This window comes from Oncorhynchus masou, chromosome 31 (genome assembly GCF_036934945.1).
Source record: "Oncorhynchus masou masou isolate Uvic2021 chromosome 31, UVic_Omas_1.1, whole genome shotgun sequence".
NCBI lineage: Eukaryota > Metazoa > Chordata > Actinopteri > Salmoniformes > Salmonidae > Oncorhynchus > Oncorhynchus masou.
The window spans coordinates 86163765-86232561 of record NC_088242.1 but is presented as its reverse complement, the minus strand read 5'-3'; the positions used below and the strand labels follow the sequence as shown (position 1 = coordinate 86232561).

Sequence of the window (68797 nt, the reverse complement as noted above, 5' to 3'; positions counted from 1 at the left end):
ACCGATGTCACAGGAAGGCCAAAAATATCAAGGACATCAACCAACCGAGCCACGGCCTGTTGACCCCACTATCATTCAGAAGGCGAGGTCAGTACAGGTGCATCAAAACTGGGACCGAGAGACTGAAAAACAGCTTCTATCTTAAGGCCATCAGACTGTTAAATAGCCATCATTAGCCGGCTACTCAAGCCTGCACCTTGGAGGCTGCAACCCTATATACGTAGAATTGTTAGATAGTACTGCAGTGTTGGAGCCAGAAAAACAAGCATTTCGCTACACCCGCTAAATATGTGTATGCGACCAACAAAATATGATTCGATTTGTAAAGCGCACCGCCATTGGACTCTGGAACAGTGGAAATCTTAACGCTACAGCATACAATAACAATATAGATGACTGTGTGCTCCCAACTTTTCCTGTTCCATCATGACAATGCCCCCATGCACAAAGCGAGGTAAATAAAGAAATGGTTTGTCAAAATCGGTGTGGAAGTGCCTGACCTCACTAATGCTCATGGCTGAATGGAAGCAAGTCCCCACAGCAATGTTCCAACATCTAGCAGAAAGCCTTCCCAGAGTGGAGGCTGTTATAGCAGCAAAAAAAGGGTGGGGACCAACTCCATATTAATGCCATGATTGTAGAATGAAACGAGCAGGTGCCCATATTCTTTTGGGCATGTAGTGTAGGAGACAAATTAAGATATGTTCAGCAAGCAACCGTGGGGACACACTGGTTGAATCAACGTTGTTTCCACATAACATTTTATTGAAATTGTCTATTCCACGTTGGTTTAACATCTGTGCCCAGTGGGAAGGTTCTCTTTTCTATTTGTCCTTCAAGATAGATGACCGCATGTCAGAGATCACTATTCCTTGACCGAAAACACAAAAATCTGTTTCAGAGTTTTTATTAGAAAAGGGAATTACAAAAACTTTGGCAAGTTCTGTGAATCAACAGCGGCGTTTGTATAAAATACATTCAATTTCAGGTGTGTGCTGCACTGCGCATGACACGTAAGCTGCATTGCTGACCTGAAGTCAGTTCTTTAGTACACTTCAAAGTGACATCTCCAACTTAAGGCTTAATGTAACGCTGAACAAACTTTCTGCGTTTACAGACGGTTGGAAAACAAGGCATCTGGATTGAATCAAACACATAAAACCACATGGCTCTGATATTTCCTCCTTAGCCGTTTCTAAAGCTAATCATTTGAGCTTGCAGCAACTACAAACACACTTTTCTTCCTCGTGTCACTGTTTCTAAATCAGTCCTGGACTATTTTCTGAGAAAACGTTATGCCCAGGTTTGTGCTATAGCACGATCTTTTACACAACACTAACTTTTCTCTTGAATTCTTCCACATGCAAAAAACTCAACCGTTTAGTTTTCATCCATTAGTGTCAAATTAAGATCCCCATACAGAGGACAGCTGCTATATCAGAATCTCTCATGGAATCATTTCAGTACATTTTCAGATACTACAGGATTCAAGTTCCCTTTTGCATAGTATTACCCGGCTAAATGCCGAAACCTGCCGACTCAACTCCTCCTCACCAAACAGTCTCAGATAAGTGCTTACTTGAATAACAGTAGAATTATTCATCATGATTGAGTCATACTACATGTTACCAGGCAAGGAGGAGTTGGGTATTAAAAGATGAGTTACAGTTGCCTCTTAACACCAGCTGATCATTTGCAGATGTTAACTGAAGACATACCAGTGCATTCTTTGAGACCTAGTTATCATCTGCAACTCCAACTCTCCCTCACAAAAATCAAGTGATCCTCCCCCAATATTTCCCCAAACACAAAACATTTATTGTGTGGGGGTTCATTGATTGGCAGGAGTGGTGACTCGATTTCGTCATCCTGAGTCAGAATCACTTGGGAGGACAGGAACGATGGGAGAAGTTATTTCCTTTTCTTGTTGAACTTAACATGTCCCCCTTTCTTTTTTTTAAAAGGACTTCATCCACAAGCAGGTCCTGTCGCCTCCATCTTCTTTTCCAGCCTCTCAGTGGTACTCTAAGTCCCTTCCAACAACAGAAGCCACATCTTTGGACTGAGTCACCAGTTTCGGAGAGTAATCCAGGGGAAGACAAATCTCTTCGCTTCGTTTAATTAAATAGGGTCATCGTGTGACGCTCAAGTGGCGCTTATGGTTCAACACGTCATGCAGCGACGTCTCATGTTGAGGGGCTGAGGATTTGGGTCGATCTGCAGGAGCAAAACACAAAGGTTTAAGATTCAATAAGTAGCCTAGCGGTTAAGGGCCAGTAACCGAAAGGTCGCTGATTCAAATCCCCAAGCTGACAAGGGGGATTTTTTTTTTAATGTATCTGTCGATGTGTCCTTGAGCAAGGCTAACTGCTTCTGTATGTCACTCTGGATAAGAGCGCTTGATAAATGACTAAAATGTAAATTGAGTGACAGAAGTGTGGAGAGTTCAGTTAATCAAAGAAGTGCATCCCTATTTTCACGAGAGTATTCCAAGGGGTGCTAGCTCACCTCGCAGTACACCGGAGGAGGTCGGAAGCGGAACTCCTGGACAAAGGCCCTGAGAGGGTGCTCCATAATCCCACTGAGGTCCTCCTCAGGATGGGGGGCCATAATGTTCAGCTCAGCCTCCTCGTCCGTCACCACAGAGCTGTAGTCAGGAGGAGCTGTGTGGGGAGGGAAAGAGGGTACAGATGAGTGAACCATTTTTTCTAAGGTAGGAGATTTTCAGGGGGACCTGGCATTGACACCGCTAAGTCTTGTATTACAATGAGACAGACACTTACGCTCAGGCTGCTCGGGGATGGCCATGCGGAGCCATTCCAGGTTAACACTGTACTGGCTGCTGACGCTGGAGGTGCGGCTACCAAAGGGATGGAGGGGGATGGTGCCCATGACCAGGGGCAGCTCTAGGCACAGCTTGGAGGTCCCAGGAACATCCACACACACCTAGGTGGTGGAGAGGGGAGAAAGCTTTTAGAACTACAGTAACCGACACATCAGTAGGGGTAAAACTACTACTGACTGATCTCTAATTAGCTTTTCATTATCAATCGGAGGCATATCCTCAACAAGGAAAATCAAATGAATGTGAATGATGTACTTTTAATTCTATCTATGGCTTGAACTCACCCTGAGCATGTATTCCACTTTGATGATGCGGCACTGCAGGATGGAGGGCCCGACAGGAGGGATCTTGATGGCGCGACCATGCCAGGTCTCCCTGCGCTGGGCGCCCACCACATCACCACTAAGCGTGGCCACCACCGCTTGCTTCTGCTTCATGGTGCCCCGGGCGATGAACGTCTGCGTCTGTGTGATGTAGGCCTTAGGCACCACAGAGCGTGAGGTGGCATTGTCAAACTCAGCAAATACAGGAATCACCTCACCTGGAAGATGAAGAATAGAGACTGTGAGGTGAGATTTGGTTCAGTTAAAATGAGTTATTTGCCTTAATGTTCAGTTTTCAGGGCCACTAGGATTAAAAGGTATGATTGGTTCTTACCTGGTGTGTAACCTTTACGATCGATCTTAGCGGTTATTGACACCTGTCCAAAATTGCGGTACCACACCCGTGCCATCTTGTCTTTAGTGCCAGCTTGGGGAGCCAATAAGGCTGGTGTGTTAATGTCAATGGGCTCGATGACTGTGAACTCCTTCTTGATCTTCCGCACTGTAGCCCAGGGCCTATGCAGCTTCACTTTCACCCAGTAGCGGATGCTGCCATGCTTGCCTTCGAAGGATGTCACCAGTGTCCTGTTGAAGCAACAAACAAAAAAAGAGTTTAAATAAACACCGATTGATTAGATATCAGTTGTTCTTTAATAACATGCAAGGATTTCATAGGTCCAAATCAAATGCAAATTAACATTTGCCTCCAGTGCATTACTGTATAATAATTCCAAAACCATTAATTCCAGAAAGGGATACTTACTCTTCAGGCAACTGGAAACTAAATGGGAATTCATGTCTTCCAGCAGAGAGGAGGGTGTGCTCGCCATTATCTGAAGAAAAATGAATAAAATAAGCATTCATTATTTGAAACCACTTCTGATCCACATTGATTACTGAATGAGGGCCTTTTGCTTTCCAAAGCAATGTACTAACTAAAATACATACAGGAGAAATCACTGAGTTTCTTTATTACAATGAACTGCAAATGCAGTTTTCCCTTTTCTCCTTAAACACAAAAGCACCATCACATGCCCTCTATACTGCTGGGTGCTCTTGAATGGGTATTTGCAGTCCCTTGTTTTTCTATATATTATAAAATTTAGGGCTGCATTCAGACAGAGTAAATTCTTAGAGTGAATCCAAACTCAATCTAATATGCATAATACTTTCAAATCCTTTGACAGGGTCAAGTGCATTCAGTGGGGTTAAGTACTTTTACTTAAGCAGCTGTTTTTGGGTTGTTTTTTTTTACTTCACTACATTCCTAAAAAATATGTACTTTTTACTCATTACATTTTTTCTGACACACAAAAGTACTAGTTACATTTTGAATGCTTAGCAGGGCAGGAAAACGGTCCAATTCACACGCTTATTAAGAGAACATCCCTGGTCATCCCTACTGCCTTTGATTTGGCAGATTCACTAAATACAAATGCTTTGACAGTAAATGATGTCTGAGTGTTTAGTGACCATGGCTATCCGTAAATATTTTTGAAATGTAAAAAATATATATATATAAAATTGTGCAGTCTGGTTTGCTTAATATAAGGATCTTTTAAATGATTCGTACTTTTACTTTTGATACTTAAAAATATTTAAAACCAAATACTTCAAGACTGTTACTCAAGTAGTATTTTACTGGGTGACTGTTACTGGAGTCATTTTCTATTAAAAGGTATCTTTACTTCCACTCAAGTATGAGCATTTTGTGCTTTTTCCACCACTGAGTGCTTAATTTTAATGAAAACATTTTTTTTCTTCCATGCTGCAAATTTAAACGTTAAAAATAAAACGTGTATATTTCACCTTTAACCAGGTAGGCCATTTGAGAATTTACCATTGAGAACACCCGAAAATGAAAATTATTACAGAATAACTAAGAAATAACAAAATACCTTCCCATGAGAGAAACCCTACACAAAACCCAGTTATGTACAATGAAAATACGTTTCTCGGGTAAAATTTGCCCAAGTGGTTTTGCCCAATGAGTTGCATAGTATGGAACACTTCATTGCTTTCATTCACCGATAGAGTGAATGACTAACCTGCTTGCAGAAGAACTTCTCTCCTGTTGAGATACTCCACTTCGTCGCTGTAATTTTGAGTATAGGCAGTACTGGACCCAGCCGAACGAGATTCGGTCCAATGCACTTTCGCAAAACCTTCTGCGTGCAACTTCAACGACTGCACTTTACTTTCTCCTGAAAGGTTCAAAACAACTTTTCCAGACACCACGTCCCCACTGCTGAAAACTGGAGGGGAATCGATTTCTGGAGAGTCGAAGACGATGTACAACCTTTTCAATTTGTCGAAAATCATCGTGAGGGTTGTTGATTCAAAACAGTATACTTATGTTAAAATGTTATTGTTCAAGTTGTCAAATAACGTTTCGGTACTATCTTAATATTATTGTCGCTACACTTGCAAAACAAAACTGATTAAGTAGTCGCGGCCACAGCTCCCTTTTGCACGATGTGGGCTGTCCTAATATATTATGTAAGGCCGCATAGAGGGTAACGGGCTAATAAACATCTTTCCTTGGTGTGGAGCGCTCGAGCAAACGGGGAAAACCGTGCCTGGTGATTGATGGTTACAGGTTCTTAGACGAAAACAGGCTTACTGAGCATGCCCGAAGGCTGCAAAGATCCTCCCTTTTGACGAAATAGTTTCACATTGCATAATAGTAAAAAGGGTATTTCAGCTTTTGCTCATGCCCATTTTTTGGTATTCTGTACATGTGGTCTATGCATTAATTTCTAGAAAGCGAACATGCCAATTATACATTTTTAAAGGCTGTAAATTCCTATAATGAATTATATTTGCATTGTTATTATTCATTAATGCACTGCATTGTTAGGGTGCAGCAAAATGCACACAAGCATTTTGCTGCACCTTTTATACCCATGGTAAACTTGGTATGTGGCGAAAACATTTGATTTGGTCATAACATTGATTTTTTTTTGCCAATTCATATAGGATACCACTTCAAGAAACCGTAAGAATAAGGGGAAAGTGCATGAAGATGAAAAGTACATTTTAAACTAATATTTTATACACATACACAGAACATATATTGAAGAACAATTAGTTACATGATCTCTAGATTGCAAAATCGGGTAACATCTTGTCCCCCCAAAAAACAGTTGTTTACCTTTGTTTCCTGAAAGCATGCAGGGTTATATACTGCCACCTTGTGGTGTGAACATGACACATGAAACAGCAGGGTTTCCCAAACTCGGTCCTGGGGTCCCCCTGGGTGCACGTTTTGGTTCTTGCCCTAGCATTACACAGCTGATTCAAATAATCAAAACTTGATGGTGAGATGGTTATTAGAATCAGATGTGTAATGCTAGGGCAAAAAACAAAATGTGCACTCAGAACCTGTACAGTACAACTTTATGATACCCTCTGCCTCCTGGTGGCTATATGAGTTTTTTATTTTAAGTGTCAGTCACGTAGGCCTCACCGTCTCTAATCAACTTTAGTCAGCTCTGATCATAGACTTCCTGTAGTGGCTGGGCAGATGAGATAAAAACACATACACAAGCATGATTTTGGATTTATACAGCCACATAGTATCAAATAATCAATGGTATGCAGACAAACTAACAAGTTAATGCAGTGCAAATATTTGTTTTAAATTGTACAGAAGGCCATAGCTACATGTTCAACAGTCTGGCTTGAATTTCTAAATATATGAAGGTGCACAAACAGCAGAACTTAATGTTTAGCAAATTAAGCCAGAGTTTATTCAAGCTAAACAAATAAAAAGTGTATTGCTGTGAACACAGTATCCTTATCAATCAGACAACCAAAGACAGTTGTAGTATCAGTACCACTATGAAGTTTCTCTAAACCGGATCAACCAGACTAAGGCATTGATCAACGCTTCATGTCTTGACGGGAGCAAAACTATTTTGCAAATCCATCTGACCACGGGAAAAAAGGGTAAGTTTATATTATGTATGAAATAATACAGTATGTCCACAGAATGTTTGCCCTGGAAAGTTTTAGTCCTTTGAAGGTTATAAAATGGCCTAACCATAAAATAATAAAAAAATCCTAATGAAATATCACTTCATAAGCTATTATACCAATAGATTTAGCATGATTAAAGTTTACTTTTATACATGTCTGAACACTGAAGTCCAACTACAGTGCATTTGGAAAGTATTCAGACCCCTTGACCTTTTCCACTTCGTTACATTACAGCATTGTTCTTAAATGGATTAAAATGCCCCCCCATAAATCTACACACAATACCCCATAATAACAAAGCAAAAAAACAGATTTGGAAATTTTAGCAAATTTATTTAAAAATTACCTGAAATATCAGATTGACATAAGTATTCAGACCCTTTACTCAGTACTTTGTTGAAGCACCTTCGGCAGCGATTACAGCCTCGAGACACCTGAATTTGAGGAGTTTCTCCCATTATTGTCTGCAGATCCTCACAAGCTCTGTCAGGTTGGATGGGGAGCGTCGCTGCACAGCTATTTTCAGGTCTCTCCAGAGATGTTCGAGCAGGTACAAATTCAGGCTCTGGCTGGGCCACTCAAGGACATTCAGAAACTCATCCCGAAGCCACTCCTGTGTTGTCTTGTCTGTATGCTTAGGGTCTTTGCCCTGTTGGAAGGTGAACCACCTTCCCAGTCGAGGTCCTGAGCGCTATGGTGCAGGTTTTCATCAAGGATCTCCAGATCTGTGCCTCGACACAATCCTTTGTTGGAACTCTACAGACTATTCCTTAAAATCTAATGTTATTTGTCACATGCCCTGAATACTTTACCGTGAAATGCTTACTTACAAGCCCTTAACCAACACGCAATTAAGAAAATATTTACTAAATAAACTACATTAAAAAAAATTAACCAATAAAATAACAATAAGGCTATACAGGGGGTACTGGTACCGAGTCAATGTGCGGGGGGTACAGGTTAGTTGAGGTAATTTGTACATGTAGGTAGGGGTAAAGTGACTATACATAGATAATAAACAGCAAGTAGTGGCAGTGTAAAATCAAAAGGGGAGGGGGGGTCAATGCAAATAGTCTGGGTGGCCATTAATTGTTCAGAGGTCTTATGGCTTGGAGGGGTAAAAGCTGTTAAGGAGCCTTTTGGTCCTAGACTTGGCGCTCCGGTACCACTTGTCGTGCGGTACCCGAGAGAACAGTCTATGACTTGGGTGACTGGAGTCTGACAATTTTTGGGGCCTTTCTCTGACACTACCTAGTATATAGGTCCTGGACCTCATGGCATGGTTTTTGTTCTAACATGCACTGTCAACTGTGGGACCTTATATAGACAAGTGTGTGCCTTTCCAAATCATATCCAATCAATTGAATTTACCACAGTTGTAGAAACATCAAGGATGATCAATGGAAACAGGCTGCACCGGAGCTCAATTTCGAGTCTCATAGCAAAGGGTCTGAATACCTACGTAAATAAGGTATCTGGTTTTTTTATACATTTAAAAACATTTCTAAAAACCTGTTTTCACTTTGTCATTGAGGTGTTGTGTGTAGATTTAGAAGGATTCTTTATTTAATCCATTTTAGCATAAGGCTGACAAAATGTGGAAAAGGGGAAGGGGTCTGAATACATTCCAAATGCACTGTATTAGTCGGGTAAAGGATTTTTAGGGGGTGTATTTCAACAGATTTCTGTAGAGGCTGTTTACCTAGCTGGGACTCCAGATACAATCTATCAGTTAATTGTTTTTCGATTCATGGAGATCTTCTTGATTTGAAATAACAAACAAAGCCTAATCAAAGTCAGTAATAATATAACTTACCTACACATTAAATCTTGAGTACTTTTGGAGGTTCTCTGGAATAACAAAAACCTTGCTTGACAAGTTTGCATGTAAAGAAATGAGGACTTAATTAATGTGCAGTATAGTGAAGATGAAGGGTTGGGGGGGTGTCCTGTCCCTCAAGCTCCCACGTGTTGTTTTCCCTGTTGCCAGACAGAGGCACTATTTTTTTTTAACCCCCAGCCCTTTTCAGACAAGCAACTGCCTCTGCTTGGGCGTCTCCACTCGCACTTCCTTTTACAGAAGTTTATTCTATCCAAAAGCACTATTCACAGTTGTCTATCAGTCATAATGAAAGAACATATAAAACCCATAAATCAAGACTGTAAATTGCCATGACTTCCCAGTAACAGGACTGCTCTATTTATTTACCTTGCCGTCTGATGTCCTACACTCAGAGAAAAAAGGGGGGGAAAGTGCTATATATATAACCTACAAGGGTTTTTCAGCTGTCCCCATAGGATAACCCTTTGAAGTACCCTTTTTGGTTCCAGGTAGAACCCTTTCCACAGAGGGTTCTACCTGAAATCAAAAAGGGTTCCACTATGGAGACAGCCGAAGAACCCTTTTGGAACCCTTTTTTCTAAGAGTAAATCCAATTCCTATAAGCATGTTGGTGCTACACGTGAGCTTCATTCACACACAACCAAATGTAAAATATTACCTTCATGCTGTAAAATATTCTCCAGAGTTTCGTGCCTCTAAGAATGTAATTTTCTAATAGGTGTGCATTTTTTCCCCCATGGCCATAAGTAGGGCATGTGTCTTTACTGTGTCCTACAGTAGGCTTGGTGAAATCCAAGATGCACTAGGCTACTTTTAGAGATAGCTTTTTAAAACAGGCAAACAATTAGTCCCATTCATTGGCTCAAAATTAAAAGGAAATCACTATATGCTACACCTTAGAAATAGTTTAACATTGTTGAGAAATAACAAAACAGTTGAACAATGACCAGAGTGCTTTTTCCATGAGAAGACTACTTACCTCGGATGAGATGTTGCCTCTTCCTGAAGTAACTGATCTTGGAAGTGTAGTCGTTGTAAACGGCATTCATGCCTCCACTGCGATTCTCAAGCCAGTGGGCAGTGGCAACCCCTCTTCCAAGGGCCTTCATGGAGTCCACTTTCGTATCCCTGTTGAGCTCCAAAACGACCTTTCCGGACAGTATCTCGCTGCTGGCATACACAGCATCGCCCGGTCCGTCGAACTCCAGCTTAAAACTTTTGATAGTATTGAACGTCATTCCTTGGAGGGGAAAATAAAGATTTTTTACCACAAGAAAATATAGCCTGAGACATAAATAACTGAAGGAGCCGAGAATCGTCAATCACACGATTCTAAAACTGAATATATATACACTAAATTAAATTACACTGTTTTTAAATCAAATCTTTCACACCAGCTGATCAAAAGTCTGTCAAAGAACGCAAACCAAACCTACCTTGAAAAACAATGGGAGATGGTGAATTCGAGGTGTCAGGCTGTCTTCGCTGACTGTTATATTTATATTGTACAATGTTTCTACCACATAATTTCGACGCACAGATAGGGCAGGTTCCGTTTACACGCCAATTAGAATAAAGCACATTTGAGTCACGTCGCCCACTCTTGGAGACGAGCGTGGACAGAAAGCGACAACTGCAGAGATATTAGAGAAAGGATGAGATAGGAATCCCATTGGCAATGGATGGAAAAACGAAAAATTCCTCATCAGCAGACAGTCAACCAATCGCGTTCACGTTGTCATGTTGCGTCACGCAGTTGATAAATTAATCGTCACGCAAACCCTTTCTCAAAGTCAGGGTATGAGTCGAGAAACATGCCTATTTTCGTCAAAAGTACGTAATATCACGATTCCAATGCTATACGATATTAGAGAACAAGTTAATTATCTCACATCTTGGATGTTCAATGGTGTACTTATTGTGTACGAAATTCATGCTAATGTTGTTGTTTTTGAGCTCGGGCCAAATTGACTTCCATTCAATCCATGAAGGAGAGCTCTTCTTGTCCCACAAATGCACCGTGCGCCCCATTGACAAAGCACGGGCAACGTACACAATGAGAGGGGCAACGTACACAATGAGAGGTACAACAATTCAAATTGAGTTTCCTATCTCCTCAAAAGTATCTGACTACTTTTTTCAGTACGTGCTTGAAATGTAATTGGTTTACGAGATGATTCGCTCATAGATTGCTGTCCAATCCTTCCCTCCCTCATACATGAGTGCACAAATGTATGTGCAATACGCATCAACCGTATAAGAAAATAGATAATGCATTGGATGCATAAGATATCAATGCATGGAATAAATCAAATCAAATATTCATATGTAATAGGTTTAGGTATTAATTTATGAAAATATAGATTAAAATAGAAGAATATTCTCCCATATTTCACATCGGCCACACTCTTCCCCTTTTGATCTCTTCCTTTTTCCGCAGCAACCAGTGATCCTGGTCAACAGCATCAATCAAACAGTATAGCTTCCGTCTCTCTCCTCGCCCCAATCTGGGCTCGAACCAAGGACCCTCTTGCACACATCAACCACAGTCACTCACGAAGCAGAGCAAGGGGAAAAACTACTTCTAGGTCTCAGAGCGGGTGACGCCACCGACTGAAACACTATTAGCGCGCACCACCGCTAACCAGCTAGCCATTTTACATCGGCCACATATATACCTGTTACTTGTAGATTTTTCTGACTAGTGCAAAAAAGTTGCTATATGAATGTCCACCTTAAAAAATACATGTAAATTGATAACATCTGATATGTGTTGATGAATGAATGAACTTGGCTATGTTTCCCTTCATGATAACTGGGTCATTGTCCTTTCAGGTGTGTGAAATCAGGTTTGACATAATTAAGTCTAACCACCCACTCACGTTTTTGCTCAACAAAGCAGCTCCCAAACATGGCAATCAGCAGCTTGGGTTCAAGGTTATGTTGCTGTTTCGTCATTCTCCTATTTGTTTTTACACGTATCATACTTAGTCAGGTGTAAAAAAAGGGGGGGGGGGGTAAATCCAAGAACTAAACCTGTCATTGCCCAAACAGACACTAACCTTAGCAACACACTTATTGAATACCACATCATGTCTCATAATACCCATAAAACCTAGCGGTAAAACTCAGAAATGGTTCCAATCCTTTTTTCCACCATACATTTTTCTGTAGGGGATTTTAGAACTACAGTGGGGCAAAAAAGTATCTAGTCAGCCACCAATTGTGCCTGTATAATTTTCATCATAGGTACACTTCAACTATGACAGACAAAATGAGAGAAAAAAAATCCAGAAAATCACATTGTAGGTTTTTTTAATGAATTTATTAGCAAGTTATGGTGGAAAATAAGTATTTGGTCACCTACAAAAGTTTCTCAATACTTTGTTACATACCCTTTGTTGGCAATGACAGAAATCAAACATTTTCTGTAAGTCTTCACAAGGTTTTCACACACTGTTGCTGGTATTTTGGCCCATTCCTCCATGCAGATCTCCTCTAGAGCAGTGATGTTTTGGGGCTGTTGCTGGGCAACACAGACTTTCAACTCCCTCCAAAGATTTTCTATGGGGTTGAGATCTGGAGACTGGCTAGGACCTTGAAATGCTTCTTACGAAGCCACTCCTTCGTTGCCCGGGCGGTGTGTTTCGGATCATTGTCATGCTGAAAGACCCAGCCACGTTTCATCTTCAATGCCCTTGCTGATGGAAGGAGGTTTTGCATCTTCATAATAAAGCATTACATGTATAATCGCATTTGCTATCACTTTCAAGAACAGTTTTTTCCCGCTAATTGATTGCATTTTGGAACATTCGCACTTACAGACTACTGCTGTGTGCGCATTGCTGCGCTTATAAAGTGAAAGCATTGCCTAATAGTTTATCAAAATGTAAGCTTAACGATCAGCCTCATTGCTTTAAAAAAAGTTGGGAGTGGTTGTATTTATTTGGAATCTAATCGCATCCCACAACTGTCCCAGAGTATGTTTGGAATATTTATTTATTGCACAGACGGACAAATTGGCCAATAGAATAGGTCAAAAATATATATACTATGGGGATAGTTGTTTGACATAGGCTAGTGCTTTTGCTATTCGCTACGCCTACTCATTTTTTGGGCTGACTAACTCATCTTGTTGGCTGATGAAAAGCAGGCTAAATGCAGTGGTGGAAAAAGTACCCAATTGCCATACTTGAGTAAAAGTAAAGATACTTTTTATTAAGGTGACTCAAGTAAAAGTGAAAGTCACTCAGTAAAATACTACTTGAGTAAGTCTAAAAGTATTTGGTTTAAATATACTTAAGTATCAAAAGTAAAAATATTAATAATTTCAAATTACCAAACTGCACAATTTTTTTTAAATGTAAGGATAGCCAGGGTCACACTACAACATGCAGACAATTTACAAGCAAAGCTTTTATGTTTAGTGGGTCTGCCAGATCAGAGGCAGTAGGGATGACCAGGGATGTTCTCTTGATAAATGTGTGTATCATGACACAAGGCGAGGCCCAGATTCAGACACAGGAGGCAGATGGTTGGAGTTTAAGATGTTTAATAATCCAAAAGGAGTAGGCAAGAGAATGGTCGTGGACAGGCCAAAGGTAAAAACCAGTTCAGAGTCCAGGAGGTACAGAGTGGCAGACAGGCTTCAGGTTAAGGCAGGCAGGTACAGAGTCCAGAAACAGGCAAGGGTCAAAACCGGGAGGAATAGAAAAAGGAGAATGGCAAAGGCAGGCGAACGGGAAAAGCCACTGGTTGACTTGGGAACATACAAGACGGACTGGCACAGAGAGACAGGAAACACAGGGATAAATATACTGGGGAAAACAAGCGACACCTGGACACCTGGAGGGGTGGAGACAATAATAAGTGAAACAGATCAGGGTGTGACAGTGCCCCCCCTCCCCCTAGGAGCACCACCTGGCGTCCTACCTGGCTGACCGGGGTGTCGGCAGTGGGGGAAAAAAAGGCTGAAGCACTAGCCTATGTCCAAGATGTCTTTAGCAGGGACCCAGCACCTCTCCTCCGGGCCATAACCCTCCCAATCAACCAGGTACTGGAAACCCCTGCCCCGTGGTCGAACCCTCAGGAGGTTTCTCACTGTATATGCTGTCTGGCCATCAAAGACCCGGGGGAGGAAGAGATGGGCCTGGAAACAGAAGACAAAAGGACTGTGAGACACAGGCTTAATCTTAGACACATGGAAGGTAGGGTGAATACGAAGGGTACGGGGTAACACAAGACGGACAGCAGTGGAACTCAGTACTCTGGAGTTGGGAAATGAAACAGGGAGACAGCTTTCGGGACTCTATCGGAAGGGGCAGATCCCAAGTGGAAAGCCATACCCTCTGCACAATACGGTAGCTGGGAGCTGGGGTCCGGTGATGGTCCACCTGTCGACAATACCTGGAGTTGCTCTTGAGAATAGCCGCCCTGGCTCTTCTCCAGGTACGTCAACAATGGAGGACAAACATCTGGGCCGAGGGTACGCCGGACTGAGTTAGGGACAAACATCCAGTTAGCCAGGCCCTCTTCAGGTCCAGGCTGGGAGCGTTGCGCCTTGCGAACCAGGGTCACAATACCCCAATCCACAGTGACTGCTAGGCATGAGTTAGGGAAAAGGTTCTCCGTGACCGAGGGTGTGGCAAAGGAACTGTATAGGCGAGAGAGTGAGTCAGGCTTCACATTTTTGGACCCTGGGCGGTAGGAAATGGTGAAGTGGAATCTTGTAAGCAGAGCACCCTGGGCCTGCCTGGCTGTACAGAGATATTCCAGATTTTTATGGTCGGTCCAGACCAGGAATGGCTGTTCTGCTCCTTCCAGCCAGTGCCTCCACTCTTCCAACGCTATCTTGACCGCCAGGAGGTCTCGGTTGCTTACGTCGTAGTTCCTCTCTCCAGAATTGAGACGATTTTGGTCCTGGGATGAAGCTTTTGGTCCTGGGCAGATCGCTGGGACAGGATGGCCCCCACTCCAACATCAGATGCATCCACCTCAACCACAAATTGATGCAATGTGTCCGAATGGATGAGGATGGGTGCTGTTGTGAACCAATGCTTCAGGTCCACAAAGGCTTTGACAGCAGGAGACCATTTGAATGGTACTTTGTAGAAAGTGAGTGCCGAGAGGGGGGCTGCCAGGGTGCTGTAACCCCAAATGAAATGGCGGTAGACGTCTGCAAATCCTAGGAAACATTGCAACTGCACCCTGGACATAGGTTGAGGCCAATCCACCACTGCTTTCACCTTTCCAGGATCCATCTGGATATTACCCTCAGCAATGACATATCCCAGGAAAGCGATAGTAGAGCTGTGGCTTTCACGATCAGTTGGTTCTCCCGGAGGCGCTGAAGGACCTGCCTGATGCGAAGAACATGTTCTTGGGCAGACTGGGGGGAAAAACAGGATGTCATCAAGGTAGACGAACACAAAACAGTTGAGCATGTCCTGAAAGACAGCGGGGGCGTTGGTGAGTCAAAATGGCATGACCTGATACTCATAATGTCCGCTGGCTGTGTTGAAGGCTGTCTTCCACTCATCCCCTTCGCATACTCGAACCAGGTGGTAGGCATTCCGAAGGTCCAACTTGGAAAAAATGGTGGCCCCCTGGAGAGGTTCAAAAGCCGAAGAGAGGAGTGGTAGTGGGTAACAATTTTTGTGCAGGTGATAGGAATTAGGGAACTCCCAGTCTGTCTCACTGAAGTACTTATACCCACCAGAGACAACAGTTTCCTAACAGGGCAGGTAGCTATGGAATGCCCTGCCCCTCCACAGAACAGACAACAGTTGGAATTCAGCCTTCCTTGAGCAATCCCCAACTAACAACCTAGCTCTTCGTAATTGCAAAGGCTCAGGAGAATCCAATTCACCAGTCGTAGATAATTCACGTGGGTGCTCGGGTGGCTTTGGATCCTCTCGGGAAAACTGCCTTCGGGAACGTCCGGATTCTTTCAAGGGTGAGCGAGCCATAGAGGGTGAACGAGTGTGCCCAAAGCCAGACCTCCTCTCACTCCTGCGTTCCCTTAAGCGTCCATCAATTTTAATGGTAAAGTGATGAGGGAGTCGAGATCCACCGGCAATTCCCGAGCAGCTAGCTCATCCTTCACCACCTCGGATAATCTGTGAAGGAAGGTATCGAAGAGAGATTCCGGATTCCAGGCACTCTCGGTGGCCAATGTGCAAAGATTAGCCGCATAGTCTGCCGCACTATGGGAGTTTTGACATAAATCAAGAAGTTTCCTGGCCGCCTCTCTCCCGGATACCAGAGACTCGAATACCTTCCTCACCTCCGCCAATAATTCCTCCAGATGACAACGAAGGGTGGATTGTTTCTCCCGAACAGCAATGGCCCAGGAGAGCGCCATTCCCGACATAAGCATAATAATATACGCCATCTTCGATCGGTCTGAAGGGAACGAAGATGGCTGTAGCTCAAAAATAAGCGAGCACTGAGAAAGAAAATCCTGACAGGTACCAGGATCTCCAGAATATCGCTCCGGAGGTGGTAAGCGGGGTTCTCGGGGAACGGGGTTAGGCTGTACCAACTCACCAAAAGGAAAAACAAATTGAGAGGTTGGGGTCTCTCAGGGATGGCATACAGTCTGAGTTAACTCCTTAAAAAACTCCATAGTAGCCTTAAACCATTGGTTGCAGCACTCTGTCAGAGAACAAAGCACTTCCAGAAGGTCCTGTAACACCTCCTCATGTCTCCCAATGGTGGCTCCCTGCAGGGAGACAGTATGGCGAAGCTGGTCCAAGTCTGCTGGGTCTGTCATGGCTAGTTCGTACTATCATGACACAAGGCGAGACCTATACGCAGACACAGGAGGCAGATGGTTGGAGTTTAAGATGTTTAATAATCCAAAAGGAGTAGGCAAGAGAATGGTCGTGGACAGGCAAAAGGCCAAAACCAGTTCAGAGTCCAGGAGGTACAGAGTGGCAGACAGGCTCGAGGTCAAGGCAGGCAGAATGGTCAGGCAGGCAAGTACAGAGTCCAGAAACAGGCAATGGTCAAAACCGGGAGGACTAGAAAAAGGAGAATAGCAAAGGCAGGCGAATGGGAAAAGCCACTGGTTGACTTGGGAACATACAAGACGAACTGGCACAGAGAGACAAGAAACACAGGGATAAATATACTGGGGGAAACAAGCGACATCTGGAGGGGGTGGATACAATAACAAGAACAGGTGAACAGATCAGGGTGTGACAGCGTGAATTGGACCATTTTCCTGTCCTACTAAGCATTCAAAATGTTCAAAGTACCTTTGGGTGTCAGGGAAAATGTATGGAGTAAAAAGTACATCATTTTATTTAGGAATGTAGTGAAGTAAAAGTAAACGTTGTCAAAAATATGAATAGTAAAGTACAGTTTCCCCAAAAAACTATTTAAGTTGTACTTTAAAGTATTTTTACTTACGTATTTTACACCACTGGCTAAATGTGGACAGTTCTAACATCTTCAATATGCGCCTCTGAATTCGATAAGAGAGATGCATGCAGTTCCGTTCCCAATGTGCCTGTCTTCATTCACTTAGCCTACTTCTTAGCTGAAATGTCTGTGAGATGGACCTGATCACGTGAAAGGCATTGGCTACATCTGAGAGAGCCATGCGAGTGAGAAGTGCTTCAGAGCTCTGCAGCCGGGAGAAGGGAATTATAATTCACCTTGTTATATTCAGCCCAAGAGCACAACGGCCACTTTGGCCACAAAAGGCATGGATTTTTAGGGGGCATTATGGCCACACAAGGGGGATGCCGCCAGGAAATTTGATGCCTGGTGAGAATATTACCAAGTGCTTGTCAAATTTGTGAATGAGAGACCAATGAAGTGTGTGCAGCTTGTGACCTTTTTCAAATCATCATTAGAGGAGACTTTTATCTCCCTCACCAACTTCAAACATCTGCTATCTGAGAAGCTAACCGATCGCCCAATTTTACCTACCTCGTCCCCATACTGTTTATATTTATTATTTTAGAATGTATTAAACATCAAAACATATAGCCCAATGATGTTTGTATCACAACTAAGTTGCATAAATAACTAACGTTAGTGAGCTAGCTAAAGTTAGCCACCTAGCTACAATTTGTAACATATCATGCGTTTTTCAAATTCGTAACATAAATACGAATTCTAATCCGTAACATATCATAAGAAATGGGTGATGGACATTCACAAATTAAAACACAGTGTAACGACCCTGGGTTTATAAGCGCGGAAATCGACTCTGCCGTTTGAGCATGCTTTTGCAGCACAGTCGATAGCCGTGCCTGGCCTCGGGCTCAAAGGTCTAGTGTTTGAGACCTGCTCCCTGCTGTTTCATTACACTGGTATCAGAAGTGGGGTCCGGCATGCCAATCAACCTGCTATCTGCCTAATACATAACACAGACCTGTCTGTGCGGGTCGCTACAATACCATATGAAACTTACAATATCCTACTAAATAGGGTGTCTTGAATTGATGTAGATACATAATAGAAAGTGCTCAGATACCAGGTTGTTTAGGGGGCAGGTACTCAAAATTATTGGATACTGTGTTGATAGGTCACGATGTTCGAATGAGATTTACATGGTTATCAAAACGTCACGCTAGGGTAAATCTACACGAAACACAGCCCTTATTTTAAGTGTTTCTAAAATCCCCTATGGGAAAAATGAATGGTGGAAAACTATTGGAACCATTTCCCTGTTTGACCACTAGATTTTATGACTATTATGACACCTCCACTGTGGGGTTCTATAGGGCAGACTGGGAAAAAAGACACAACTGGTCTCGCAAGGTCCGTACATGGAAGATCACAGGCGCAACCAATGCAAGGGGTGTGGGGTAGCGAAGTTTGTGAAATTGACGAAGACATGCAGCCAGTGGGATCCGAACAACAATGACAAAAGATGTATACAAAAAAAACAATTGGGGGGGGGGAATTTATACCACCACCCAAAAGGGCACTTTGGAGACTGTTAGTGGAAAGGGGCATGTGCTCTGCACAGGTAGATCCCTGTCTGTGCACGTGTCTGTCGAAGCAGTATGTCAGACTAACTTTCGCATATAGGTGGTTAAACACAAACCAGGGCCTCTGTATAAGGCATCTGGATAATTTAAGCCAGCTACAGATTGCTGCGAGTAAATTAAAAAATATATATCGTTACCTTTATTTCCTGCTCACGCTAATAGGTCTACTCACGCTAATAGGCCTACTCACTCTAATAGGCCTACTCACCTTAATAGGCCTATTCGCCTTAATAGGCCTACTCACTCTAATAGGCCTACTCACCTTAATAGGCCTACTAACCTTAATAGGCCTACTCACGCTAATAGGTCTACTCACCTTAATAGGCCTACTCACGCTAATAGGTCTACTCACCTTAATAGGCCTACTCACCTTAATAGGTCTACTCACCTTAATAGGTCTACTCACCTTAATAGGTCTACTCACCTTAATAGGCCTACTCACCTTAATAGGCCTACTCACCTTAATAGGCCTACTCACCTTAATAGGACTACTCACCTTAATAGGACTACTCACACTAATTATTCTAATTCCATGTAATGTTAATCACAATTCTACTTTGTCTACATTGGAAACTGTGGCTGTTGGTAAGGGTAAATGTATAAAACATTGCAAGACTGAGCATGTCATGACCCCCTTATAACTGTAGTATAATCCGTCACAGTGGGTCATAATACCCATAAATGTAGGTAAAACACACATAAAACTAGGGATCAAACACAGAAATGGTTGTAATCGCTTTTTCACATTGTGAATTTTACAAACACCAAGCAAATTACTGCTGGTCTCATAGTAGTTGACCCGGTAATTAGCATAAACGGGTTAAGCATGTTCTGGCTTCCATGCATAGCCTACAAGCCACTGATGCAAACCTTTTGGAACATCAACATTTGAAAAGGTCTAATAAATCAATCTAATATTGCCTACACCATCACAATAAATCCATGATCTATTTTAGACATTGTCTAAAGAAACATGATATGAAGAAAATGTAGTCTTTTTCAGAAGAACAGAATAGCATAATCTATTATTTTAGGCCTGATATGGCTATGCCATAAGGTTGTGGGCTACACTAGTTCATTTAGTAGACCAGATTTGCTTAGAATTGTGTGGCATTATTTCATAGTATGAAAAAATCAATTGAACATAGCTTAATAAAATAGAAAGGATATTTACTCCAAATGATTTGAAAGGAAGTGTGCACATGCAGCAATTCTGTGTTGAGCGGTTAACAAAGAAACTGGCCCTCCTATATGCCTAATTATAGCTAGGCTAGGGGTTAGGGTTAAGGTTAGGGTTAGATGAAGGGTTAGCTAAAATGGTTAGGGGAAGGGGAAGGGTTAGCTTACCAACATAGGAGCCAAGCTGACTCCAGAGGAGGAGGAGGTGATCAACAAGAAGAGGTTGAAGAAGATTCAGAATTTGCTAAGTAGTTGCAAAGTAGCTAAAACGTAGGAAGTAGTTGCTAATTAGCTAAAATGCCAAAGTTGTCCATGATGGGATTTGAACACACACCCCTTGGATGGCTAGATATTCACATTATACACCCACCTATCCACCCTGACCAACCAAACTCCTTTAATTTTCCCCTTAAGTAACCATCTGTCTTATGTAACCATACCAAAAGTAACATATCATAATGAATAGAGTGTCTCGGATTTACACAAAGAATAATATGAAATGCTCTGAGACCAGATTTCCCTGAAAGGACTGTGGAAGGCCCTGTGCTTTGATGTTTCACATTGGACCTGAGTGGGTCAATGTCTTTATCTTATTGTGTCAGTGATATGATCAGGCTTCTTGCACACTTCCTCTTGAGACATGCAAGTCACTTTAGGTGACATCACAGCCAACACACCAAAAGATTAGCCCGGTCCCGTTATACAAGAGGAGTAGGTCCCAGGTATAAGTACTGTGTACAGCCAACTCCTATTGTTGCTGTCATGCCTAAGACTTGTATGGTATGACAGACCTGGGAACAAGTTACCAAAAGTGACCCATGGGCTTTTATTTCCACATTTATTGGATCATGTGTAGGCAGTCAAATGTACATGTTTAGTCAATAGAGGTAAGCAGTTGCTCCATATCACCTGGCCATTTGCTCAATAAACAAACAGAGCATTGAATAAAGCATACATTTCAGAGGAGTAGGCCTATCTCTTAAAAAAAAGTTAGCAATTGTTTTGCACCAGAGCTTTTCCCTTGCATATCCCCAAAATGTCCCTTAAATATATAGAGTAAATGTTTTATTTGTGAAAGCATGTTTTGATAAGGCAGCTCTTTGGTCTCTTTAGAAAGGCATGTGGCTAATGTGTTGTCTAGGTGGGTTGTCCGGGCAGCTCCTGGAGAGAGGCTTGGGCCCAAAAGCTTCCTTATGGGTCGTGGTGAAGTGTTGCTCATTGTAGGGAGCGGTGATGTGGCTGAATTTAATCTACAGACAGACAGTGAGAGAGAGAGAGAGAGAGAGAGAGATAGAGAGAGAGAGAGACAGAGATACACAGAGTGATAGAAAGGGAAAGAGAAGATTAAAAGACACTGGGATAGAACAACTTGCTGATTGGTGCAAACAAAAGGGGCAAAGAGCTTGTGTGTGTACATGAACCAGTTTCTTGGTAAAAACCGGTTCTCTGAGGACGTATTAGGTATTCTGACATATTTGTATTGTTTGAGCACTGATAGCGGCAACAAATCTCCAGGAAGATTGTAAAAAAGCTGACACATTAGACATTATGCCATGTGTGTCTAGGGAACATAAAGTGAAATCTGAACATAATAAGCCTGAAGTAAGGTCAGTTTGACCCTCAAAACTTGTTGGAAAAATTAATTAAATGTACATGTACATAATTAACAATACTGCCCTCTAGCGTTCATTTGTACAAACCTAATTGACTAGAAAGTTAGCTGTTGTGATACAGCATGGAAACTAACCAGGGTCTGTACTGACGCCTCCAGCACTGAGATGCTGTGTCTTAGACCATTGTGCCACTCGGCAGCTGACTGTTACTTAAGTTATTTAACTACCTGTTGAAGTTGTTTTGGGCTAAGTTCCTGTCTCCTGGAGTTTAGTGGGAGGTAGTCCCTTTGAACAGTAGTCGAGGCTGTTCCAGGCTCTGGGGAGTATACCATAAATCTCATTGACAAAAAAACTCAATTAATATGGAATGGAACCCAACTGACTGGGACATCTGAGAATGTTTTGGTTTCTCTCTCACCTTGGCCAGTCAGCACATGGCCAGAGGGATGAGTATGCGGCCTAGCTCGATTTATGTCCCTCTTGGGGTAGTCTTCCTGGGCTGCGGTGCTGTAGAACAGGCCTCCCAGAATGGGTCTGCCGAACTCCACATTGCTCCTGGTCCTCACGTTGGCTCCACTGAAATGCACTGGCCGCTCTCTGTGGTTCTGCTGCGGAGGGGAGGGAAATCCAACCAGGCCGATTAGGAAGACAGTAGCCAGAAATGCAAGTTGAAATAAAGGTTATGTTGGAGTAATGAGGCTGCCCAATGTTGCAGGCCACTCCCATGCAAATAAAAATTATTAATGTGGGAACACCGACAAAATATGAATGTTGGTTCAGCCTACTATCTTTTGCCCAAGAGTACATTTTACATCCAAGGTATGAAGTGGGAGAACGCAAGGAATGGAAAAGACATGGGAAATGCAAACATGTACCGCAGGACAACAAGGCCGACATGTAATTACACAATAATCACACCTACCATCAACTTATGTTTTAATTCTCGTAAAACCTGTGCTCTTTTGCAACATAACGTTCCTGCATGGCAAGGTGCTACACGAATGTCCTCGATCCATTTAAAAGCCTGGAAGCCAGTGATACACTTTGCTCAAATCCGGCCTGTGGATGGGCAATTTGGAGAATTTGGGTTTCACCTCAGAGAAGAAAAAGCTGTTGGTTGTGGCCATCATCCTCAGTCGGTTGCGCCCAGGATCAGTGTCCCCTCTGGGGACTGAGCTGAGAGTCTTGTTCATTTGCATCAGTAGAACAGGGTCTGGGAAACAGACCCAATACAGGGAGTTAGCTAAGCAGGAGAATCAAAACACTGATTTCATAGGCTATTTCATAAGCTTAGAAATACATTTTTATGTCTGTGGGCTCTTTTAATAGTAATTGCAATCTAAAAGAAAAAATCCAATCCCGCAATTTGTTTTGCAATAGAATATATGAATACATTATTATATCAACAATAGTTAGCTGTTTGGAAGCAATTCAGTCAGAAAGATAGAAGTAAAAATAGATAATCAATCAAATCCATAGGGTTAACAGTGCAGTATGTTATATCATTGATGAACAGAGTATTAATTAATAACCTTGGCTTACACACCTGACTTGGCCTCGCGAAACGCGTCAGCCATTGTAGATGTCCACTTGTTTTCAGAGAAATCGCCAAGATTGACCTTCAAACGTTCCTTCACATTGACTGGACTGGGTCAGTAAAAGGTTAATATATTAGACAAATCCTAAAAACATTGATTATTAGGATTTGGACAGGCATTTGCTTTTATAACAGGAAAACGTGACACGTTTTCTAACTACAAGATGACAGAGGTGATGTGAATTTTGGCATGCATACCAGTAAATCACATACCTAGGATTGCCAGGGTGTCTAAAGGACACATCCTGGGTGGTTTTAGTTTCCAGAATCTTCTGTCGGTCTCCCATTGCCACTGATGAATGGATTTGCTGAACCAGAGAAGGAAAAGTATAGTACACCCTCAGAAAAGTCAAGTACACCCTCAGCAAAATTTCATTAACATCTTATCAAGGGCCTTCTCAAAGACATGGTGTGGGTTTGTTGTGGCTTTGTAATCCGCAGGGAGCAAAGAATAGTAAGTAAGATAATTATCAAAGGCCAGTTTAGCACTCATAGCTAGTTTATTTAATGACCATTCATAGAAAATATTCACATGATTCCATTTTTCACATACAGCTATTGTACAGAAAACACAGAATTTCCCAGTAGACTAACTATTCCAGGATATCAATGGCAATTGATACCTTCTCCACAGGTTGAGGTGGGCTTTGCCATTGTCCCTGGAATACATCGTTGTGGTGGGAGTCAAAATGTTGGCCATCTCTGTCCCATTTAAAGGTGGGTTCTCGCCCTGAATCACAAAGGCATTGACAATGTCAAAATCTGACTCAAGGTTACACATTTACAAAAACAGAGCTACTCTTTTAAACATACAGTCAGTGTAATGGTTTACTGAAGCACCACACCCGGCATAAAGGTTCATCCAAAACAAGTGTGTGCCCCCGTTCTGCAAAGCTTTATGCCAGGCTTCCATATGCCAGGCAGTGAATGACAAATATTGTAGATAGCCTACATAGGCATACATAGGCCTTACCTATTTCACTAATCCAAACAGAGAATGACATCACAGATATAGTATACATGCATCTACTTTTAGACAATAACCTAGATTTGAAAGAGCCACTGACCTAGGTGTTTGACCTTGGCCTTGACAATGGGTGACACATTGTATGGGGTGAATGAAGCTTTATGAGTGGTCACAGGAAGCTTCTCCTCCAGCTGTTTCTTCTTAATGGCCATGACTGGCCGGATGGGTTTGGTGTGGGTTGAGGCCAGGTGCTGGAAGCCCTCTGCCTGGGTAGTGAGGAAGTTGACCTGCCTGGGGTCTTTATGCATCTGGAAGTTAGTGCACAGCTTAGCCCAAGCAGGTGTGCGGCAGAGGGGGATCTGTGGGTGGTGGGGATATGACTTGACCGCTTCGGTCAGATACTCCTTGATCCGACGCAGGTCTTTGTGCTCGACCTGGGCAGGGATGGGGCGAGAGATAGCGAATCTCTTGGGAAGGGTGGCAAGAGAGTTGAAGTCCGTCTGGAAGGTGGTCTTAAATGCCTCGTCAAGGCCATTGCAACTGTCGCCGCCCCAAAATGGAATGTGTGAGGACTGAAGGAAGTCCTTTCCCATCAAGGTGGCTTGAATCAATGTGCTTACAGCCATAGCACTTCTTGGACTGTTATTACTTCTTCCTGTGTTGTCTTTTTCCTTACATCAATGTGCCTTTCCTGAAATGGTTCTCTCTCTTTTTTTAGAACTGTGGAAAGAAAATGCAGTGGTCTCACCATGGAAACCAAGATAGCACAAGTAATGAAGATGTCACAATACAATGAGAACTGAGAGCAAAATTCCCCATTCTTTTCTTTATCATTTCTATTCTAGAAACTTTTTTGTGTGGATAATATGAATATCTGTCCTATGTAGCCAATCATATACATACCTTGACATGACCTATTCACCTATCACTGTACACGCATTATGACAGCCCTGAGTGACAAATGTATCATTTTCTGTTATTTAAGAATGAAATTAAGATCTGAATGAACAGAAATGACAATGAACAGGAATTAGAATGTTTGTTACCTGCTACTATGTGTTTATTTGTCTATAGCAAAGTGAATTATGGCAATGAGAGTGACTTACCCATTCCAAAGTAAAGAGCATCACCTGAATAGTGGTAGCTGCACGTTTCCCTGCATCAAGTGTCTTTTATGCATAATTTAGCATTTTGGTGGATAATCTTACAATATCAATTTGCCATGTCTCACGTTCACATATAAACACTGTTTGCATGGCAACGCATGCAATTAGTAAGATTTTGTTTTTAAACTTATCACCATGGTGCCAAAATCACAAGCAAATATTTGCTGGGGGAGAACCTTTAATGGTGTAATGTTTCACTGTGGCATATTTTCAGCCATTACAGTGAACCTGTCCTCCCCATTTCTACCTCCACTGATACATTCATGCATTTAGCCACAGGCTATCACTGGCAGTATTTCTAGCAGAAAAGATACAAAACAGACATTACATTTACATCATTACATTACATTTAAGTCATTTAGCAGACGCGCTTATCCAGAGCGACTTACAAATTGGACATTGACGATAGATTGTTCTTATAAATACATTCTAAAATAATGCACACCTGAGACAGGTATGGTAATAGAAATGACCTCATCAGAACAGTTCACTCAGTCACATCAGCAGGTGGCAGTAAAATTAAATTATCTAAACGCCTGGTCCAAGTTAGTGATCGATTGCGTTCGTTTGAGAATACAATTGAGTAAATACAGTAAGTAGTATATTGCAACTTTCTATAATCTTACATCTAATTTTGCAACTGTTGGTAGAGTCAGGATTGATGAAACAGATTTGTGCCCCAAAAAATGATGCAGGATATGATGTAATATAACTTCCGCCTTGTACAGTCTCTTTTCGTTAAGGCTCAGCTGTCGGCCGGGTGGGTGTATATATTTGTCTGTCACAATTTTTGCGAAATTGACTACAAGACGCATTTATTGCGTAATAGAAATACAACAGTGTCCCTCCGCTAAAATAACTGTCTAAAAATCCATTTAGTTATCATATGTGAGACGTGTAAAGTCTAAATATGAGTATTGAAATATAACGAGCTCCAGCATGTGGCAAAGACGCCTTGTTGGAAGCACCCGCTTGACCGCAGCTGTTGGCTAGTTAGTTAGCTTGCCACAGCTAACGTTAGTAAGTTAGCAAGGTTGTTGGCCGCTCATTCCAAATGCCAATGGGATAGCTAACTATTCTTCTAATACTTAATGAGCTTATTTTTTTATTTCGATGTGCCGGGGATTGGCTGACTTGGCTAGCTAACTAGTATGCTAAGTAGATAACAAAATAGATATGTATCTAGCTACTGCAATCAACTCGAACCATATTTTATCTCAACAGCCTGCCAACATGCAGATCTTCGTGAAGACGTTGACGGGGAAAACAATCACCCTTGAGGTTGAGCCCAGCGATACTATTGAAAATGTCAAGGCCAAGATCCAGGATAAGGAAGGTGTTTCATTTGATCCGTAATATAGTATGACAAAATGGGCTGTTTTAAATACTCAGGGTAGGTTTGCTTTTGCACTGATACTAGGTTTGTGCTGTAGTGATTTCATTAAATCAATATGCTTTTTATTCTCAGGCATTCCTCCTGATCAACAGCGTCTGATCTTTGCTGGCAAACAACTTGAGGATGGTCGCACCTTGTCAGACTACAACATCCAGAAAGGTTGGACGCATGTAATGCTGCTCATTAGTTAAGCATCAGCCCTGTGTGAAAACAGACCTGTCAACTTTGCATCTATCCACTATGATAATGTTCCCATCCAGAGTCCACCCTTCATCTTGTGCTGCGTCTTCGTGGAGGCATTATTGAGCCATCTTTGAGACAGCTGGCCCAGAAGTACAACTGTGACAAAATGATCTGCCGCAAGTAAGTAGAGCTAAGTACAGTTGCATTAATGGTGGTCATGAACTGTTTTTACAATTAAGGTGAAAGCCTATCTTTACACTTAAGTTTCCCGTTTACAGTAAAAAACAAACATTCATCCACATTTGCGATTGAGGTGACAAATGCAACATCTTTCAGAGCAACTGCAGTAATGTTTCTGTGTACAAAGGAAAACTATTTTTAGTAGACTGGATAGCGAGGAATGAAAGTGCGCTAGGGCAGTGGCTTAGACCACTGGACCAGTCTTGGCCATACATTTTGCACAGTTCTGAACTTGTGTTGCAGGTGCTACGCTCGCCTCCATCCTCGTGCTGTCAACTGCCGCAAGAAGAAGTGTGGACACACAAACAACCTGCGCCCCAAGAAGAAGCTGAAGTAAACAGTTGGCTTGGTGCTTTTTGTGGAACATAAGCACAACTGTTAAATAAACATACCAAAATGTACTTTGGCTGGCCTTATTTGTCTTCATAATCCAAAATTGTTTTGAAAACAATTTAAAGCTTAGGGCCTGGATTCAATCAGATTGAGCATTAACCAGCATCTACATTGCAGATGTTTGAGGTGTAACTGAGCAGCGTCACAAACTACTCCTATTATCCTTACTGCGTAAGAAGTTAAATGGCACTAGATGGTGTAGGCTCTATCGATGTCAGAACAGTGATAGGCATAAATCCCTTGATCAAAATTAACATGCATCAGTCTAATTTGAGTGTTTGAACTTGAAATGCAGCTGCATGTGATTTTGCTGGATATAGTCAGGTCTAGTTTTGTTGCATCCAATGGCAGTGTCTGCAATAAGGTAACACTAGCTTGTGGATTTCAGCGATGTAAAAGCCACTTTATACTTGATTCAGTAATGCAGTCCGGAGGGAGGGTGTGAAGAGCTTGGAGGCCAAATCGAGCTCCATTCTGCATTGCAGTGCGCCTCCCCAATTTTGTAACAATATGGAGGGCTCCATATAGCTCAGCATTGACTGGTTGGCGGTACATCACTTCCGTGACAAAAGGCTATCGGAACAAGTTCATAAATAACATCTTTGTGATGCTTTGTGTCGGCACTTAAAATGAGTGAACTCCTGGGAAGAGATTGGGGAGGTAATGGGGCTAGATGTGGTAAAGAAATCACTGGAAAGCACAGTGGGATAGGATGCTGGATTGGTGCACATTCAACAAATCTGATATTTGTCATGTAACGCCCAGAATTTGGTTACTAAAATCACTGCAAACCATTTAAAAGTTGTCCTTTCAGATTTAGACAGTGCTAAATGCTAACTCCCATTTGTATAAACTGGTAGCATATAGAAATCTAGTAGCCAAAAGTACAATTTTAAAAGAGTTACAGTTCATAAGGAAATCAGTAAGTTGAAATGCTCATTAGGCCCTAATCTATGGATTTCACATGACTGGGAATACAGATACTAAAAAGAAAAGGCCATGGATCAGAAAGCCAGTCAGTATCTGGTGTAACCACCATTTGCCTCATGCAGCGCGACATCTTTTGCATAGTTGATCAGGCTGTTGTGGCCAGTGGAATGTTGTCCCACTCCTTGGCGGGAACTGGAACATGATGTCGTACAAATCGGTCCAGAGCATGCCAAACATGCTCAAATGAGTGACAGGCCGTGGAAGAACGGACATTTTCAGCTTCCAGGAATTTTGTGTACAGATCCTTGAGACATGGGGCCATGCGTTATCGTGCGGAAACATGAAGTGATGGCAGCAGATGAATGGCACAACAATGGGCCTCAGGATCAAGTCACGGTATCCCTGTGCATTTAAATTGCCATCGATAAAATGCAATTTTGTTTGTTGTCAGTAGCTTATGGCTGCCCATACCAGAACCCCACCTCCACCATGGGTCGGTCACTCTGTTCACAATGTTGACATACATCAGCAAATTTCTAGCAGTTGAAACCGGGATTCATCTGTGAAGGACACACACATCTCCAGCGTGACAGTGGCCATTGAAGGTGAGCATTTGCCCACTGATGTCGGTTACAATGCCGAACTGCAGTCCACTCAAGACCCTGGTGAGGACGACAAGCACACAGATGAGCTTCCTTGAGTCAGTATCTGACAGGTTGTGCAGACCCACAGTTTTATTGGGTGGCTGGTCTCAGACGATCCCACTGGTGAACAAGCTTGTTATGGAGGTCCTGGGCTGGCGTGGTTACACGTGGTCTGTAGTTGTGAGGCTGTTTGGACGTACTGCTAAATTCACTAAAACAACGGAGGTGGCTTATGGTAGAGAAATTAACATGAACTTCTCTGGCAACAGCTCTGGTGGACATTCCTGCAGTCAGCATGCCTTTTGCATGCTCCCTCCAAACTTGAGACATCTGTGGCATTGTGTTATGTGACAAAACTGCACATTTTAGAGTAGCCTTTTAATGTCCCCAGCACAGGGTTCAACTGTGTAATGATCATGCTGTTTAATCAGCTTCTTAATATGCCACACCTGCAGGGTTGGGTAGGTTACTTTCTAAATGTAATCTGTTAGTTCCGAGTTACCTGGCCAAAATTGTAATCAGTCATTTAACATTTGGATTACCCAAACTCAGTAACCTAATCTGATTACATTGTTTTAGATTACTTAACCCCTTAATAGGCATTAGACACAAATGTATGTTACCAATTGAGCATCTATTTCTGGATAAATCAATGTTAAAGTTGACATAGCCATATATGGAGGTAACATTTTATTTTATGGGTTGGTTATGTAGGCTTCTTCTAACGAATCGCTTTCTACTACACATTAAAAATTAGTCTGTCTATCAGAATTTCAGTCATTCAGATATGTTATAGGACTTGGAAATATAGATTAGCCAAATTGTTTTTTTACACCTCTATTTAACTAGGCAAGTCAGTTAAGAACAAATTCTTATTTTCAATGACGGCCTAGGAACAGTGGGTTAACTACCTGTTCAGGAGTAGAACGACAGATTTGTATCTTGTCAGCTCGGGGGTTTGAACTTTGCTACCTTCCGGTTACTAGGCTACCCTGCCGTTTAACCTGAGCATAAATGATTTATTAGATTTGCACATGCAATATAGACTTTTCTAATGTTTTTGACGAATGTATGTTTGTTTATCCCATGTGTAACTCTGTGTTGTTTGTGTCGCACTGCTTTGTTCTATCTTGGCCAGGTCGCATTTGTAAATGAGAACTTGTTCTCAACTGGCCTACCTGGTTGAATAAAGGTGAAATAAAAACAAATTGCCCGCTGTTTATGATTTTGTTGTCATGGACGACTGATTGGTGTCATTGATTAGAGTTGAAAAGTAAATGCTGTGATTATGGAATGGCATGCTTTGAGTACTACTGAAGTGCTATTTACATGTGAAAAATAATACCATATGCTGGATTTGCTATAGGCCTATTGTTTACCTTTTTGTTGTTGACACTTTGATAATATGCAGATGTTTAAAGGGCAAATCTACAGATGAAAATAACAAAACGGACACCTCGCCTCTGTTTTAGTAAAAAGCTGAGGGATGGGCCTGGAGAAATGTAACCACTCTCAGATTAATAAACAGAGCTATGGATGCAAGGACTGACAATCCATGATATCAAAATTGTTTTAACCATGTTATGAGGCTATACAGTGTTTGTTTACAAACATAGAAAACGAGTTTATAATTTGGGTTCTCATGGAGTGTGACTGTTGAACTAAGCTCATGAGGCATTTATGGGTTATATTCTTCAAGAATCAATGGCTATACAGTTCCAGTCAAAAGTTTGAACACTTACTCGTTCAAGGGTTTTTCTTTATTTGTACTATTTTCTACATTGTAGAATAATAATGAAGACATCAAAAACACATGAAATCATGTAGTAACCAAAAAGTGTTAAACAAATCCAAATATTTTATATTTTTCAAAGTAGCCACCCTTTGCCAAGAGTGTGCAAGGCTGTCATCAAGGCAACTCCATCCAGCTTCATGAGATAGTCACCTGGAATGCATTTCAATTAACAGAAAGTTAATTTGTGTTATTTCTTTCCTTCTTAATGTGTTTGAGCGAATCAGTTGTGTTGTGACAAGGTAGGGGTGGTATACAGAAGATATCCCTATTTGGTAAAAGACCAAGTCCATATTATGGCAAGAACAGCTCACACTTAGTGTAAAATACACAAACAATAGCCTATGTTGAGGTAAAAATCTGAGTATAATGCTTGTATGGATGTTTAGATGCACTATTGTAAAGTGGCTGTTCCACTGGATGTCATAAGGTGAATTCACCAATTTGTAAGTCGCTCTGGATAAGAGCGTCTGCCAAATGACTTAAATGTAAATGTTAACCCCAATACATGTTCATTTCGTCATCAATCCAGTGGCTGTACAGCATTTAATGCGATGCGGTCTCTGCAGAAGTCAGAGCATTCATACTTCTTGTGCTTCGCAGAGCTGTTGTCAAGGAAGTGAGTATGTGTTTATACAGGATCTCCTGACCCCACCTACCGTCAACCAATCATGTCAATGCGGAGCCATACGGAGCCCACCACATTTTTACAAAATTTGGGAGGTGCAAAGCGATGTGGTACAGAGCTTGATTTGGCCTGCGCAAGCCCCCGTGTCAAACCTTCCCGTAGCAAGCATAAATTGGCAGTCAAAACGGTTCGCAGGTATATTATGATGAAATTGACTATTTGGACTTTGGCAGGCAGGGATTTTTGGCTGTTCGTGCACACAATTTTTTCTTTCTTTAGGCAAGTCTTAACTATATAAGGCCAAATCAAACAAGAAAATGCTTCAGAGGAGGCACTCCTAGTGGCCGGTGACTTTAATGCAGGGAAACTCATTGCTATGCAGACGACACACAATTAATCTTCTCCTTTCCCCCTTCTGATGACCAGGTGGCGAATCGCATCTCTGCATGTCTGGCAGACATATCAGTGTGGATGACGGATCACCACTTCAAGCTGAACCTCGGCAAGACGGAGCTGCTCTTCCTCCCGGGGAAGGACTGCCCATTCCATGATCTCGCCATCACGGTTGACAACTCCATTGTGTCCTCCTCCCAGAGCGCTAAGAACCTTGGCGTGATCCTGGACAACACCCTGTCGTTCTCAACTAACATCAAGGAGGTGGCCCGTTCCTGTAGGTTCATGCTCTACAACATCCGCAGAGTACGACCCTGCCTCACACAGGAAGCGGCGCAGGTCCTAATCCAGGCACTTGTCATCTCCCGTCTGGATTACTGCAACTCGCTGTTGGCTGGGCTCCCTGCCTGTGCCATTAAACCCCTACAACTCATCCAGAACGCCGCAGCCCGTCTGGTGTTCAACCTTCCCAAGTTCTCTCACGTCACCCCGCTCCTCCGCTCTCTCCACTGGCTTCCAGTTGAAGCTCGCATCCGCTACAAGACCATGGTGCTTGCCTACGGAGCTGTGAGGGAACGGCACCGCAGTACCTCCAGGCTCTGATCAGGCCCTACACCCAAACAAGGACACTGCGTTCATCCACCTCTGGCCTGCTCGCCTCCTTACCACTGAGGAAGTACAGTTCCCGCTCAGCCCAGTCAAAACTGTTCGCTGCTCTGGCCCCCCAATGGTGGAACAAACTCCCTCACGACGCCAGGACAGCGGAGTCAATCACCACCTTCCGGAGACACCTGAAACCCCACCTCTTTAAGGAATACCTAGGATAGGATAAAGTAATCCTTCTCACCCCCCCCTTAAATGATTTAGATGCACTATTGTAAAGTGGCTGTTCCACTGGATGTCATAAGGTGAATTCACCAATTTGTAAGTTGCTCTGGATAAGAGCGTCTGCCAAATGACTTAAATGTAAATGAATGTAAATGAAACTTAAATCTGTTTTACTCCATTTCTACCAGCCTGTTACATGTGCAACCAGATGGTAAAAAAAATCTCTCGACCACCTTTACTCCACACACAGAGACATGTACAAAGCTCCCCCTCACCCTCCATTTGGCAAATCTGCCCATGACTCTATATTCCTGATTCCTGTTTACAAGCAAAAACTAAAGCAGGTAGTACCAGTGACTCGCTCAATATGGAAGTGGTCAGATGATGCAGATGCTAAGCGACAGGACTGTTTTGCTAGCACAGACTGGAAAATGTTCCGGGATTCTTCTGATTGCATTGAGGAGTACACCACATCAGTCACTGGCTTCATCAATAAGTGCATCGATGACGTGGTCCCAACAGTGACTGTACATACATACCCAAACCAAAAGCCATGGAGTACAGGCAACATCTGCACTGAGCTAAAGGGTAGAGCTGCCGCTTTCAAGGATCCCTCTACGCCGTCCGACGAACCATCAAACAGGCAAAGCGTCAATACAGGACTAAGATTGAATCGTACCACACCGGCTCCTACCCTTGTTGGATGTGGCAGGGCTTGCAAACTATTACGGACTACAAAGGGAAGCACTGCCACGAGCTGCCCAGTGTCACGAGCATACCAGACGAGCTAAATGACTTCTATGCTCGCTTCGAGGAAAGCAACACTGAAGCAAACATGAGAGCATCAGCTGTTCTGGACAACTGTGTGATCACTGTCTCCGTAGCCGATGTGAGTAAGACCTTTAAACAGGTCCACATTCACAAGGCCGCAGGGTCAGACGGATTACCAGGACATGTACTCCGAGCATGCGTTGACCAACTGGCAAGTGTCTTCACTGACATTTTCAACCTGTCCCTGACGAGTCTGTAATACCAACATGATTCGAGAAAACCACCACAGTCTCTGTGCCCAAGAACTCCAGAGTAACCTGCCTAAATGACTACTGACCTGTAGCACTCACATCTGGGGCCAGGAAGTGCTTTTGAAAGGCTGGTCATGGCTCACAACACCATTACCGCCTCAAAAGATCAGAAGCTTAGGTAATCTCTATTGCACTCCACACTGCCCTTTCCATCCTGGACAAAAGGAATACCTGTGAGAGAATGCTATTCATTAACTACAGCTCAGCGACACAACAGTGATCACCGACAACGATGAGACAGCCTATAGGGAGGAGGTCAGAGACCTGGCAGTGTGGTGCCGGGATAACAACCTCTCCCTCAACTTGAAGACAAAGGAGATGATTGTGGACTACAGGAAAAGGAGGACCGAGCACGCCCCCATTCTTATCGACAGGGCTGTAGTGGAGCAGGTTAAGAGCTTCAAGTTCCTTGGGGTCCACATCACTAAGGAACTATCATGGTCCAAACACATCAAGGCAGTCATGAAGAGGGCACGATAAAGCCTATTCCCCCTCGGGAAACTGAAAAGATTTGGCATGGGTCCTCAGATCCTCAAAAAGTACAGCTGCACCATCGAGAGCATCCTGACTGGTTGCATCTCCTCCTGGTATGGCAACTGCTCAGCCTCCAACCACAAGACACTACAGAGGGTAGTGCGTACGGCCCAGTATATAACTGGGGCCAAGCTTCCTGCCATCCAGGACCCCTAAACCAGGCGGTGTCAGAGGAAGGCCCTAAATATTGCCAAAGATTTCAGCCACCCTAGTCATAGATTGTTCTCTCTGCTATCGCATGGCAAGCGGTACCAGAGTGCCAAGTCTAGGTCTAAAAGGCTTCTTATTAACAGCTTCTACCCCCAAGCCATAAGACTCAGCTAATCAACAGCTAATCAAATGGCTACACAGACTATTTGCATTGCTCCCCTCCATTATGTTATTGTTGCTCTTTAATTATTTTTGTTTTTATTTATTTTTTACTTCAGTTTATTTTAGTAAATACTTTAACACTTATTTGTAAGAAAGCATTTCACCATAAAAAAAATATTTCACTGGATGTTTAAACGTGACGTATCCGCTTAGTTTCCACTCACCAGAGAGGAAGCTCACTGGCAGGCAGTGGGAGAAGATGGAACAAGATGGATTTTGGCCGACATTCTGCAAATGTTATCAATACAGTTGTCTGTTCCCCAAACTAGAATCTGTTAACAGTGGACAAAGGTCTGTTTTTTTTGTTAATCACGTTGCTTAGGAGTGCAAATACGAATTGAGTTATTGCACACGCGCACTTGCATATAATGCACCAATAGGATCTCGCTAGCTCGTGCTTGTTCTGCCCACTATGGCTAATTTGTTCCCATTAGACCACAGCCTGTCGTTTCCATTTTGGTTTTGTTATAAAAAAAAGACATTAGCATAGCTTTGTCAATTATCTGATTAAATCTAGCCCAAAATGTTTTCTTGAGACATTCTGTTGAATTTATGTTGACTAGAGAAACTTTTTTTAAATTCAAAATTCAGTCCTTCATCGGAGCATTGACAAATCAAGGTGACTCGCATACATACTTGCATGAAACAATTCATGCAAAGGAAACCAACAAGCTGACAAAACCACAATGCTCTTGTGCTTGATGATCTTGAGTGCAGTAGACAGGATTCTTTATTAGATATTGAAAAACAGGGCTCTTGTTCAAAACTAAATGGAAAATCTCTCCCAAATTACTGGCAAATCAAATATTCAGACCCATAAGCTAAGGGGAGTTCATAAAAAACATCTGTTAAATGACTGATGTGGCAGTCGGTGTTTGACTTGGACTGAAATAGGTTCTGGTACTCATTTTGGGAGCTGGTGCTGTTTATATTTAGGTGCAGGAGCTCCACAATACTTTTGAACTAATATTCTATAGGAGGTGTAGGAGCTCTAGCAGAAGAACATTTAGGTGCCGGTTCTCAACTCCGGTGTGCGCATGCCCAAGTAAAGCACTGGTGTCAATCGATTATTTTCTCAAGATATCTGTAGTTCATTGTTAATTGGCTACTACGATTAATCAAATACATAGCATTGAAAAATAACCACATTTGTTGCAAACGTTTAATGTTGAACTGTACACAAAGATTTTAGTTACACATACAATAACTTCCATTTTCAATATTATAAACATGGGTTCCCCCTATGCTGAAAGTAAGGTCAAATCAGGCAAGTGTGTTGTTCCTTGTGATTAGTAAGGCCCTGTTTTAATACTGGAAAATGATTACTTTACTCCCTTGTGAAATTACAGGACAATACAACAAATATACACCACCTTTCACCTATCCAATACTGTTTTATGATTACTACATAGGTAAGGGGGGGTGATTTTTTTTTTTACAGTATTTAAACACGCTCAAACACTGGATGAATTAAGAAATCAGTTTGCTGAGGTATTTGAAGTATTGGTGGTGGTAAAAAAAAAAACATTTCCACTGGCACTTAAAATTAGGGCCAAATGCGATCTGGCTCGAATGCAATTCTCAAATTCAAGCTGAGTCGAGGGCAACTCGGGCTAGCGCAGCCCAGTTCCACAACTATTGCCAGACCGACTAGAATCCAGGCTGAACCCATTACTATGCAACCACCAGCTTGATCACTGCTGGATGCTGACACCAAGTTTAGCTAGTCTGGGATTGTTCCTGTTAGCTAGCACATGGAAAAGCAGTACTGCAGTAGTCAGATATGATACGAATTAAAACCATATCTGGATCCTTCATAAATGTTTTGCACTACACAATCAACTTTCATGAGAACAATCAGCCCTCAAATGCTAGCTAGCAAATCAGAGTTGAAACAAGCTAGCTAGAAACTTTAGCTGGCCAGGTCGTATTTAAAGCTACATTCTATCAAACCCGTCGTCTGGTTTGCTAGCTAGCTAATGCCATTGTAAGCGAGGTAGGAATTCAGCTAGCTAACGTTAGCCTGTTATGCTAGCGATGACACTAACCATTTAGCTAGCTAGCGTTAGCAAGCTAAATACAAGGCAGAGTCTGTCTGACACTGGCAGGAGGAGTATAGTGTAACGTCAGTTACAGCATGGTGAGCATTAATTAAATAATTCAACATCTTGCTGAAGCTAGCAACATTAGCGAAGCCAGCTGCCCAGTCATATATTGGCTACCTAGCAACATTTCGAATTTCTGGAGGCAGTGGAAACGCAATTAGAGCAAGCCCCGTTGCCTATGGAAAACAGGGTTTAAATAATTTGTGAATATGAAGAGGATAAGGATAAGAGATCCTACTCTCAATTTTAATGACAGAAAAATTCCATAGACAATTCAAGTTATTTTTTCATTATCTTAAAATGTATCGTGCAGTCCAGTCAGTACAGAACGAGTGTGCTACGTGGGTAAGAAAAGTAAGTGCATCTTTGGTACTGCATTTTGTATTGTTAAAAAAACATTTTTGGGCCACTGTTTTCTCCAGAAGGTCAGAGATGGGCTAGTAGATTGTAAAACGACCATGTTCCAAAAACGAAGAATATAGGCATCATGACGTACACAGAGCAGGTGAAACTTTCCGATTATCCTCACATCAATTGTTGGATTAAAATGGATAGTCAGTAACACTTCTAGGTAGTCAATGTGCATTTGAAGCAAAATGAGAAGCCACATTGTTCAACAGAATACAATTGAAGTTTGTATAAATTAACAAAAATATGCTTTGGTGATGCTACATAACCTACAGAGTACTTGTCAAAAAATAGTATTGCTAATTCAACACTGATTTAACCTTATTTGTACTTAATACCAAGTAAAAATGCCTCAAAGTCGAGGTCAGAAGAAAATCACTTGGTGTGCATCAGTGATAGTTCAGATACCAAGTTAGCTATATGTATTGAATCAAGTACAGGACATATTTACTAATAACACTACTTGTGCTTTTAATAAATCTATTTGTAAACAATTGCACATTGGATAATGCGCATAACACACATTGCTGTACTTGGCAAGGTTATTTGCGGAGTTCATGCATTTTTTGGTGATAAGTCCTCTGCAGCTCATCATTCTGCAGTAACGTCTCTGTAGGATCACCAAATCATTATTATGGCAACTGTTGATGTAATATAAGACAATAGAAGTTAACTTATTCATCATTCATAATATTGACAAATGTAAACAATAATTAGGCACCTACATTTCTAAGCGCAACCCCAGATTCAATTCAACTACGTTTGAAGTTTAAGAACCTCTATAAAAGGAGGTTGACAAAATCATAACCTAACTACATTTACATGAAAATGGTGTAAAGGTCAACAGAACAACGTTTAAATAGAAAAACGGACCCTGTGGATTATGCTCCCAGCCTCCCACCTAACAATATAACTGGTTCTTATGTACAGCTGCAACAGGTGAAGTCAAGGTGCTACTCTCATTCACTGCAGTTATGTGCTTAAGAAAACATTGTTCTGAAAGAGCTTAATTTTCCTTCCTTGTCCATCGCCCTCAAAACTTCTGACATTGTGGTGAGCTATTTGCTGATGAGCTTGGCCAAGCTCTGTCGCAGGTCATTCAGGTCATATATCTTGACTTCAAGGACGTCGACGACCCGCTGAACCTCACTCTGCCCCTGTTCCCGCTCCTCCAGAGTGGAAGCTAGAGTCTGCTCGGCGCTCTCCACCCGTTGCTCCAGTTCTGCGTTTCGTGTCTCCAGATCCTAGAAGGTCCACAAATGACAGAGGACTACAGATCAATTCATGTTAAAATGGTCAATGTCATATCAATTGTTCCCCCCCACCCTGCTTTTTTGCATACCCTTTGAAAACTCTCACAGAGCCCCTAAAGTGGTTGATAATCACTGGTGTTCAGTATTCACTAGTGTAGAGAAGCCAAAAATGCATGTTCTAACCCAATTCCCCAAACTCACCTGAAGTCTCTGAACAGCCTCTTCTCTCTCCTTCTCCAACTCATGGATATCTGATTTCCTGCTATGTAGATTGTGGATTATCTAAAAAAAGAAACCACAAATACAATAATCCTTTGTTTTTTTATTAGGATACCCATTAGCTGTTGAAAGCAGCAGCTACTCTTCCTGGGGTCCACAAAGGACTGTAGTGGTTAGAGCGTTGGGCCAGTAACCGAAAGATAGCTTGTTCAAATACCCAAGCCAACAAGGTGAAAAATCTGCCGATGCACTTAACCCTAGTTTGCTCCAGGGGTGCTGTAATACTATGGCTGACCCTGTAAAACAACACCTTTCACTGCACCTATCTGGTCAGTGTGTAACAAAAAATAAACATCTAAATATATGTTTTCTCTGAACTCTATCGAATCATACATTTTTTTATCCACATATTAATTAATTTAAAAAAAGATGTCAAATCATCTCTTGTGTAGCCTGGAAGATTTTGTCAAACTTTGGGACATCTTGCTGTTACTGAAATTTCCCTCATGGGCTCCAGTACAAAGTGACCTTGTATGAGTCATCCTTGCTGAAGTTTTGCTTGTTTAGACTGTAAAAGAATGTGAAGGTTTGAGAGAGCACGACAATGCCACAAGGAAATGGATCCATGGAGATACAGTGCCTTCAGAAAGTGTTCAACCACCTTGACTTTTTCAAAAGTTTGTTGTGTCACACCGATCTCGACAAACCATTTCTGTATGGACCTCGCTTCGGGCACGGGGGCATTGTCATGCTGAAATATAAAAAGGGCCTTCCACAAACATTTGCCACAAAATTGGAAGCACAGAATTGTCAAGAATGAAGCGTGATTCAGCACTCTAGAGAACGCATCTCCACTGCTCCAGAGTCCAATGGCGGCAAGCTTGGCACCACTCCAGCCGACGCTTGGCATCGCGCATGGTGATCTTAGACTTGTGTGCAGCTGCTCAGCAATGGAAACCCATTTCATGAAGTTCCCGACAAACAGTTATTGTTCGGAGTTTGCTTCCAGAGGCAGTTTGGAACGCAGTAGTGAGTGTTGCAACCGAGGACAGACAATTTTTTACACGCTATGCGCTTCAGCACTCTGGGATCCCGTTCTGTGAGCTTGTATGGTTTACCACTTTCCGGGTGAGCCTTTGTTGCTCCTAGATGTTTCCACAATAACAGCACTTACAGTTGACCGGTGCAGCTCTTGCAGGGCAGAAATTTGACTTGTTGGAAAGGTGGCATCCTATGACGGTGCCACGTTGAAAGTCAATGAGCTCTTCAGTAAGGCCATTCTAATGTCAATGTTTGTCTATAGAGATTGCATGGCGGTGTGCTTGATTTTATACACCTGCCAGCAACACGTGTGGCTGAAATAGCCCGAATCCACTAATTCGATGGTGTCCACATTCACTACATGGCCAAAAGTATGTTGAATAAACCAGGGAGGTTTTCCAATGCCTTGCAAAGAAGGACACCTATTGGTAGATGGGTAAAAAAAAATACCAGACACTACATATCCCTTTAAGCAGGGTGAAATTATTAATTAGGATGGTGCATCAATACACCCAGTCAATACAACGATACAGGCGTCATTCCTAACTTAGTTGCCGGAGAGGAAGGAAAACACTCAGGGATTTCACCATGAGGCCCATAGTAATTATTTAACAGCTACAGAGTTTAATGGATGTGATAAGATAAACTTGCTAATGGATTAACAGCATGGTAGTTACTCCACAATACTAACCTAAATAACAGAGTGAAAAAAAGGAAGCCTGTACAGTACAAATATTCAAAAACATGCATCCTGTTTGCAACAAGGCACAAGTAATATTGCAAAGAATGTGTCAAAGAGCTTAACTTTTTTTCCTGAATAAAAAGCATTATGTTTGGGGCAAATCCAACACATTACTGAGTACCATTCTTCATATTTTCAAGCATAGTGGTGGCTGCATCATGTTATGGGTATGCTTGTCATCAGCAAGGACGAGGGGATTTGTTTTAGGATAAAATAAATGAAATCGAGCTGAACATAGGCAAAATCTTAATTCCTGGTTCAGTCTGCTTTCCAACAGACACTGGGAGACAAATTCACCTTTCAGCAGGACAGTAACTTAAAACAAAAGGCCAAATCTAAACTGTTCTTGAGTAGCCTAGTTACAGTTTGACTTAAATTGGCTTGTAAATCTATGGAAAGACTTATTGTTATCTAGCAAAGATCAACAACCAACTTGACAGAGTTTGAAGAATAAAAAAAGGGGCAAATATTGTACAGTCCAGGTATGCAAAGCTCTTAGACTTACCCACAAAGACTCACAGCTGTAATTGCTGCCAAATATGTTTCTAACATTATTAAATCAAGATCAGTGTTTTATTTTTCATAAAGTTTTTAAAATTCTTCTTCCACTTTGACAGAGTATATATATATATATATATATATAGAGCGACAAAAAAAATAAATTATGCAACAAAATGTGGAAAAGTCAATGGGGTTGAATACTTTCCGAAGGCATGAAAACGTGATACCCTATTTTCAGAATGTTTTGGGCGTTGTCATTACTCATAGCACTCCTGAGCAGTCGACCAACTTTGTAGCTGCTCCAAAATAACTGTACTTTCTCAAAATCAGATTGTTTGGATGACTGACAGGTTTTCCATAATGCAGCTGGGATTCATTTAATCCATCCAATATAGATATACCTAAAGCAATTTCCTTTGAACAAGAGGTGGAATTTACAGTATGCAAAATACCTCTACCAAGGCTTTCTACTTCCAGATGGGAAGTGCTTTAAAAAAAAACTCAAGAACGACTCGTTTTTTGATATTCTCAAGCAAAAACCTGTGTTTATACCTCACTAGTTTCTTTCAACGGCACTGTCTAGAGAGCCTAGAAGCCTGGCTCCTTGAGGTTAGCAGTACCTGGTTGCCTAGAACAGGGTCAGAGCCCCAAGCCTTACCTCGTCTTTTGCTTTGAGCAAGGCTTCCAGCTCCTCCAAAGTCTGGGTCAGCTCATCCCTCGTCTCAGACCCACTGGGACCAGGCCCTCCACTCTGAGCCTCCAGCTCTGCCACCTGCAAACACACAACAACAGAGAGTGAGAGATGGTGGGAAAGGAAGAGAGAGAATAACACTAAATAAGGAGTTGTTCAATCCTAGTGTACATGCAATGACAGTGGATGGTTGAACATTAGTTCCTCTCGGCGGTCAGCTATGACGTGTTAAAAGGACCACAATAACACAGAATACATCACTATGGAGACATTTTACTAATTGCCAGAAGGGTTTTAAATTAAGGTTCGCAGATGGAGACATTAATTTGACCTACTTGTATGTGTTTAGCATAGAAATTGACTCAAAAGGTCTGAATTCCACATATACGCATGTGGTGAGTTGTGATTAAAAAGGATGACAAACCGTTTACCCCTTGAAATCAACTCCACAACCATTTTTTTTTTTAAATCCCCCCCCCCCCAATTATTTTCACTTTAACAGACGGGAACATGGTTAGAATCGAACAACAACAAACTGACTTGTTTATTGAAAACTGACTGTAATTTTCATGGGTTTGTGCTCAGCCTTCGCAATTACCATCTCTTCATTTGCATCTCCTCTGCATATTCGTAATGGCCCTTTAAGATTCCATATCATGCCATCCATCGGAGCTCAAGAAAACTGCTGTAGGGGTATCACATTCCTATAGGACCCAAATCCATGTGACAATAACTCAGAGGGAATGATGTTACTGCTTGCGCACAACTGCCCTCATGCCACCGCTGACAATATAGAAAACAGACTTACTGATCAGATTTCTAAAACTACTATCAAGTTGCCTTGCAGGAAAATTAATAGGAGCCTTTACCCACCTAGATAAGAGGAATACCTATGTAAGAGTGCTGTTCATTGACTACAGCTCAGCGTTCAACACCATTGTGCCCTCCAAGCTCATCACCATGCTTAGGACTCTGGGTCTTAACACCTCCCTCTGCAACTGGATCCTGGACTTCCTGATGGGCCGACCCCAGGTGGTGAGGGTGGGCAACGTCACCTCCGCCACGCTGACCCTCAACACAGGTGTTCCATAGGGGTGTGTTCTTAGTCCCCTCCTATACTCCCTGTTAACCCACAACTGCGTGGCCAAGCACAACTCCAACAAGTTTGCTGATGATACAACGGTGGTAGACCTGATCATCGGCGATCATCAGCAAACAGCCTACAGGGAGGTCAGTGACGTGGCAGTGTGGTGCCAGAACAACAACCTCTACGTCAGTAAGACCAAGGAGCTAATTGTGGACAACAGGAAACGGGGGGGGGGCAAGCACGCCCCCATCGACATTGACGGGCTGTAGTGGAGCAGGTCAATAGCTTCAAGTTCCTCTGTATCCAAATCACTAAAGACTTAAAATGGTCCAAACACACGCGCATAGTCGTGAAGGTGGCGTGACAGTGCCTCTTCCCCCTCTGGAGGTTGAAAAAGTTTGGCATGGGCCCTGAAATCCTCAAAACAGTTCTAAAGCTGTACCATTGAGAGCATTTTTACTGGCTGCATCAGTGCCTGTTATGGCAATAGCACCGCCCTCGATCGCATGACGCTATAGTTCGCCTAGCAGTATTGCCTTGCAGAGGCAGTTTGGTGTGGTACATTTGTTGGATTTACTCGAATGTGTGTCTCAAACTGTATGCGTCGACGGCTTGACAGAAATGGTGAATGTTGAACTTTTGTTGCATATATATCCAGATGATGCTGCGTACTATTTTGCGTAATGATGCTGACGGTGTGTTCGAAGCATCACTGGGGCCGAGCTCCCTGCCATCCAGGACATCTATATCAGGCGGTGTGATAGGAAGGCCCGGAAAATCGTTATAAATATAAGGGTAAGGTGGCAGGTACCAACCAGAATCAAACCACCCAAGCCAGACTATTCTCTCTGCTTCCGCACGGAAAGCAGTACCGGTGAATCAAGTATGGCACCAAACAGGCTCTTGAACAGCTTCTGTCCCCAAGCAATAAGACTAATAAGTAGCTAACAAAATAGCTACACAGACTGAGTTAACCTTGTATCTTTATTGACATTTTATTTTTGCACTGTTTCTACGCACACTCCCAGGGCCCTACACACTCACTCCATCATCTGCTCACTCTCATACATTTATAATGACTCTACACTCACACACACCCACTCACATACAAGCTGCTGCTACTCTGTTTATTTTATATCCTGTTGTTGCCTAGTCACCTTACCCCTATACATACTATATCTACCTCCATCAATCCAGTGTTCCTGTACATTGTAAAAGTTGTACTGGAACTGACCCTGTACATAGATAGTATGCTTACTTACTTATTGTGATCTTAATATTTGTGTGTTATTGCATTGTTGAGTTTTGAGTTTGCAAGAAAGGGATTTCACTGTACTTGTGCATGTGACATTGAAACTTGAAACAAGTAACGAATACAATATGGTAAAATGAGCAGAAAAGAGCTTGTATGGCCATTGTTAGCATTGTGAGAGAACCAACAGATGGGCTTTTAAAGCAGTGTGTGCTCTACCATCTCCTGAGATCATTTGTCTTTACAGAGGACGTACGCCTTCGCTCCTACTGCGTCTCAGCTACAGAAGTGCAAGGTAAGACATGAGAGAGCAGGCTGGGGACCAGAGCATCCCTGCAGTGTCAGAGATAACCCCGAAAACAAATCACCAGAGCCCTCATTTAACCTAAACTAGTCTACTGCTTCGAGAGCCTGGAGAAGCCAATGGCTTCTCTGTTCTTCCTCTCTGGTGTTTTGTCTTTTCCTCCCTAACTAAGGCAAGAGAGAAGTAGGGTGTCCTGTCCTAAAACTGCCTCCCAGCCCTGGAGAAATGGTCTAATTCCAACCACCTGGTTGACTTTGTTACAAAAGGTGATAACCTTCACTTTGTTGGACTGAGATGGATGTTGTTCCCCTCAGTGCCTGGAGCTAAAATATGACTGTTGACAGCCATGTTTTCCAGCAGATTTGCTTCTGTGGTACTTTAATCTGCCACATGAAAGAACCTCATTAAGCTTGACCAAGGGCACATTTCTATTTTTTGAATTAAATTATGCAAAACCCATTTCACCCTCTGAATATCGAGCCAAGTCAACAGTGATCTCCCCCGAAAGGAAGAAACATTGTATCAAACCAGTGGTGTCCAAAGCTCTGATAGGAAAAAAATTGGATGCCACAGAATGAAGGGTACCGTAACAGTTTTCCTTGGGTTGGGTTCATTTCAAATCTGCCCACATGCCCAGATCTGGCAGCACCCAAGTGATCATCAATTCACCAGTGGTCAATTTGGTTTGATATTCAATATCCCTATGGGACTAGTTAGGGACCATCAGTAAATTACAATGTACATGGGACAACATTTTAAAATGTCAAAACAAACTATAAATTGTTTAAAATATACAAATATTGAAAGCATTTCATGAAACTACTAAAGGTTGTGCAACATGAAAATGTTGGCCCCTAACTAGCCCCAGATGTAGGCGAACAAATTTTGCCATGGTCCCACACACCAGCCTGCTGAAGCTAATTGGTGAAAAAAGTTGGCTAGCATTAGCTAGCCTAGGCAACTCCAAGACCAGATGGGTACTATAAGCTTGTATCCTCATTGACCTTTTTATTTTTTGTCTCTATGCACACTCACAGGGCCCTACACACACACTCCATCATCTGCTCACTCACACAACATGCACATACATTTATACTGACGCTACACACATGCACAGCCACCCACTCACTCATACAAGCTGCCACTACTCTGTTTATCTTATATCCTGATGCCTAGTCACCTTACCACTATTTATATCTCCCTCCATCACTCCAGTATCCTTGCACATTGTAAATATGGTATTGGAACTCACCCTGTATATAGTATGCTTAGTTACTTGTTGTGTTCTTCATATTTCTTTTTTTTCTAGTATTACATTGTTATTGATTATTACATTGTTGGGTTTTGAGTTTGCAAGAAAAGCATTTCACTGTACTTGTGCATGTGACATTAAAACTTGAAGTTGATTTCCTTGGTCCTTTACTGTGATGTCTTACGAGATCAGCTTCAACATTGAAGATTGTGGGCTCTATCTATCAATGTAATTTTTTAAACCATTTTTAATCCCCTTTATTTTATACCCCCCACCTGAAAATCCCCCCACCTGATTGGTGTAAACAGATGACAACACTTCATGTACACAGAACATATAATTATACATTCCTAATTTCCTCTTTCTGCAAGAGTTGGATTTTCATCCACAGTGGCCAATCCTCCATTTGTTGTGATCTTAACTCCAACCTTCGACAGATTAACCCATCTTTCCCAGAATAATGTCATTTTGTTATTTCCTTTTGCAATACATTCTTCCATTTACTGTGATGTCTTACAAGTGTCCTGAACCTCCCTATTTGTAAAATTTCTACTGCTATTACCCTAAAAATAAATACTTTACCCAAGAGTATAATGATAATTCCCGTTGACTGATGGTGGTTTTTCAGATCCCCTAACAATACAGTTTGCAGGTCCATCTGAACCCTGACATTATGACATAACAACCATTCTGGGACCAGACTCCAAAAGCGATTCACCGATGGACAGTACCAGAAAATATGTTCTATTGATTCTGTTTCCTTGTAGCAGAGTCTGCACAAGGCTGACTGTTCAATGCCCCATATATTGAACGTTCTTTTTGTAGAAAGTATTTGTTGTAATAGCTTAAAAATTGAAAGGAACGGGTTGATGTGTAAATTGTTGTTTGATAACGTCTCTTCCAATTTAGTGGCAAAGCCGCGATGAGTTGGATATAATTTTATGTTGAGCATACACCTCCATACACTATTAGTTGCTTGTGTGACAATTATACTATCCTTGTTTACAATGTCCTTTATAAATATTATACCCTTCTAGTACATTTTTTCCAATATTTTTTGTTGTTGTTGTCTTCAGTACATTAGAGTTTAGCCAGTGGGCTGTAATATTAAATATCCCTTTTCTGGAGGATGAAATGGATTTTTTTTCCCCCAACTCTGTAGGACTAAAAAATGAGGATACTTTAAACATTGGCAATCTACCGAAAATGTAAAGGTTTTAAATCCGCATAAAGGCAAAGAGCCCACTCTTAAACATAGGATGGGCCTCTCTTAGTCACTCTTTTGGTGTGTCCGACAGTTTTCCATTTATATATGAGTAATTAAAACATGATAGTAATGGATCTTTCAGTAGTAAATCAAAAGATAGATACATCTCTATTGGAATGCCATTAAAAACAAGGGATTTCCCCCTTCAAGAGCTGAAGGATTCGTTGCCATAGAAATGTAAATGGCTAAAAGATGAGCCACATTTGTGGTCTCAGATTTGAGTTAGTTAACTCCTCAAACTACATTCATAGCAGTTGTGTTCGGTACCGTTTAAGATTAGAGGACAATTTTTTATGACCATGGCCTTATTTCTATTACTGCATATTGGACAGTGGAGGCTCCTCAGAGGAGGAAGGGGAGGACCACCCTACCCAGTGAATTTCATTTTTATTGTATTTTTATGAAACAAAAAAAGTTTGCCTTTTTAGATAAAACTATACTAAATACAATGAGCATACCAAACATGAGGAACTCCTTCCTAATATTGTTGCGCACACCATCGTCTTTCTCTCTCTGAGTCAACATTTTACGCAGTGCTGGCTAGCTGTAGCTTATCCTTTCAGTACTAGATTAATTCTCGGATTGGATGGACAACATGTCAGTTCATGCGGCAAGAGCTTGATAGGTTGGAGAATTGTTCCGGAAGTCGTCATAATTACTGTGCAAGTCTATGGAAAGGGGTGAGAACCGTGAGCCTCCTAGGTTTTGTATTGAAGTCATTGTACCCAGAGGAGAACGGAAAATAGTTGTCCTCCGGCTACACCATGGTGCTACCCTACAGAGTGCTATTGAGGCTACTGTAGACCTTCATTGCAAAACAGTGTTTTAATCAGTTATATGGTGGTGTGATTATATTTTGTATAGTTTTATCTAAAAAGGATAACTTATTATTATTTTTTAATTCACTGAGAAGGACACCTACATCAACACCCCCCCCCCCTCCCAAAGAAAATCAGGAAATCTAGCCCCTTTAACTGCCACGGGACCACTGATCTTAAGTATATCATCTGCTGTTGCTTTGAGATGGATCTCTTTCATGGTCAGGATCCTACTTCTAACACCAACGTGGCAAAGGGATACCCATTTAACCATTATGCATCTAGATCTTTTGTAGCTGGGACGCAGACAGCCAGAATAGCAGTGGTCTGTCGCCATAGCGCTTACCTGATCTCGGAGCCTCTCAGTCTCTTCCTGATACTCAGCCAGCTGTTTCTTCCACTCCACCACACCAGTGTTAGCCTCGTGAAGCGCCGCCACTAGCTTAGCGTTGCTATGCTGCAGGGTGAACAGCTCTGCCTCCAGGTTAATCTCACATATGGACCTGGTGGAAAAAACAAATCAGAAGATAAGTGTACCATGATTAGACAAATCAGGTCATAGTCAGGTTTAAATTATTGCTCACCAAGTGATATATAGAGCTATTCAGGGGCTTTAGCATGCCTAAATGTGTGACTATTAGATTCAACGGACAAGAGCTTTTAAATAACATGAGGGAGATGGGAAAGTTACACCAGTCTTCTAAGACCACCATCTATGGCCACAGGCAAAAACACCCTCCATACCGTTTCTAACCGCCTGCCAACTACCAACCAACTCACCATAGCAACAGGCACTAAAAAACATACAAGACTCATTACAAGCACGAAAACGACAAGGAGGGGCTGCCAGAGAACATGGGGTGTCAAATTGTGTTTTTGTGTGCTTGTGCGGGATGGAGGGCAGACTGGTGTCTGAAAGGCTCTGTGGTAGAGCCTCATTAATGACCTTGTTTTAAGTACACATGACTCAGCCTCATTCAGTAGTCAGTGGGATCCTGTCAGTGGGTTCCACCTCCCACTTACAACAGCCTCCACAATAGGAAAAACCGTACCGCCTTGAGCCACGACTTGATTTAGCTAGTACATTTCCACAGCTAAAACACAGTCCATTCTGTACATCCTATATAGGAGTTATTATCTAATGGTTTGCTTAAAGCAGTAATCTGTTCTAAAAAGGCTTTGCATCTGCCATTGTGATCACATTTATGCTTTCGCATCACAAGTCACTGAACGTTAATCATCATTTGACACGTTAGCGCAAACGCTGCCCTAGAAATCAGATGGGGAATGCACACTACGCCTGGCGACACAATGTGATATCTGCTCAGTGACTCACTAGGCAACGCAACAGTTGCATGACAACACAAGACAGTGGGTTACAATACACTACATTAAAATGTTACATTTAATAAAATGTCACAGTATGCCACAATTACAATAAAATGTCACATTCTGGCACCAGCTCATATGGGTTTAAAGGTGATTTGAAGACACCAATGTGACTTCACAGAGATAGTGGCACATTAATAACATTTGTAGAAAGATAGTGTGTACAGTATGCTTTTGTCATTCATATACAAGACATGGGAAGTCTACAGTATATTTATTTAACCTTTATTAGGTCAGAAGACCTCTTTCCCAAGGAGGACCTGGTGAAAATCTCAATTGCATACTCCTCGTGTCCTCTCTCCTGGGTTTTGAGAAGGAAGTGAGGAGAGAGGACGCAAAGAGTATGCAATTGAGATTCTCCTCTGGCCATCGTATAGAATGAGTACGGTGGCACAATGGAAGTAGACCTGACTAAGAGCTGTTTGGATCTCATTGAGCATTGTTCCATAACATTACCCTTCAGACAGCATCTTCTTGATGCGCTCCTTCTCTGACGTCAGCTGCTCCATGTCGGCGCTCTTGCTGCGGAACAGCTTGTCCTCAGGCCCATTGACAGTCAGCAGCGGCGGCGAGTGGTGGTCCTCTGACAGCTCCTGGTGTACAACCGGGACATGGTTAGTGACATGACGGATGCGTCATTGAAATGGGTTACCTGTCAACTCCAATCCTACTGCATGTCCAACTCTTCTTTGTTAACTTGCCTCACAATGAAGCTGACCACAAGTACTCTACATTATGAAGGGTAGGGGTGGCCAATCAGCCTCCTGGAGAGCTACTGGGTATGCAGGTTTTTGCTCAAGCCCTACCATCTAACACACCTGCTTCTACTAATCAGTGTCTCATTAAGACCCTGATTAGCTTAATCAGGTGTGTTACAGCAGGGCCAGAGAAAAAGCCTGTGTACCTCAGGAGGATCCTGTGTGACTCAGTTGGTAAACCATGGCGCTTGCAATGCCAGGACTGCGGGTTCGATACCCATGGGGGACTAGTAGGAACAAAAACAGTATGAAAATGTATGCACTCACTTCTTTCTGTAAGTCGCTCTGGATAAGAGCGTCCGCTAAATGACTCAAATGTCAAATGTAAATAGGGTTGGCCACCCCTGATACAGGGCATCAGAGGTAACAGCCTATTGATTGTTTTAGACAAACCAGCGCTCACTTGAATATGTTTTAAATAAAACTGTAACCGCTCTATTAAAGTAGTGAATGAACAAGTATTGTGTCCATCTCATGTGTCTTTTTGAACTAACACAGACAGCACATAAATAAAGAGATAGAGATCTACCCATCTGGTAAATTGGTCCACCTGTTAGGGTAATTAAGAAGACAAATGCTTAAAATAAAGATGGAGCATATCCTAGTGTTCCCATTAAGATCTAATAATTTGTTTTTATCGGAAATGGGAGAGAAATTACTTAATGTCTATTTGTCATAGTTACTTCCCTGCCAGTTGGGGTATGACTGGTTCTATAATATGACAGATACAGGGTAGCTCAGCGTTTGTGATGTGAGCAGACATGTATTGTTCTTGAGGGACATTGAAACCTAACCCCTCTTGTAAGCACAATAAAATGACAGCAAGAAGATGAAAGGCTGTTGCTATACTGTACATTCAAACACCTCATCCAAACGACCGGGTGGCAGCAGAACTCCATCTGCCAAAATTAATTAGGTCATTCTCAGCCACCATATCCATGGCACAGGTTCAAAGTTGAACAGCCAGCCACATGGAGCCACACAGCTGCTAAACGCCTTACTTTGTAGAGCATAGAGCAGCATATGGCTCTTTCCTTTTAAAGTGACTTAAATTCAAAGGAACATTCACTGAGTTACAATGATTCCTTTCATTTGCTTGCCAGTGTATATTGGAAGACAATTCTATGTACTGTACATGAACAAAGCAGTTTATATAAGGATTGCTTTGTTCTACTACAGATATCACAATTTGCAACAGAAGAGCTAAATGTGATATTACTAAACAGACTGAGAAACTTCTAGCCTATTGTGAAGTTAGCTTTTTTCTTTGTAGACCAGCTCTCATGTCTTGGGGCAGCAGGATAGCCTAGTGGTTAGAGCGTTGGACTAGTAACCGGAAGGTTGCAAGTTCAAACCCCCGAGCTGACAAGGTACAAATCTGTCATTTTGCCCCTGAACAGGAAGTTAACCCACTGTTCCTAGGCCATCATTGAAAATAAGAATTTGTTCTTAACTGACTTGCCTAGTTAAATAAAGGTTAAAAAACAATTTAAAGTCTCATTTTGTGTTGGCAAAATTTGCTATGGCTCAATTACACTCAAGTTTGTGAAACCATTTTCCTCAACATAGGCTGAGGAACAAAATCTAACCAGCTCCAAGCTCCCCCCAACAAAAAAAAAAACAGATAAATTGGTTCAAGTCCATCTCTCTCTTTTTTCTCTGTGGCCAGATAGAAAACCAAACCTGATGTCGACAAGTGCAGAGTGCTTCTGTGAGGCATTGATTGCACCCCTACACTCAGAAAAGCTTGTATTATTAATTTGTCTCAGAGTCGGCCTGTCTGTATTCCCACACAGTGTTCTATTTTTACGGCCTAGCCCCTCTCTCGCTATCCTTACAGTATCCAGTATATGGATAACAAAATGCACAAGGCCAGCATTTAAAACGGAGCTGGCGCTAGCTAGGTCCAGAAGAGAGGAGCAAGAAATCAAAGCTAAGACAACTCCACACACCAAAGTATATGGCTAGGGAGCACAGGTCTCTAAATTATTCATACTGTGGATCATGTTGTTTCGGTAATAATGGATTACATATTTCCAATACTTTTCCATCATCATTGACTAACGCATTCCAATTGGAGCAAGCGCAAACATAAGACAGTGATACAAGGTCCAATGCAGCTGTTTTTATCTAAATATCAAATAACTTTTGGGTAACAATGAAGTAAGTACCTTACTATAATTGTTTTCAATTCAAATGTTCATTAAGAAACAAAAATAACTTCTTAGAAAATAGCAATTTTTCAAACAAGAATTTTGCTAGGACTGTCTGGGTGTGGTCTGAGTGGGGAGGGGAAGACTGAAAACTATCTGTTATTGGCAGAGATGTTTGGAACCATCTTTCTTATTGGTCTATTAACTAATTGTGATGTCACCAGGCAGACCAAAACTACATCCCACCACAACAGGCTGAAATTTCAGGCAGTATTTTCAGGTCTTTATAAACTAAAAAGGGTATTATCATAATTTTCACAATATCACATTATTATTCCAACCTCAGTGTGAAATATAGCTATATAAAGACACAGGAAAATCACATTTTCGACTTCACTAGAACTTTTTTTTAAAAAGCTTAAAAAGCAGGATAGCTAATTAGGGTTGGTGTTCAAAGGATGATATCTCAAGTGGAAGATTTTCCCTTTAACTGTACAAACAGATCATATTTGACCATGGGAATATATCCTTCCTTCTGTTTCCCTATGCTCTCCAAATCTGCCCTCACCATACTGTAACTGCATTATTGAGAACAATGGCTCATTGAAACACTTGAGGTTTTCTAGGACAAGAGGCTCTGAACTCCCAAGTCCCATTGAAAATGCATCATGAAGTAGGCCATCTGGGGGACGTGATGGGGACAATGCCTTTGGAATAAAGAGCAGTGAGTGTGCTCTCCCTGTCAGTCGGCAGCAGATAGAAGAGCGGTGTAATAGACATGACACTCACCTGAGAGATCTGTGAGATCAGCAATCCCATGGTGCATCAGTGGCAGAAAAAAAAAAGGGGGGGTCAGAGAGAGGTGTGTTTTCATGAACAGAGCATTAAAAAAAAAAATCTACCTACCAGCAATATTTCAGTGTAAAGCTTGGTTTGCTCCACTGCACACCATTTTATGCAAATAAAAACAAAAAGAGAGTTGCTGGTTATTTCAGTCTGCTATTCACATATGTAAAATGGTAGTTACTTTATATACTGTGAGATTCAGAGGAGACTGAATCAGGCCTTCATGGTCGAATTGCTGCATGAGACAAGGAGTGTGCATGTAGGGTATGTAATCATTATATAAAGTGGCATTGTTTAAAAGGACTAGTGATACATTTATTACATCCAATTTTTAATTATTAAATGGCTAGAGATTTGAGTCAGTATGTTGGCAGCAGCCACTCAATGTTAGTGATGGCTGCCTAACAGTCTGATGGCCTTGAGATAGATGCTGTTTTTCAGTCTCTCGGTCCCAGCTTTGTTGCATCTGAATACGAGGTGAAAAGGCAGTGGCTCCTTGATGATCTTTTTGGCCTTCCTGTGACATCGGGTGGTGTAGGTGTCCTGGAGGGCAGGTAGTTTGCCCCCGGTGATGCGTTGTGCAGACCTCACTACTCTCTGGAGAGCCTTACGGTTGTGGGCGGTGCAGTTGCCGTACCAGGCAGGTGATACAGCCCGACAGGATGCTCTGGATTGTGCATCTGTAAAAGTTTGTGAGTGTTTTTGGTGACAAGTCAAATTTCTTCAGCCTCCTGAGGTTGAAGAGGCGCTAATGCGGCTTCTTCACCCAGCTGTCTGTGTGGGTGGACCATTTCAGTTTGTCCGTGATGTGTTCGCCGAGGAACTTAAAACTTTCCACCTTCTCCACTACTGTCCCGTCGATTTGGATAGTGGGCTGCTCCCTCTGCTGTTTCCTGAAGTCCATGATCATCTCCTTTGTTTTGTTGACATTGAGTGTGAGGTTATTTTCCTAACACCACACTCCGAGGGCCCTCACCTCCACCCTGTAGGCTGTCTCGTCGTTGTTGGTAATCAAGCCTACCACTGTTGTGTCATCCGCAAACTTGATGATTGAGTTGGAGGCGTGCATAGCCACGCAGTTGTGGGTGAACAGGGAGTACAGGAGAGGGCTCAGAAAGCACCCTTGTGGGTTCCCACTGTTGAGGATCAGCGGGGTGGAGATGTTTCCTACCCTCACCACCTGGGGGTGTCCCGTCAGAAAGTCCAGGACCCAGTTGCACAGGGCGGGGTCGAGACCCAGGGTCTCGAGCTTAATGACGAGTTTGGAGGGTACTATGGTGTTAAATGCTGAGCTGTAGTTGATTAACAGCATTCTTACATAGGTATTCCTCTTGTCCAGATGGGGTAGGGCAGTGTGCAGTGTGATTGCGTCGTCTGTGGACCTATTGGGGCGGTAAGCAAATTGGAGTGGGTCTAGGGTGTCAGGTAGAGTGGAGGTGATATGGTCCTTGACTAGTCTCTCAAAGCACTTCATGATGACGGAAGTGAGTGCTACGGGGCGATAGTCGTTTAGCTCAGTTACCTTAGCTTTCTTGAGAACAGGAACAAATAATGGCTATTAATATGGAGTTGGTCCCCCCTTTGCTGCTATAACAGCTTCCACTCTTCTGGGAAGGCTTTCCCCTAGATGTTGGAACATTTCTACAGGGACTTGCTTCCATTCAGCCACAAGAGCATTAGTGAGGTCGGGCACTGATGTTGGGAAATTAGGCCTGGGTCGCAGTCGGCGATCCAATTCATCCCAAAGGTGTTCGGCGGGGTTGAGGTCAAGGCTCTGTGCAGGCAAGTCAAGTCCTTCCACACCAATCTCGAAAACCATTTCTGTTTCGCTTTGTGCACGGGGGCATTGTCCTACTGAAACTGGAAAGGGCGTTCCCCAAACTGTTGCCACAAAGTTGGAACCACAGAATCCTCTAGAATGTCATTGAATGCTCTAGCGTTAAGATTTCCCTTCACTGGAATTGGAAGCCTGAGACCATTATTCATCATCCACCAAACTTTACAGTTGTCCCGATTCATTCGGGCAGTATACCGTTCTCCTGGCATCCACCAAACCCAGATTCGTCCGTCAGACTACCAGATGGTGAAGTGTGATTCATCACTCCAGAGAACAAGTTTCCACTGCTCCAGAGTCCAACGGCAGCCAACTTTACACCAGTCCAGCCGACGCTTGGCAATGCGCATGGTGATCTTAGGCTTATGTGCGGCTGCTTGGCCATGGAAACCCATTCCATGAAGGTCCCTGACGAACAGTTCTGGTCCTGATGTTGCTTCCAGAGGCAGTTTGGAACTCGGGAGTGAGTGTTGCAACTAAGGCCAGACAACGTTTATGCGATATGCACTTCAGCACTATGCAGTCCCGTTCTGTGAGCTTGCTTGTGTGGCCTACCACTTCGCGGCCGAGCCGTTGTTCCTCTTAGATGTTTCCACTTCACAATAACAGCACTTACAGTTGACCGGGGAAGCTGTAACAGGGCAGAATTTTGACGAACTGACTTGTTGGAAAGGTGTCATCCAAAGACAGTGCCACATTTGTGCCACGTTAAAAAGTCACGTAGCTCTTCGGTATGGACTGTTCTACTGCCAATGTTTATCTATGGAGATTACGTTGCTGTGTGCTCGATTTCATACACCTGTCAGCAATGCGTGTGGCTTAACTAGCCTAATCCATTCATTTGAAGAGGTGTCCACATACGGTATTGTGCTGGAGATAATGAAAATGAAGTTGAGAAGTGGTGGAGTTGCCCTTTAAATGCCAGGATGTCATAATCAATTCGACTTCATTTAGTAGAATTCGCTGCACACTATGAGGAAGAGACTCGTCTTTCGAGACACAGGTGTATTTGACAACAGCTGATAAATCAGCTGAGGGGACACACTGTACCAAAATGAACGAATGGCAGAAATCAACACAATAACGTATTAAATGACATTCTCAGTAGGATGAGCATAGTATGTTGATATTTGTTGCTTACTGCATTCGTTTTTACTAAACACTACATTCTAAATAGTATGTAGTATGTAGTTAGTAGTAGTTAAAAACAGATTGAGCTTTCATAGTTATGCCACAGACGTGACAGAACATCTGCCATAACTTTAATGACAAGTCAATTACCATCATCCTTCCATGATGTGGTAACATATTAGGACTGCTGTGTCCATGCTTAATGTTAGCAGATATTTCTTACATTAATGGGCACCACTTGTGTTTAGAGCACAAATCAATACGCACTGTCATATCTACAAATCAATGCAAGTGGTGCTGGAGTGGATTCATTCTTCCTCTGGCTAGTCAGCCATAGCCAGGCTCTGTGTGAATATGGCTCAAAATATAGGGATGAGTGCACTCTAGATGGAGGAGATGAATGTGGACTGTACTGTACAAAGAAATGCGCGGCACTCCAGCCAGTTTCCTAGGTGACCCCATTGCAATTACATTAATCATTCCCACAGGAGCCAAAGGAATGTTCCTCTGGTCACAAAGGACACGGGGGCATAGTTTGTGGAACTAATGTGATAAAACAGGGTGAAATCAGATCACATCCAAATAAGCACCGCTGTAAATAAGCACCGCTGTAAATAAGCACAGATGTAAATAAGCACCGCTGTAAATAAGCACCGCTGTAAATAAGCACCGCTGTGAATAAGCACAGCTGTAAATAAGCACCGCTGTAAATAAGCACCGCTGTAAATAAGCACCGCTGTAAATAAGCACCGCTGTAAATAAGCACCGCTGTAAATAAGCACCGCTGTAAGACATGCAGTTATAAAACGTGACCCGAGAATATCAAACAGGTGTGGACCAGGAAAGCTATGAGGAAGAAAGCATCATTTTTTCAGTTGTATTGTTGGAGTTATGTCACATTTATGAATACGCCTACAATGTCGTCTCTGGGCTATTTATTCTATACTGACCATTGTTTATAGCACATACAAATTATTTGTCAAAAAAATACCTTTAAAATACCTTACACTCGTGGGAATTGGCCTATATGGATAGGGCTGAATTGAAATATTCCTTACAGAAGACATATGGAAAGCATATACATAACCATGGTAGCAATTAAAAGGAAACCGTTTGGAGATTATGGGAAAATTATTAGACTAAAGGTGAGAACACAACAGTTCACCTGACAAGACTGAATTAAACATTTTTCGTGCATTTTACATTTACTTTCCTTTTCACAGCATTTGTTGATAACAAACTCTGAATACATTCAGTAACATGAGAAGAATATTCTTGGAAGATTTGGGGTATATGCAACATAACACAAATGTGAGTGAGAGGTCTAGCTGGTGTTTCCAAGTGGCCACACGCACCTCTCCAAAGTGTGCACAGTTCACTAAGTAATTTCCCACCACTATTACTAAGTAATTTCAATGCACTTTTATGACTCAAGAGTGTCTTCAACTATAAAGTGCTTTTTTTGTTGTCCTAGCTGTGCAGTTGAGGAACTAGAGCAAGCACACTTGTAGTTGTTTTGAACACTGCCCTACATCTCCACCTATACTCTATCTAAAAATGGCCCATTTTAAATCACAATTTGTGTCACGTAGGCATAATTTGAAAACTTGTTCTATTGCCAACATGACTAGTTAAATTATCAAATACGTTTTTAAAGTGTTAGGCTTTCACAAGACAATTCAGAGATAAAGATGGTAATTATTCCACGCATAGAATGGAGTCAGGAGTGTGGTGGTCCGAGACAAATATCCTTCACAATAAATCAAACACAGGCTCATTCTGTTCAGGACAACCCAGGGTATAACACCATGTCATCTTGTACAACAAACACTGGCTCATTCTGTTCAGGACAACCCAGGGTATAACGCCATGTCATCTTGTACAACAAACACAGGCTCATTCTGTTCAGGACAACCCAGGGTATAACACCACGTCATCTTGTACAACAAACACTGGCTCATTCTGTTCAGGACAACCCAGGGTATAACGCCATGTCATCTTGTACAACAAACACTGGCTCATTCTGTTCAGGACAACCCAGGGTATAACGCCATGTCATCTTGTACAACAAACACAGGCTCATTCTGTTCAGGACAACCCAGGGTATAACGCCATGTCATCTTGTACAACAAACACAGGCTCATTCTGTTCAGGACAACCCAGGGTATAACACTGTGTCATCTTGTACATCAAACACAGGCTCATTCTGTTCAGGACAACCCAGGGTATAACACCATGTCATCTTGTACATCAAACATAGGCTCATTCTGTTCAGGACAACCCAGGGTATAACGCCATGTCATCTTGTACATCAAACATAGTGATCATAAAGGACTGTAGACAGTATAAACACTGCTTCCCGTTGACTAGTTATTTTCTGAGGGAAAAAACGGCCTTCTACTCTTGGCAGCTACTCATGTTCAATGGCTTCACACCCCCCCTGCTCTCATGAAATGCATGTTGCTACAACAACGAATAATCCAAATGGCCTTAACAAGTTTATCAAACAATGGATTCCAATTTGCTGAAATTAATTGGACGAGCGATTGAGTCAGGTCGGCTCTGTAACAATGAGCTGTATAACAATGTGATTTCCAAATGCAATTCGTTTGTATTTACATAGATTGCATCTCCCACCCACACTGGCTCAAGCTGTCATTATTGATACAGCAAATCCCTCAAATGTAATCCAGTGATAATATATCCCATATTAATTCCCAATTCCCAAGAAACAAACACCATAGTTCCATTCAGCAAACAAGAAAATATTTTGAGGAGTTGGAAATTATTTTGGAAGGTGTCCATTAATGAACTTAAAAGTTATTACACTCAAAATGATATCACCCAAAGGAGGCTATCTGGCCATTTCAACAGTTAGTGCCGTAGATATCCTAGAAAAAAAATCCCTTTATATATGACTCTGCCCCTCTCACACTTCCCCATGAGGAGGCGGCATTACAGTTACTTCGTTTAAATTGAAATCAGCCTGTTTCCGCCTACCATCCCCATTTTTCATGCATGAAATCCTTTAATAGGGTTAACCAAATGGCCAAATAATAGAATGGTCAGACAGAGCATCTATCTAATCCCAAGAGAATCCAATGTGTCTAAAATAGATAGTGTGTGTGTGTGTTAACATTCATATGGTCCTGAGGATAGCACTGCTAAGCCCTGTGCTTATCTGTCATGCCTCAGCAGTTAGCTTATGGGGCTAATTGAGCAGCTGCAGTTCCATACCTCACCTGAGGGGCAGCGATATTTAGCGCAGGGTTGATCAGTTCAAATTTCTCCTGGGATTTCTCCCTGGCAAGACGTGCTGCCTCCTTCACTTCCTTGAACTGGTCTGAAAACTACAGATAAAAGGAAATAAAATTATCAGAACGATTACTCAACAAGTGCATTAGAAATGTGTTACTTTTGAATTTTCAACTAATCTAAAAACATTGGCGGTGACTAACCTGCTGAAGCTGTTGCTCGGTGGCAAAGCCCAGTCCGTACACGGTGTTGGCACGACTGTCAGCCCACTGGCCAAACTTCTGGGATGTTTTGGTGAATGTCATGTTGGGGGTGATGGTGCTGTTGATGATGGCCTGTGATGTATGTCAGAGACCGAGGCATAAAGCAACTGTTTATTTCTGATCAGCAAAGCAAAGCTTCACGCGTCACTGTATGATTCTGTCACCTTGCCTGGGGCCTACTGATAAGGAATCCACAGAGAATAAACAAAAAAACATTACCAACAGATCAGACAAAGGCATTATTGTGCAAAATGCACTGAATTGCAGACGTATCAAATGTTCAGTGGCCCTCTATAACCAGCTCAACCCTTTCAGTGAGCGAGAACATAAGACGTTTTGAATTCTCATTGAATATTCAAAGAAAATAGATAGAGAATACATCCACTCGCTCCAGAATTGTCAGAAACCTTAGCAAAAGACTAATAATGTGGTTTTGCTCACTACCATTGAAGCATCCTTTGTAGGACAAGTTATCAGGGGGGGGCATGGCTATAAATGTTACATGCTCATTAGTCAATATCAGCCGAGCTACCATATAATGAGAGTTTGTGTGTGTGTGTTGGGAAGCAGCCACTGCCCCCAAGTCATCAAGTTCAATACCCTACCCCATCCTGTTAGTCTGCCCTGTATGGAGCTCATGTGTGCCCGATTGGGTAAAAGACACACTCTGTCATGTATGGATATTGCACGCGCCATGTATCCAAACATGCATGGCGAGAAGCAGTCACCGGTCGGTGGGTGTAGCAAGCTACTTGGTTTAAATATCAACAGTACTACTACTGCCACAACAGCATAACATTTGATTAACACTAGATTTACATCCATTTTTTATCTTGTTGGCTGATGGCCTAAACACAGCAGCACTTCATTTATTTCCTTACAGAATCATAGTGGTGGGAATACATTTGTCAAAGTTATAGAAACACTGCCGTCTGTCCGGAAATAGATGAAATAATTCAGAATAGGCTACTACATCATGAATAGACCTATAATTTAGTCACAGGGGATCAATAGCTTTTTTTTTAATTGCCCAGCTGTAGATTGTTTGTAGCCCACTAATAAGGCAAGTGCAGCAAATCTGTCAGTGAACAGTATGAAGACAACAGGCCTTTCGCAATATTTCAAATACAATCACAGGAAGGTTGGAAAAGAAATGTCTCCTTCTGAAAATACTTATTTGTCTGCTGTAGACTACCAACATATTTTATCAATAGGCCTATTGAGCGAACATTGCTTTACAAAGTAAAACAAGAGAGATATGTTTTTGGTACAAGTGCATCGGCCATCTCAGGCGAGTGATCAGCAATGAAGAATTGGGGGGGCACTAGTGATGTAATTTTGATTGCGGGGGAGGCACTAGTGATGTCTGCAGTTTTCGATTTAGCTATTTGTTTCAAGTGTATTAGTCTAGAAATAAATCTCTTTGCCAAAATTCATCATCTCTCCCATGTCTTATTCGACTAGCAGTTGTTCTGAAATGTTTATTTATTGCCTACATTTTACTCCCTCCCCTATGTTTAATATAACACACAAATTAATTAACAATTTCGGTTACCTATCCTGGCGTGAATTATGGAAATTGGAAGGGGGGGGCTTTTCTTGCCTGCCGAAATAGTTTTCAGCGCCCTCTACTGTTCTCTCTACCCATCCCATCCTGCTTTTCCCTCTTACGGCTTTTCTTACATTTTTTTAAATACACTTTTTCCTATTCGTTTTTAAGAATGTAGGTACAGTACTAATAAAATAATAATAATATATATTTATTTTTCGCCCATCTTTAAAAATGTAAGTCAACATGAGTTCATATCCATATCACATATCTCCCCCCTTGGGTTGTGCCGTGGCGGAGATCTTTGTGGGCTATATTCGGCCTTGTCTCAGGATGGTAAGTTGGTGGTTGAAGATATCCCTCTAGTGGTGTGGGGGCTGTGCTTTGGCAAAGTGAGTGGGGTTATATCCTTCCTGTTTGGCCCTGTCTGGGGGTGTCCTCGGATGGGGCCACAGTGTCTCCTGACCCCTCCTGTCTCAGCCTCCAGTATTTATGCTGCAGTAGTTTATGTGTCGGGGGGCTAGGGTCAGTTTGTTATATCTGGAGTACTTCTCCTGTCCTATTCGGTGTCCTGTGTGAATTTAAGTGTGCTCTCTCTAATTCTCTCTTTCTTTCTCTCTCTCGGAGGACCTGAGCCCTAGGACCATGCCTCAGGACTACCTGATATGATGCCTCCTTGCTGTCCCCAGTCCACCTGGCCGTGCTGCTGCTCCAGTTTCAACTGTTCTGCCTTATTATTATTGGACCATGCTGGTCATTTATGAACATTTGAACATCTTGGCCATGTTCTGTTATAATCTCCACCCGGCACAGCCAGAAGAGGACTGGCCACCCCACATAGCCTGGTTCCTCTCTAGGTTTCTTCCTAGGTTTTGGCCTGTCTAGGGAGTTTTTCCTAGCCACCGTGCTTCTACACCTGCATTGCTTGCTGTTTGGGGTTTTAGGCTGGGTTTCTGTACAGCACTTTGAGATATCAGCTGATGTACGAAGGGCTATATAAATACGTTTGATTTGATTTCCACCTGGATGACAGCACATCATCAGCAAGATGGAGATGCTCTTCATCCGAGGGAATGCCTGCCCATTCTGAGATGTTAGATAATCTGAGATGATCACATCATTTACATTCCAGCCCTTGTCAGCTCCAGATTTGACTACTACAACTCACACCCTGCTGGAAACCCTGCATTCTCAGATTCACCTCTGTTATTAATCTCTATATTGTAATCAATAAAGTGTTTCAAAATGATGTACTTTTATTAACATATGTTCAGATTATTCCTGAGAGAGAAGGGGTGTAATATCTCCAGAAGGGTGTGTGGTACCCTTCCTCACCCATGCCAACAAGATATTACTTCTTGTGGGGTCTTTGCCTTGAAAGTAAGTATGAGAGTATAAGTAATGTGCAATTAACCTACTGAAAGTATACTGACTAAAAGGCAAAACAGAATTGTCAAATTATATTATAGCTGTAGAAAAAAAAAGAGGAGGAAGGAAAGCACTGCTAAGAATATTATAGCTGTTTTGTTGTATACTTGCAAATTAGATTCTTAAGTGTAACATCATTTTGTTGGGGAAAACTGAAATGCCCATCAAATGTTTTATGCTCCAAAATGTTAATGTTCGCTACATTCGGAATTTTGAGATGATGAATTCTGAAAGTTGTTTTAATTTTTTTAGGAGGGGTCCAGAGGTGTCTTTTTTTATTTTGAGCACCTGCCCCCTTAAAAAGGTCTGTGCAGTGCACTGGTGCTACTCAGCTGTTCAAACATACTGCAATGAGGACATGTTGCTAAGAGTGAGCCAGCAGGGTTCATATCTCACCTTGGTGCCCCCCACACTGATGATGCGATACACAGTCCGGTTGGCATCGTAGAAGAAGGAGACGGTGACTGCATGCTTGCTGGCAGGGAGCCAGTTCCTCTTGGTGGCCGGGTCTATCTGGAAGACGTGTGCTCTGGCACTGAAGATGGGTTGTTCCCTTCAGGGAAGACACACAACAGTATTTAGCATTAGCAACACAAGACTGTCACTCACTGTCATTCCCTTCCAAGACATGTAGGTGAAATGGAGGATGTACGCCAGAGGGGTATACTACAACCAGAAATAAGTATTGATTTTCTGGCTCATTAAGAAATCTAAGTTTAGATATGTGTTTTTGTTTGTTGAGTAAATTAGACCATGCCCATTTCAAGCTCTCTCAGACATTCCAAAATGGATGATACTTAATTATTTTTGCCAAGCCTCTGGGTATTGTTGTGGGTTTAGGTTAGGAGAGAGGCCATCTGTTAAATGAACCATCAATCGATTGTGGTTGGATATTACAATAAGATGTTGTGGGTAGCTTCAAACACATTAAAAGAGAACGCAACATTACACAACTAATAGAGTTTATACAATGCTATTATATGTAATGTACTGTTCTCCCAATAGTTCAATTAGCTAGCTATATTGACTTTAATGAGCACAATGTCCAAAATAATCTTTGTACTTTGTGAAAGGAGAAGGTGAAAGAACAATTCAGTGCCTTGTTCCCTTTCACTTGGATTCCATTGAAACCAGGAGATAGGCATAGTAATGAAGTCAGGATGTAGCTGGTGTTTTCACCCATGACCCCAAATACAACAACCCGTATGCTTAGCAAGAAGAGCCCTTTGTAAAACTATGGTCAGATCTAATTTGATTTTGTGTTCAAAATATCTGAGGAATGGTTCTGACAACAACAAAAACATTTAAAAATTGAAACAAATCACGGATTAATGACAAACCAATCTTGATTTCAATCGAGGTTCTCACTTGGCTACTTCTTATTTGTTTTTGACAAAGAGGAATAACTGTTTGGATGATTATCACAACATGGACTCATTACAGAATTGGTCTCCTACTTGGCCTTTCATCATATCACTTTTAGTCTGTCTGAGAAAATTACAACTGTTATTGGATCTCAGGAGGGAAATGTATATCAGTCATGTTGCATCAAGTTGAACTTGATGAAATGCATAGATTAACATGGAGCCCAAACCGAGGCCTCGGAAGGGAAGGCAAAGGACCGTGGAGAGTAGGAGGCAGGGGGGGGGGGAGGGGTGACAGTGATACACATTGTGGGGCACATTCTGTGCAGCCCTGCAAGGTCAAGGAGGAACCTGGGTGGAAGTGGGAACCTCAACCCACCACAATGTATTCTACTGAGACGTTTACATTATGTTTGTATTCTTATCTTGTTCCATTTCTTATTGTTGTTGAATTCGTTGAGAAGGAACCTGCAAGTAAGCACTTCATTGGACGGTATATACCATGTGTATCCTGTACATATGAATAATAAAACTTGAAAACATCCTTTCCGTTCTCCGCCAGTGTTGTACAACGCTCTATTAGCCTCTGCGCTGCCATGTCGAACCAGCCTTACAGTGTTGTGCTCAAGTATCCTAAAGATGAGGTAAATATTGCAATGACATTTTCAATGCAACATGGCTCCGCAAAGGTCTTAATACCATCCAGGGTTGTCCGGATAGATAATAAACCTACTCTATATAATATTCACCCCCTCTCCCCTTTTACACAGATACATACCCTCACTCAAACATGAACTGAATGGCATGTGTGTACAGTATTACATGAAACTGATTAATGGAAAAACAAGTGTGTACTGTATAGCTCGATACAATACATTCCAGAAGCATGTTGGCATTGACTAGTCTATACATAGTGTTCTATAAATTATATTCTATAAAACATACAGGGAATGATTGAAACAAACAAGCTGGAGCTGTATGATCAGCAGGGACAGTGGGGAGAGGATGGCTAGAAAGGTGAGTGGACAGCTAGATGAGGGAGGGAACTGCAGGAAAATACTATTCTCTTGGCTTGCATCCCAGGCTGATATCCCCACTTATCTATATTTCATCACCTTCCCTGTGCTGTACACATGCCTATATCCTAATCTAAATGTTTCACAACAATAAATTAATCATGGGCCTTGTGTCTGGCCAAATCACTTCTGTGGGAATCAGTGACATTTAGGGCAAATGGAATAAAGGTTCATCATAAGCGGAGGGTTAATGCTGGCATCGGTCCAGACCACCAGCTTTCAACCTCAGGTGTACTTGACAAGAGAATGTAAAATTCTATATAAATAGCCAAACACCCTCTCAGCGAAAAACAAGTGCATGAAACAAAGAGCATTGTGGTAAAATGATCTAACTCTCAATCAATATTACACCTCATTATTACACTGACTGTTCAAATGTAGACTTCAAACGTGTCACCTTGTTAACAAGCCTGTGAAACAACAAACCAAGTAGATTTAAAATATAATAAGTAATGCAATTGCATGTTCTCTGGTGCATATTGAAGACTTGTGTGTAAAGAAGTCCAACTCTTAACATTTCGCAGTGAAGGCAAGTGATATCGATTGTTTCTTTCTGGAGTCAGTTTCTGCATTTACATTTGACATCAGCTTCTTGCTCAAATTCTGAGTTCAACTTTAAAACGCACTTTCCCAGTGACCCCTGGGTGTGTGGGTTCACCCAGAGACACTGAGTGTCATCACTGGCTAATCCCCCTCACTTGTCTCTTCATCTCACGCTTAAACTCTCTCAGTAGTTCATCTCCCATAGCCACTGAACTGAAAACGACCCCCTATATGAATCAGCTGCCTAAAATGCCCATGAATTAGTTATTCTATAGTCTTTGAAAGCTTCAAACTGTCAAAAAAGCTCTCTGTATGCAATACCTAAGAAATCTAAAACCAACATGTTCCAAACTCCACTCCATGTGGTATGGAGATTTACTTAATGAAACAAAGGACATCTTCCATGGGGAAAATAGACTACAGAATACTACAGGTAATCTATGTTAAACAATGGTTTTAGAAGAATCCAAATGACATACTTCATGCCAAATGTATAAAATGTCTCCAATATACTACCGCTGATTCTTTGAAAATATTTGATGATTGAGAAAACACTACGTATTAGAGAGAAACTCATTTTGACTGAAGTTCTCCTTTAAGTGTTTGGCAATTCCACACTAACAGAATGATGCTGAGATTCCAATATTTCACTTTATGCCAAACAAAAAACAATAATTGCAAAGTTAAACATATTATACAACTCCATGCACAAGGATGACTTTAAAACATGTCTACTGAAAATTGTACAAAAACACATTTACGTGTTTTTCAAGTATTATTTTTAAATATTTTACTTTGCAATCATTTGACATACATTTTAAAGTGACAAATCTGAGTCTTGGCATCATTCTGTTACAGTGGAGTAGCCCAGTTTCATTCCTATGACCACCGTAGAGACGAGTGAGCCTCATGTCGAAATTCCTGAGCCAGCGAAAGTGTCCGGCCCAGTTCAGCAACATGACACTGCACAACTAAATACCAAAATAGCAGTGGAAACGCTAACTCATAACTACTCATCAAGAAGTCGACATCTCAGCTCATATATCGTCTTCTATCAAGGTGCTGACGTTTCTCATTCTTTAATTCACACATTCTTCTCCTGGGACCAAACTATGGTCTACTACCAAACATCAAATGGAATTCTCAACAACTCAACTCTGTTAACAATACAACATTGCCTTTCGCTAAAGAACCAGGAAACTTGCCAAAACTTTCTTAGCATAATCTTCACTTGTATTAACTTCAGGCTCTAAACTTGAAAGTCATTAGGCTCTAGGAATACATGCATGTCTAACTGATACATTTCTGTAGTCAAGAAATAAAAGGTGCTTGGGAGAGAGAATATTGCATGCATAAGCAAAAGCAAAAACAGCATTGAATTCTCCTTGAGCATTAGGCTATAGGCCACAAAAGACTACTTCATGGCATATACAGTGATCATCTTTTTCGAATTTTACTCAAAGTTGCGCAATACAAAACAGCTCATATTTTTGGGACAATTGGTTTAGGCGCAATGCCTTAGACACAATGCAGTAATTTATGAGGACAAAGTCATGGCAAATGCATTCTAGCGCAGAAACCAAACCTGCAGATTACGACAGGCAAGACAAATCCAGTTTGTACTTCATTATGTACTGTAGGTGTTCTAATACCAATGTTTAGCAATGGATTATAATATCACAAGAGATTTGATGTGACAAGATGGGGGAATTGGGGGGAGGGTTGTCGATGAGGGGGTACTTTTTGGGGACAGAGTAAATGGACAATGAATAAGCACGATAATACCTTTCTCTGTGTGATGGATACATTTTTACAGTTCAGGGAAGGCTCCTTTTTCTGTGATGGAAATAAAAGAAAACACATCAATTTAGACTTTTTGTTGAAGTGGAATGAACTTCAAGACTGCTGTTTTTGTCAGGACAAATGAAAACAGAACGAGTTAGTAAGTGTTTGACAGTGTGGAACAATGTGGCCATAGTCAAGGTGAACCTTTATATGGTCATGAGTGTAGGCTGAGGGCTGTTATCAAGGTTGAGGATATTGAAATTAGGTGAGTTGAAAATAAATATAAGATCATTAAGAAAAAATTGTAGGTATTTTATGAACAAAATATTTAGGAAATGTTTGTGGGTCAATGCATAAATACATACATTACACCCTAGCTTGAGTTTAGATCCCTGTAATATGGATATAGTCAGCTAATTACATCCATACATTAGGGCGATAACATGCCCAAGTTTACAGCATATTTCAAATCAAATTCATGCATTTGGGTCATTTACATATACCACCTTTAACTCATCCCAAACTTCACTTTTTGTCCTAGCCTTTTCAAAAGATTGTAGAGAAAGCGCAACTTGGTTTGAGAAACTAGAAAGCTGCACTCACCCCATATCGTTAAAATATTCCTGTCTCCTTGCAGGATATAAAATTCCAGTCTTATCTCAATCGACAGGTAATCTCTTTCTCTATTATTTTCTCTTTCTTTTGACTCCGAATAGAATAACAAATCGTATCGCAGGTCACTGTAAAGTGAATTCCTTTATAATTGTAGAGTAGGCTACGTTGCATTACATTTCTGGAACACGGAAACCAATAAACGTTCTGAAGGAAAAATAACTTGAAACCATTTCAAATGTAGTAGCTCGGTTGTTTACAATCAATTGTTAGAATAAAGCTTTCCTTTGTCCGTATAATATATCCAGCGAATCCTGTTCTTTGTCACTCTTTCTTTGTGGTTGCACAATAATCTTGTGATTTAACGCCTCTCAAAATGCGAGGGAACTATTCGAAATTCTACAAAAGTACAAATACGTAGGCTGCTCCCCCTGATGAGTGTCAGCCCACAGTAATTAAATTCCTTCTGCAATCTGCATTTTGTTGTTCTGCCTGCTCTGTCCATTCTGATCTGGATTAACGTTCAACACTTCCATGCTCAATTTGAATTTGAGACCCTCTCTAACACCACCTGCTGGTTGCTATTTGGCCAATCAAATTACATTGCCTAACCCACTTCACACTATTTGAAATATGAAATATAATATTCCAATGGCTTGTAGCCTGACTTGAAAGCACACTCTCCACTTGTAATGAGGTTTGATTGAAATAATGGCATTAACATAAGTATATTTCAAACGATTGATGGCTGAAATCAGAAATACATTCACATTATGGGTGTAATAGATCATTGCAATTGCTGCTTGGAATAAAAAATGCTCTGGCTATAAAGGTAGACTTCAATGAGAAGGAAATCAATTTCTGTACTAGGTATGTTTTTTTAAATGTTATTTTACTGTATTTACAAGAACTCTCCCTGAGCTGTCCCTGTA

At 41.8% G+C, this 68797-nt stretch overlaps 3 protein-coding genes across 5 annotated transcripts; 1 reads left to right on the top strand and 2 right to left on the bottom strand.

Annotated features, from left to right (window-relative positions):
* Positions 1 to 891: 891 nt before the first annotated feature.
* On the bottom strand, positions 892 to 10583 carry LOC135524663 (arrestin domain-containing protein 2-like). Of its 2 annotated transcripts, XM_064952396.1 has the most exons (8): positions 10429 to 10583; positions 9972 to 10232; positions 3932 to 4001; positions 3503 to 3753; positions 3130 to 3386; positions 2784 to 2946; positions 2509 to 2663; positions 892 to 2217 (listed from the first exon to the last, which is right to left on the bottom strand). In XM_064952396.1, exons 2-8 carry the CDS (start codon positions 10228 to 10230, stop codon positions 2164 to 2166), a joined length of 1209 nt encoding a protein of 402 aa, XP_064808468.1. In that variant the 5' UTR covers positions 10231 to 10232; positions 10429 to 10583; the 3' UTR covers positions 892 to 2163. The 2 variants fall into 2 exon arrangements, with proteins under 2 accessions (XP_064808468.1, XP_064808467.1); XM_064952395.1 differs by lacking the exons at positions 9972 to 10232; positions 10429 to 10583 and adding an exon at positions 5217 to 6116.
* A 15657-nt stretch (positions 10584 to 26240) lies between these two features.
* Positions 26241 to 27744, top strand: LOC135524662 (ubiquitin-ribosomal protein eL40 fusion protein). 2 transcript variants are annotated; one of them, XM_064952392.1, is made up of 5 exons: positions 26241 to 26284; positions 26749 to 26860; positions 26993 to 27079; positions 27181 to 27283; positions 27587 to 27744. In XM_064952392.1, the coding sequence occupies exons 2-5, from the start codon at positions 26758 to 26760 to the stop codon at positions 27678 to 27680; spliced, it is 387 nt and encodes a 128-aa protein (XP_064808464.1). In that variant the 5' UTR covers positions 26241 to 26284; positions 26749 to 26757; the 3' UTR covers positions 27681 to 27744. The 2 variants fall into 2 exon arrangements, with proteins under 2 accessions (XP_064808464.1, XP_064808466.1); XM_064952394.1 differs by lacking the exon at positions 26241 to 26284 and having other exon boundaries at positions 26784 to 26917.
* An 8343-nt stretch (positions 27745 to 36087) lies between these two features.
* LOC135524661 (homer protein homolog 3-like) lies at positions 36088 to 68394 on the bottom strand. Its single transcript, XM_064952391.1, has 10 exons — positions 67857 to 68394; positions 67254 to 67304; positions 62882 to 63038; positions 59449 to 59580; positions 59233 to 59340; positions 49725 to 49861; positions 48226 to 48382; positions 41867 to 41980; positions 38907 to 38987; positions 36088 to 38696 (listed from the first exon to the last, which is right to left on the bottom strand). The coding sequence occupies exons 2-10, from the start codon at positions 67274 to 67276 to the stop codon at positions 38511 to 38513; spliced, it is 1095 nt and encodes a 364-aa protein (XP_064808463.1). The 5' UTR covers positions 67277 to 67304; positions 67857 to 68394; the 3' UTR covers positions 36088 to 38510.
* Positions 68395 to 68797: the final 403 nt, after the last annotated feature.

Excerpts from the sequence above, each read along its gene's own strand:
- LOC135524662 (XM_064952392.1), top strand. The coding sequence starts at position 26,758 with ATGCAGATCTTCGTGAAGACGTTGACGGGGAAAACAATCACCCTTGAG. Across the intron at positions 26,861-26,992 it reads CAAGATCCAGGATAAGGAAG|GCATTCCTCCTGATCAACAG; the intron begins GTGTTTCATTTG and ends TTTTATTCTCAG. Across the intron at positions 27,284-27,586 it reads GACAAAATGATCTGCCGCAA|GTGCTACGCTCGCCTCCATC; the intron begins GTAAGTAGAGCT and ends CTTGTGTTGCAG.
- LOC135524661 (XM_064952391.1), bottom strand. The coding sequence starts at position 67,276 with ATGTATCCATCACACAGAGAAAG. Across the intron at positions 63,039-67,253 it reads TATCCATCACACAGAGAAAG|GGAACAACCCATCTTCAGTG; the intron begins GTATTATCGTGC and ends TCTTCCCTGAAG. Across the intron at positions 49,862-59,232 it reads TAAATATCGCTGCCCCTCAG|GAGCTGTCAGAGGACCACCA; the intron begins GTGAGGTATGGA and ends GTTGTACACCAG.
- LOC135524663 (XM_064952395.1), bottom strand. The coding sequence starts at position 5,490 with ATGATTTTCGACAAATTGAAAAGGTTGTACATCGTCTTCGACTCTCCA. Across the intron at positions 3,387-3,502 it reads TCGTAAAGGTTACACACCAG|GTGAGGTGATTCCTGTATTT; the intron begins GTAAGAACCAAT and ends TTCATCTTCCAG. Across the intron at positions 2,947-3,129 it reads AAGTGGAATACATGCTCAGG|GTGTGTGTGGATGTTCCTGG; the intron begins GTGAGTTCAAGC and ends TCCACCACCTAG.